The 65,207-nt window shown below is 38.3% G+C and overlaps 1 protein-coding gene across 1 annotated transcript; it reads right to left on the bottom strand.

The window, feature by feature from the left end:
* Positions 1–15,957: 15,957 nt before the first annotated feature.
* Positions 15,958–63,629, bottom strand: MGAT4D (MGAT4 family member D). Its single transcript, XM_052655073.1, has 11 exons — positions 63,536–63,629; positions 51,651–51,809; positions 45,835–45,972; positions 38,361–38,494; positions 35,755–35,801; positions 29,357–29,470; positions 27,578–27,653; positions 26,126–26,240; positions 21,556–21,686; positions 17,693–17,800; positions 15,958–16,050 (listed from the first exon to the last, which is right to left on the bottom strand). Exons 1-11 carry the CDS (start codon positions 63,627–63,629, stop codon positions 15,958–15,960), a joined length of 1,209 nt encoding a protein of 402 aa, XP_052511033.1.
* Between the last annotated feature and the right edge of the window lie 1,578 nt (positions 63,630–65,207).

Below are 65,207 nucleotides of genomic sequence, written 5' to 3'. Positions count from 1 at the left end.
TCACATTTTAACAGCGTCGAGTTAATACCCCAGGCCTTCCCTGGGGTTCTAGACGTTCTGATGAGAGGTCATTGTGGTCAGCAGGGAGCTATTCTTCCCTGAAAGTGTATGATAGATATATTAAATATTAACATAATAAATAGTACTACATGGTTTCTTTTTGAAATGCTACTGATAAGAATTGTTAATCTTTCGTTGTGTTTCAGGTCAGTCGCTCAGTTGTGTCCGACTCTTTGCGACCCCATGAATTGCAGCTCTCCAGGCCTCCCTGTCCATCACCAACTCCCAGAGTTCATTCAAACTCACGTCCATCGAGTCCGTGATGCCATCCAGCCATCTCATCCTCTGTCGTCCCCTTCTCCTCCTGCCCCCAATCCCTCCCAGCATCAGAGTCTTTTCCAATGAGTCAACTCTTCGCATGAGGTGGCCGAAGTACTGGAGTTTACTGTGCTCTAAACGGTTTCATTATACATTCATTATGTTATTGAACGTCCCAACAACCTTGGTGAAAAAAACTGAAGATAGTTATTTGCCTTTGGCTTGAAGTATTAATAAATAGTGGAAATGGGGTTCAAATCTTTTCCAGAGCCTGTCATTTTAACTCACACTAAAAGTTAAAATATAGCATAAACATAGTGAATCACAACTTTCTTTGCCCCATAGATATTGGATCATACATCCCTTACTGCTTATTCTTGATAGTAAATTTTGACTTTGACTTTGGTATTATGCTTTCAATTTTATTGTAATAATAAAATACTTGTAATATCTCTGTTAGAGTCTCAGATTAAGGGAATTGATGGAGCTCCATGCATAAAATGTTATTACTGGCTAGATATCAAGATCACTGAACATTTCTCACATTGCATCCGTGATAAGGCCACTATATCTAGACTTTTGACACTGTCATCTTCTGTGTCAAAGATGGTATTTTTGTTATTTGGATGGTAATTATGGGTTTAAAAAGACGAATTTATTCCAGGTACTTTTAACAGTATTATGCTCTTTTCTTAGGCTTTGCAACTTCTGTTATTCAACATAATTCTGTGACTGGTAACAAATTTGACTTGTTAGAAAAGAATTTCTGAAGGACCCACTCAAAGTTTGCAATGAAGAAGCTGAAAGCTTAAACTTTAGGAACAAGGAATCTGAGCTAAATGAGCCCTTAATCTGATCCATTGATGTAAAGATTTTTTAAAACTCCAAGATTCAGATATATGCTTAATATTTATTCTTAGTTTAGAATGTTGTTTGAGGGAGTATCTATTTATCTATTTTGTTATTTTAATAGGAATTCAGAATGGAAAGCTGAAGTGTTTCCATGTTCCTCTTACTGAGAGGCTTATCAGACATTTATTGAACATTTACCTTGTCTGCTAAACTATGAAAATACTGATAATGCAAAGATGACAACTATATGAGCTCTGCTTTCAAAAAGCTAATATATTTAGAAAAAGACATATAATCTGTTGACCACCATTCTAGAAAGAGACCCAACTAAGATAAAAAGGCATGTATCTGGGGTCTGTTAGGACTCCACCCTGGAGACACCGACTCAAGAACTACCTGAATTGTGTTTTGCTGGACTACAAAATGAGGGAGGCTTATAAAGGCAAAAACCAAACACTTAAAGTTACTTGAGTGGTTATCAAGAATTTTAACTGGAGCTGGCAAGTAAGGGTGCTTATTAAGTGAGGATTGGTGGGGGTCCCAAATGGTTGCATAGTTACAAGGGGAGAACTTGAGACCATAAGGTTTCAGCTGACAGATGTTGTTTTGAATACAGCTGGTGATGTTCTTGAGTCTGGCATAGCTCAAAGAAAGTTCAGGTTCTCAGTGGTGCAGAGACTTCGCTGAGACCTGGTCCTCATCGGCCACCCAGCTCCATTTTTGTATGCTTGATCCATGATTACTCCATTATAATTTTATTATCAAATTAAATATCCAGTAATGTGTTAGTTACATAATAGAATGGACAAAATGCTGGGACAGAGTATGTTGCCATTCATTTTTCCTAAAGGAAAGTTTCATCAGAGAAGTACTATTGGACCCATCCTATGAAAGCCAAGGAAGTGGGCATTCTTGGTATCATGGTTGACATTTTCTGTCTCTACTTGTTATCAATTTGGGTAAACTGTATTACCCTAAGAAATCACTCATTTTTATCTAAGAGTTCAGAAAGAAAACATCAGTAAAACAAAAATCTTTCATCTCATGATTCATTCATTACCTATGAGTAGCTACTAATATCAACACAGCATCTAAAAATCTATGCTAAGGTAAGTAAGGAAAAAAAAAAACAACATAAGATGATGGTCTCCATGGGAAAATGCCTGCACAGATTTACCTCCCATTGTTTGTTCATAATTGTTTCAATTCTGTCACCAGGTGGAAGATCCATACAGAACACAGCAAATCCCTAGATACTTTACACACTTAGGTTAGAAGAGGGTGTCTCTTTCCCTTCTACCAGGAGTATACCACATTTACTATTACAAATACTATTAGTAGTACTACCATATAACCATTTACTTCCACAGTATTTAAGGCAGATGATGGTGGCTATTATCAATATTTGAGACCCATTCTGGCAACAGACTTTCACTTGCCATGCCCCCAATGTTTATAGAGCTATTCATTTAAAAGTAATGTTGAAAAAAAATGTCTGGTCTGAATGTGGCTTCTACAAACTTATCGGATATATTAAGTCAGTTGCTTAAATACATAATTTGCCTTCATATATATGTTTGAAGATAAGTGATTTTTAAAAAGCAAAATCAGTGTGTTATAAAATGAATGCCCCAGCCAACCAGCAAGCACTGTTTGCTCTGCTATGCTCAGATAGGTGTCTAAGGTTCTCCAAACCTCCCCCTCCCCACACACTTAGACCAGAGGCTGTGGGTGGTGAACGAGACCCTCCAAATGTCTACCATTTGAGAGCAGTGGGGATGGGAATGGAAGCTGGGGGCATCTCTCCCAGCTACATTAGAAACATTTCCTAGAATTGCTTTGTGCTGACCACTGAAACACTCTTGTCCTGGAATCATTCCCTTAAGGACAGCAGTCATTGGGTTGAATCTTTAAGGCTGTCTTTTAACTTCTTTCTCTTTATCATAACTTCCAGCATCTGCCTTGCCCAGGGCATATCGGTCAGTGTTCAAATGCCTCTTTCTGAGTGTCAAAGCAGAGTTCCCTCGGAATCATCTGGAATCATTCAGGCTTTTCAACAACAGCCAGTGGAATGTTGGACAGTCTCCTTTAACACTATTCCAGTCTATCGTATCAACCCTTCGGGTATTTTGTTCCAATCTTGGATGGTGAACTAAGAAGTCCTAGTGGGTACCTTTACAAGGAATCATGCCTTCTTTTTGAGAAATGCTCTACCTGGAATTAGTTGTAATTTTTCATATTAACCTGGAATATGATCTGGTAGATTTAATTTTAAAAGCTCAAAACCGAAGTCAAATGTTAAAAAGACATATCTTTTATTCTTATTTTTCTTCTCAACTTTATTGAGATAACAGTTGACAAATAGCTCCTTTCTTTAAAGAAGAAAGTGAAATGGTGAATATGAACAGTTCATCATTCATATTCACTTTGGTATGTAACACGGTTCATACTGATATAAATGTGCGAAGTTTTGGCAGTCAAGGATAATACAGCAGTTTGAATTAAGATTTTCATATTTTATGAAGGATAAGAAAGAAGTAATATCTCATTATTTCTCAAAATAAAGTAAAACTCAATAGAATAACAAGAGGAAAAATAGATTTTAATAGATTCCTATAAGAAACTGATGAATTGATAAAGATTTAAAAGAATTTAACAAATAAAAAGCCTGATATAAGAGAAACCAGTACCCATTGAATAGGAATATTTAAAGAAGACGCTTATAAAGCACAAAACTAATATTTATAAAAACAAATGAAAAAAGGAAATCAACTATACCTCAATAAAAATGCAAATAAGTAATGCATATTTTAAAGGGAGTATATAAAGACTATACATTCTTCTGTAATTCATATGAAATATAAGAATTCATAACTCTCAAAGTTTATCACACAAAGTTCTCTAACAAGGTAATGAAATTATAAATCAACAATAAGAGATGGCAAAACCAAGATATTAAAAAAAACACTCCCAAATAACCCAAGAGTTAAGAATGCAATAAGAAGAGAAAATATGAAATCTTTAGAAACTGAATGACTGTCAGAATACATATACATCAAGATGCTTGTTAATCAGCTCAAATGACACTTGGAAGTTTCAGTTTTAAACGCATTTGTTAAAAAGACAGGAAGATACTGTGGCGCCGCCAGCCTCAGAGTTGCTCGGCCTTGTGCTTTCTATTTTAGGTGTCTTAACACAATAGATAACAGCATGCGCCAGTTCACGCAGGACCTGTCCCGGATGACAGCAAGTTTCTGAAATGTTAGCTACTTAGCTAAAATGTTTAGCTATTTAGATAGCTACTTAACTATCTAATTCAACAAAATATATTTCTTTATATTTAAAAACTTCCCTGTCTTTAGTTATTTTTATAAAAATTTGTAATAGTAAGGGTACAAGTATCATAAATATGCAAATTTTTCTTGACATAGAGGCAGTTAGATATTTTCAAATCTACTAGTTTGTTCATTATTCCTTCCTCTTGTATATAATCATTTGTTTTGAATATTACAATTTCTGAAAGATGCCATTAGAAATCACGCTGATCTAAGATTAAAGTATTACAGAGCTTCTTCTTGTTGTGCTTCATTTTTTCATATTTCCTGTAATAAAAATAAGAAATCTTTAACATCCAGAAATAGCATATTATTCATTCATAAGGATGTAATTGTTTTCATGACAGTTTCTTGACAATACTCTTTCCTTATTCTGTCCTTTTGCTACCACCTCGGTCTGCTCTATCTTTACATAAAAGAGACACATAAAACTTTACATAGCAAATTTGAAAAAAATACAAACATGCCGCGTGTCATTATTCACCAGTTAGTGTATTTTGATGGGAACTATTCTTCTATGCCTTCTTCCATCACCTCCAACCAGGATTAACACAAGACAAATGGGTCACACACACACAAAAAGCCATTGTTTAACTGACATTCAAAGTTATTTGGGCATCCTGTATTTAATCTGGCAACCCTGCCTGCAACACACTGAAACACTCTGCCCTGAGCCCAATGCATTGCATTAAAAGGAAGATAACCTTTTGTGTAGGACGAAGCACTAGCAAATTATCAAACACACTGTTCTCTGGCTTATCAAATAACAGAGACTCTTTAAGTACTTTAAGTTTTCAGAAGTTATTAGTACTGAGACATTTCAGTTGAAATTCTTTGTTTATTATAGATGTAGAACATGAAATGATAAAGGACATTTAAATTGAAGATGTAGGGAAAATTTTAAAATTTGTCAAACTAAAATTCATCACGAAGGTGAATTTTTATCTTATTAGATTATTATTTTTGAACTATAAGCTAGATGAAGAGATAACCTAAATTATCTTTCTGCTTAATAAACTATATATAATTTATCTTTTTTTTTTTGTAACTTTATTTTTTTTTCCTTTATTTTAATTTACAATACTGTATTGGTTTTGCCATACATTGACATGAATCCACCACGGGTGTACATGCGTTCCCAAACATGAACCCCCCACCCACCTCCCTCCCCATAACGTCTCTCTGGGTCATCACCGTGCACCAGCCCCAAGCATGCTGTATCCTGCGTCAGACATAGACTGGCGATTCGATTCTTACATGATAGTATACATGTTACAATGCCATTCTCCCAAATCATCCCACCCTCTCCCTCTCCCTCTGAGTCCAAAAGTCCGTTATACACATCTGTGTCTTTTTTCCTGTCTTGCATACAGGGTCGTCATTGGCATCTTTCTAAATTCCATATATATGTGTTAGTATACTGTATTGGTGTTTTTCTTTCTGGCTTACTTCACTCTGTATAATCGGCTCCAGTTTCATCCATCTCATCAGAACTGATTCAAATGTATTCTTTTTAACAGCTGAGTAATACTCCATTGTGTATATGTACCACAGCTTTCTTAGCCATTCATCTGCTGATGGACATCTAGGTTGTTTCCATGTCCTGGCTATTATAAACAGTGCTGCGAGGAACATTGGGGTACATGTGTCTCTTTCAATTCTGGTTTCCTCGGTGTGTATGCCCAGCAGTGGGATTGCTGGGTCATAAGGGAGTTCTATTTGCAATTTTTTAAGGAATCTCCACACTGTTCTCCAAAGTGGCTGTACTAGTTTGCATTCCCACCAACAGTGTAGGAGGGTTCCCTTTTCTCCACACCCTCTCCAGCATTTATTGCTTGCAGATTTTTGGATCACAGACATTCTGACTGGTGTGAAACAGTACCTCATTGTGGTTTTGATTTGCATTTCTCTGATAATGAGTGATGTTGAGCATCTTTTCATGTGTTTGTTAGCCATCCGTATGTCTTCTTTGGAGAAATGTCTATTTAGTTCTTTGGCCCATTTTTTGATTGGGTCGTTTATTTTTCTGGAATTGAGCTGCATAAGTTGCTTGTATATTTTTGAGATTAGTCATTTGTCAGTTGCTTCATTTGCTATTATTTTCTCCCATTCAGAAGGCTGTCTTTTCACTTTGCTTATATTTTCCTTTGTTGTGCAGAAGCTTTTAATTTTAATTAGATCCCATTTGTTTATTTTTGCTTTTATTTCCAGTATTCTGGGAGGTGGATCATAGAGGATCCTGCTGTGATTTATGTCGGAGAGTGTTTTGCCTATATTCTCCTCTAGGAGTTTTATAGTTCCTGGTCTTACATTTAGATCTTTAATCCATTTTGAGTTTATTTTTGTGTATGGTGTTAGAAAGTGATCTAGTTTCATTCTTTTACAAGTAGTTGACCAGTTTTTCCAGCACCACTTGTTAAAGAGATTGTCTTTACTCCATTCTATATTCTTGCCTCCTTTGTCAAAGATAAGCTGTCCATATGTGTGTGGATTTATCTCTGGGCTTTCTATTTTGTTCCATTAATCTATATTTCTGTCTTTGTGCCAGTACCATACTGTCTTGATGACTGTGGCTTTGTAGTAGAGCCTGAAGTCAGGCAAGTTGATTCCTCCAGTTCCATTCTTCTTTCTCAAGATTGCTTTGGCTATTCAAGGTTTTTTGTATTTCCATACAAATCTTGAAATTATTTGTTCTAGTTTTGTGAAAAATATGGCTGGTAGCTTAATAGGGATTGAGTTGCATTTGTAAATTGCTTTGGGTAGTATACTCATTTTCACTATATTGATTCTTCCAATCCATGAACATGGTATATTTCTCCATCTATTAGTGTCCTCTTTGATTTCTTTCACCAGTGTTTTATAGTTTTCTATGTATAGGTCTTTAGTTTCTTTAGGTAGATATATTCCTAAGTATTTTATTCTTTTCGTTGCAGTGGTGAATGGAATTGTTTCCTTAATTTCTTTTTCTACTTTCTCATTATTAGTGTATAGGAATGCAAGGGATTTCTGTGTGTTGATTTTATATCCTGCAACTTTACTATATTCATTGATTAGCTCTAGTAATTTTCTGGTGGAGTCTTTAGGGTTTTCTATGTAGAGAATCATGTCATCTGCAAACAGTGAAAGTTTTACTTCTTCTTTTCCAATTTGGATTCCTTTTATTTCTTTTTCTGCTCTGATTGCTGTGGCCAAAACTTCCAGAACTATGTTGAATAGTAGCGGTGAAAGTGGGCACCCTTGTCTTGTTCCAGACTTTAGGGGAAATGCTTTCAATTTTTCACCATTGAGGATAATGTTTGCTGTGGGTTTGTCATATATAGCTTCTATTATGTTGAGGTATGTTCCTTCTATTCCTGCTTTCTGGAGAGTTTTTATCATAAACGGATGTTGAATTTTGCCAAAGGCCTTCTCTGCATCTATTGAGATAATCATATGGCTTTTATTTTTCAATTTGTTAATGTGGTGAATTACATTGATTGATTTGCAGATATTGAAGAATCCTTGCATCCCTGGGATAAAGCCCACTTGGTCATGGTGTATGATCTTTTTAATGTGTTGTTGGATTCTGATGGCTAGAATTTTGTTGAGGATTTTTGCATCTATGTTCATCAGTGATATTGGCCTGTAGTTTTCTTTTTTGTAGTATCTTTGTCAGGTTTTGGTATTAGGGTGATGGTGGCCTCATAGAATGAGTTTGGAAGTTTACCTTCCTCTGCAATTTTCGGGAAGAGTTTGAGGAGGATAGGTGTTAGCTCTTCTCGAAATTTTTGGTAGAATTCAGCTGTGAAGCCATCTGGACCTGGGCTTTTGTTTGCTGGAAGATTTCTGATTACCGTTTCAATTTCCATGCTTGTGATGGGTCTGTTAAGATTTTCTATTTCTTCCTGGTTCAGTTTTGGAAAATTGTACTTTTCTAAGAATTTGTCCATTTCTTCCACGTTGTCCATTTTATTGGCATATAACTGCTGATAGTAGTCTCTTATGATCCTTTGTATTTCTGTGTTGTCTGTTGTGATCTCTCCATTTTCATTTCTAATTTTATTGATTTGATTTTTCTCTCTTTGCTTCTTGATGAGTCTGGCTAATGGTTTGTCAATTTTATTTATCCTTTCAAAGAACCAGCTTTTGGCTTTGTTGATTTTTGCTATGGTCTCTTTTGTTTCTTTTGCATTTATTTCTGCCCTAATTTTTAAGATTTCTTTCCTTCTACTGACTCTGGGGTTCTCCAATTCTTCCTTTTCTAGTTGCTTTAGGTGTAGAGTTAGGTTATTTACTTGACTTTTTTCTTGTTTCTTGAGGTATGCCTGTAGTGCTATGAACTTTACTCTTAGCACTGCTTTTATAGTGTCCCACAGGTTTTGGGTTGTTGTGTTTTCATTTTCATTAGTTTCTATGCATATTTTGATTTCTTTTTTGATTTCTTCTGTGATTTGTTGGTTATTCAGAAGTGTGTTGTTCAACCTCCATATGTTGGAATTTTTAATAGTTTTTCTCCTGTAATTGAGATCTAATCTTAATGCATTATGGTCAGAAAAGATGCTTGGAATGATTTTGATTTTTTTGAATTTATCAGGTTTAGATTTATGGCCCAGGATGTGATCTATCCTGGAGAATGTTCCATGAGCACTTGACAAAAAGGTGAAATTCATTGTTTTGGGGTGAAATGTCCTATAGATATCAATTAGGTCTAACTGGTCTAATGTATCATTTAAAGTTTGTGTTTCTTTGTTGATTTTCTGTTTAGTTGATCTGTCCATAGGTGTGAGTGGGGTATTAAAGTCTCCCACTATTATTGTGTTATTGTTGATTTCCCCTTTCATACTTGTTAGCATTTGTCTTACATATTGCGGTGCTCCTATATTGGGTGCATATATATTTATAATTGTTATATCTTCTTCTTGGATTGATCCTTTGATCATTATGTAGTGGCCTTCTTTGTCTCTTTTCACAGCCTTTGTTTTAAAGTCTATTTTATCGGAAATGAGTATTGCCACTCCTGCTTTCTTTTGGTCTCTATTTGCATGGAATATCTTTTTCCAGCCCTTCACTTTCAGTCTGTATGTGTCCCTTGTTTTGAGGTGGGTCTCTTGTAAGCAGCATATAAAAAGAATTATATGAGAAGTACACTACATAACTGGTTAAGGAAAAAATACAACAAGGTTTTTAAAGGATGTAAGAGGAATAAATATAAAGGAAAACGCAGCAATGAAACTGCTGCTATGGTGGTCTTGATTAAAGAAAAGATGGAGACTTTTACCTCTCTGGGGACACATATGTAAATCTTATTTTACTTAACAAAATCCAAAGTTGAAAAAAATTGAAATGAAATATCCCAAGTCTCAGGTTAAGGTATGGAGAGCTAGACTCCACTGGAATGAGCGTAAATGAACAGAAAAGGCATTCATACACTTCCAACATAGTTTGCAAACAAACAGATTCTTCCAAATGTACCAAAAACTTCCAGGAAGCCTCATCCTTTTCAGTTTTATAAAGGAATATGAAGATAAATGCAGGGTCAGACTGAGGGTGAGGGAAAGGAAATAAAATTTATCTATATTGCCACCAGGCAACCAAGAATCACCAAATACTTGAGAAAGCATGCAACAAGACAGTAAAAGATCAAAATAAATAGGCAGATAGTTTGATTTTATTATAGAAAAAAACCAGCTCATTCAGAATGCAGAAGAGAACTTCAAAATTGCTTATTGAAAAGATCTAACTAATACTCAGAAATTTGAGAAAAACTGTGTCCTCAAAACGAGAAGATGCTAGGAAAAAACAGAAGAACATTTTTAAAAACTTGAATAGAAAAGTTAGTCAAGGAACTCACCAAGTACATAGGAAAACAAGTACAGGAGATAGTAGATAAAAGCTATGACATATAGAGGATTGGGTCACTAAGTTTAATGTCTGATTATTAAGACTTTCAAAAAATGAAAATTGGGGAAAAAAGAGAGGCAAAATAATCAAAGTAACACTATGCCTTGGACTAAATATCTGTGTCACCCTTCCTTAAATTCGTATGTTTGAGGTGTAAATCCCCAATGTATTTGAAAGTGGGCTCTTTGGGAGATAATTAACTCATGAGGATGGAATACTCATGAATGAGATTAGTGCCTTTATAGTGAGTCATGTCCGACTCTTTGCGACCCCATGGACTGTAGCCTACCAGACTTCTCCATCCGTGGGATTTTTCAGGCAAGAGTACTGGAGTCGGTTGCCATTTCCTTCTCCAGGGGATCTTCCCGACCGAGGGATTGAACCCAGGTCGCCTGCATTGTCGGCAGATGCTTTACCCTCTGAGCCAGGAAACCAGAGCTTTCTCTGCTCTTGGCCATGTGATGATATAACCAGAAGACAGCTATCTGCAAACCAGAAAGAGGACCCTGACCATAACCTGCCACGTTGCCACCCTGGTCCTAGACTTCCCAGCCTCCAAAACTGTCAGAAATAAATTGCTGCTATTTAAGCCACTCCATCAGTGGTATTTTTGTCATAGCAGCCCAAACTAAGATGTAATAAAAATAAATAAGAATCTGAGCTGAATATTAATCTATCCTGCAGAAAAATAATAGTGTGGAGAAATAAAAATTAGCAGCACAGGTATAGTATTTAGCTGTAGAAAGATAACTAGGAGAATTCAAAGTAGGAATGATTAAATGTTGCCTCTGGTGAGTCAGATAGAGCAGGGGAAGTGGGGAGGGGGGACTGAGGCCTTTTATTATGTTCTTGTTATTAACTTTTAACTTTATGTGTGTGTATATTACTTGATAAATAGAAACAAATCTATGAATCTTAAATATAATTGAATTTTATTCCATTTTGAAATGCCCTGTTTGGAAAATGGAAGGGATAATCCATTCTGCAATCTTTCATCAATTTGGAAACATCTAATTTTAGGTATTTAAACGTCCTAGGAAATGAACAGTCCATCATTTCCCTGAAGTTGATTTAAAGGATGCTGAAAGCACTTCAGATTCTTAAATTGGGAGGGAAAAAGGAGTGGTGGTGGTCTGCTTCTTGTTCTCGTATGAAAGAAGGGAAACATTCAGAAAGGAGCTGTGAAAGGAGAAAGACACTTGACTGATTCGATAATGGATAAAAGTGCCTGGGAAATTCAATACCTGAGCTATTGATACTTTATTTCCACAAAGCAGCTGGGAATCGATCATATTTAGAGCTATAGTATGTTTGGGTATCTTTGAACATTACAATGTTGAAAACTCCACATGTGCTTTACCATATCTCATCTTTGTTTCAAGCTTTTCCTGATCTCAGTCCCACTGAAAAATGAAAATAAAAACAAACAAACGAAAAAAAAACTTTCATCATGATGCAAGTCTAACTGAAAGTCACCAGTGCAGAGTTATGTTCATGGAAATGTACCCACGTTAAAGTGGTGGTCTGTGGATAAATAAAGCATACTTTTGGTTGTATAATATATAAAGCAAGGAGCAGAAAGCCACTTTGAGGAACTCTGGAAGTGCATGCGTCATGAGGAAGACATGGAGGATGATCAGAGCAGTAGTAGGCCATGTGGGGAGGAACCCTGGAGGCCAGAGGCCACCAGTGATCTCAGCTGCCCGGCACCAAGTGTGACCTCAATTCCTGATCCTCCACAGGTGACCGCCGCCTTCTCAGCTGTCTTCCTTGTCCATGGGAGTATCTCTGCTCTCAGAATCTTATGTGAAACTTTCTGGATGAAGACCTCCCGTGAGCTGTACTTCTGGGTTTTTCCCGAGAACAGAAGAGAACGGAGAGAGGGTGGCGACGATGCAGGATTAACGACAGAGTTAAGTAAAGGAAGCAGTTGAAATAACGAATTACATTTATACTAAGGTACTAATTTTAAGTGTCATTAATTTTCTCAGAGAGACAGGATACTTGTATACATAAAAAGGGGAAACTGGTGTGCTGCAGTTCACGGCGTCGCCGAGTCGGACACAACTGGGCAACTGAACAACAATAATACCTGAAAAGAATGAACTGGAAGTCCTGGAAATTAAAATTTAGTTTTCTGAAGCTTAAAAACAAATGAAGAGACTGAAAAGTAAGAGTTGCAAGAATGAACTAGCAGTCTGCCTAGTAAAATGGTGAATCAGACACGGGTACTTTCACTCTTTCTTGAACTCGCACTTAATATGACATTGAGGGCCATTTAGAAAATGCATGATCTTACAAACAGAGTGAGAGAGGAGACAAAGGTAACAAAATGAACGATGTCTAAGAAAGCTGTATCTCAAGCCTCCATCAGGAAACGGACAAGCAATCTGCAGGGCAGAACCCGCCACGTACTGCTAGAAATGGAAGTGAAAGTGGGGCAAAACCATGGGGATGGCTTGCAAGTCTGTCTGAGAGGTGGTTAAAGCTCTAGAGATCATCTCTGGCTGCTTGATTTCAGATGACTATCTTTTCTCCACTCTTGAAGGATAATTCTCTAAAAAGGAAAACAGGGTATCTAGACTCAAACCAGGGTAGGGGTAGTAATGAAAAACAGGATAGGATAAATAAATGAATTCTGACAAAGTGAACACTGAAAACTCCATCTGTTTTTGCCTACATGGCTATCATATTCTCTAGCAATTTAAGCAAGACCTAAAGATACTAACATAGAGAGATGTCCCAAAGGAAGGACCTAGCCACTCCTCCCACAGTGAAAGGGACAAATCCAGCCATGTGCTACATCCTCCAATCAGCGTTCTCTGCATTTGAACACACAACCCACCTACCATCACTGGACATATGAGGAAACCCTTTAACATGAAAACAGGGACTTACTTTTAAAAAAAACTGGAGGAAAGAGAAACTATACAGGAAGTACAAAAAGATTTTATACAAAAAAAAAAGATTTTATAAAAAAAAGATTTTAAAAGAAATCTTTTTAAAACTATTAAAATTCTCAGAGTTGATAGTCGCTCAGTGGTGTCCAACTCTTTGCAGCCCATGGACCTCTCCAGGAAGGAACACTAGAGTGGGTTGCCATTCCCTTCTCCACGGGATCTTTCTGACCCAGGGATCAAACCTGGGTCTCCTGCATTGCAGGAAGGTTCTTTACTGTCTGAACCACCAGGGAAGCCTCAAGCCTGCCAAGCTCCTCTGTCTGTGGAATTCTCCAGGCAAGAATACTGATGTGGGTTTCCATTCCCTTCTCCAGGTGGATCTTTCTGACACAGGGATTGAACCCCAGTCTCCTGAATTGCAGGCAGATTCTTTACCACCTGGGTCACCAGGGAAGCCCTCAGAAGGTTAAGTGGAACTACTAAAATTTCAATCACAAAATAACAACCAAATGTTATAAAAAGAGGCAGTGACATTCGGAGAATAAAAGGGGTTCTTAGACATTAAAAGTATATTAGCAAAACAAACAAAAAAAACCAACCAAATCAACCAGCCAATTAAAACTGCCCTCCCCTGCAAAAAAATAAAAGAAGCTCTAATACAAAGAATGAAGGATAAAATTTAGAAACATTCCCAGAAATTAATGCAAATACAGAGAAAATAGGAAACGCATTCCTTAAAAAGATCATGGAAAGGGGAAAATTCATAAACAGAGTAATCTGTGAATATTTTCCAAGAATCAAAGCCTGAGTTTTCAGATTAAAAAGCCCCACCAGATTTAAATACAAGAACATTTTTAAAGGTTTGGAGATGGAGAAATTGACTTTATATAAAGAAACAAATTAAAATGGCTTTAACCACTTTTCAACAGCTATACCCTTGAACACCTTAAAAAATGGGGGGAATCATTTCCAACTCAGAATTGTTTGCCCAGCTAATTTAACATTTAACAGACTGAAGTCATTTTAAGATGTTTTATTTCTCCAAGACTTTACATCTCACACAATCTTTTTCAAGAAATTACTGGTGGGTATGCTTCACAAAAGCAAATAACTAAATGAAGAATGATGTGGATCAGAATCCAGAAAATAGGGGAATCAACTCAAGAGACAAACAGGAGGATCCTTAGATAACTGCCAGAGCCGGTCAGAAGGCCCCAGGAGAGAAAATCTGTCAAGTGAAAGCGATATAAATGCAGAAAAGCATTTGGCAATATTCAACACTCAGTCATGATTTTTTTAAAAATTCAAACATATAAAAAAAAAGATTTAGGTAATTCACAGAGAATCGGAGGTTTATAAGCACACTGAAATAAAGCAAACTTAAAACCCCAAAGAAAAAAAGTTGTGTATAAAGGATGAGTAGAAAGATTACACAGTGTAATTTCAGTGTAAATAACACACATATCTTTATAGTTATAAAATCACTGAATACTGAGCTAATGAATTATACAACTATACTGAGAGAGTAAAGGTTTGAATGGAGAGAATTCTATCAAAATTAAAATCATTCCTTGAGACCTACTGTATACATGGAGCACAGGGAACTCAATGTTATGTGGCAGCCTGGATGGAAGAGGAGTTAGTGGGAGAGTGGATACATGTATACTTATGGCTGAGTCCCTTCACTGTTCACCTGAAACCATCACATCATTGTGAATTGGCTATACCATAATATAATATAAAAAGTTAAAAAAATGTTACTTGAAATTTTGTTCACTGAAAGATGCTGTTAAGAAAATGAAAGAGTAAGGCAAAGCTGAGACTTGTGGTCAGACTATAAAGAGAATTATTACAATTCAAGACTAAAAAGGCAAACAATCAAATTTTTTAAATGGGCAAATATTTGAATAGATTTTTCATAAAAATACATATAATGAAATATACTTAGGATATATCCTAAGTATATATGTATATATATGTACATATATGTATATGTATATATATTTGTATATACATATACATGTGTATATATTTATTATATATTATATATTTATTATATATTATATAAATATATAAATATATAATATAAATAAATATTTATAATATTTATGTATTTATATATCTTATATTTATATTATATTTATTATTTTTATATATTTATATATATAAATCAGAGAAGGCAATGGCATCCCACTCCAGTACTCTTGCCTGGAAAATCCGATGGATGGAGGAGCCTGGTGGGCTGCAGTCCATGGGGTCGCGAAGAGTCAGACACAACTGAGCGACTTCACTTTGACTTTTCACTTTCATGGATTGGAGAAGGAAATGGCAACCCACTCCAGTGTTCTTGCCTAGAGAATCCCAGGGACAGGGGAGCCTGGTGGGCTGCTGTCTATGGGGTCGCAAGACTTGGACACGACTGAAGTGACTTAGCAGCAGCAGCAGCAGCATATATATATAAATATACATATATATACATATATATGTATATAAATATATAAAATCACATAAAGCACATGAAAAGATGCTCAACATCACTGGTTATTAAAGATACATGAATTAAAATCATAATGAGATAGCAGGGTTTGCTTACTTTAGAATTTTATATAAATAGAATCCTACAATATGTAGTCTTCTGCACCTGCCTTGCTTTTTTCAGTTAGCATAGTATTTTAGTGATTTATCCATATTGGTGCATCTATTGATAAGAATGTGGCTTCAAACTCAGATCTATTGTCTCCAAATTCATTGTACATCCACAGTACCTGATAAAAAGGGAAAAGGAAATTCCTCTTCTACAGTACCTGATATTATATTCCCTTTTACAGTATGTGATTAAAAGGGAAAAGGAAATTGATCCTTCTGAAACAAAATATTAGTGAGTGTTAGAAAGTTACATGCATAAAATTTAAAAACATTCCAAACATAAGGATATAAAATAACACATTGATAACACCTGACAATTTTCTATATATTTATATCAATTTTTATACTTACCCTTGTTATTGATGGTTTAACTTTCTGTAATATGATGTAATCTCTTACCCACTATGAAGAAAGTTGAGAAATACTCTAATCCTTGTTATGCCATTTTTTCCAAAGAATGATTCTGATCCTTTTTAAAGAAGGTGTTAAATTTTGAAATTCCTAATAATAGATATCCTGTTGGAAAATTTTAAAATAATTTAATATAATCATATTTTACACATCATTAAATTGTTATTTCTTTCTGTTTTATGCGGTATGAATAAAAAAAGTTAAGATTATAACATCAAAATATGAGTGATTAGATGTACATTCTCCTTAATCTGTCACGAATTTACAAAGATAAGTTAAAATATCTTATCTTATAAAATAGATATATAAAGGAAAAAAGAATCCCTTTATAATAGCATCAACAAGTAAAAAGGCATAGACTAATTTCTGTCTGCACCACCTGTGACTATGTTTTATGTATTTTGAGGATATTACTTTCCAGATAAAGATTCATAAAAGTTTTCACTATTCCAGACACTTGTTTACCAAACACTTGAAATCTTGAATTCCACCTTGCCTGATGGCTAACAGCTAATGTATACTGAGTTCACACTCTAAGGTACTGTTTCAAAGGATGCAGTACAATAAATAGACAGAATAGAAAAGGTGGAAAGAGGGCAGGCAAACAATGAATGAAATGATGAGAGGGTATACATGCGCATTTGTCTCATTTCCACGGAGAGTATTAAAGCAATCATTAGCTTTGTTGTGTGAAGAAGCTAAGGATAGCAATGCCAACAGCACTGCCGAGGTGAAAGAAATCTTAAGGCTTGTTCATTTCAACCTCATTTTCTAGACAAAGAAAGCTCAGAAGAGTGGTAGGCCTTGCTCAGTTTCATGTACACAGGTCATCACAACTAAAAATTTATTGTTTTGACTCTGAAGTCTTTGCTCTTTCTACCCCACCAAGATGCTAAGTCAATTGTTGAAAAACATAGGAATGATTAAAAATCAAATGATGCTAAAGTTTTGTTCATTTGGTAAACAGTGATCTGAAAAAGAATGCTGCTACATTTAAATTCAATAAGAGGCATTTTATTTTTGAAATATTCTTTTATAATTTTGAATATTAAACTAAAATACTGAATTTTACTATAATTTTCAAAACACCTTTTTAGTTTCATTATTTAAATTATACAGCTGACAAGAGTAAGGCATAGAAGTTTACATAGGCTGGATTTTTCTAACCATGATAAATAACCTGGATCTTGTAAAGCTGACTGTTCTTCATAACAAATAGTTCTGTCATGAGATGAATTGTGTTTAGACAATTTTGATAGCCCCTCATATTCTCATCATTCCTTTTCTAAATAATATTTTATAAGTTCACGAAACCTTGTGTATTACACAACTACATTTCAAAACACTTACTTTGAAATACTGTTCTCTTCCAGGGTATGATGACTGTATACCCACATGCTGGAAAAGAGAAGGTTTATATCGAATACGAATATGCTTATTTCGTTCTATACATTTTTCCTGTAAGAGAAACAACGATCTTGTGTAAAAACCCAAATACTCATTTTTATTGCATTTACTGGTGGCAGAACCTTTTGTTAGTTTTTGCCTGGATTCTATATTACTATTTTAAAATTTAAACAAAACATTTAAATTCTTAGCTTTTTCTTTGTAAGAATAATGGAACAAAGAAATCAAGATACAAAAGCATGTATTTTCTTTCACGAACTCTATTAGTTCCCTAGAAAACCAGGCTTGCTTGCTCAGTCTTGTGCAGCTCTTTGTGGTCCCACAGACTATAGCCTTCCAGGCTCCTCTGTCCATGAAATTTTCCAGGTAAGAATGGTGGAGTGGATTGCCATTTCCTACTCCAGGGGATCTCCCCAACCCAGGGATGGAACCAAAGTCTCCTGTGCACCGCCTACGTACGTTATAGGCAGATTCTTTACCACTGAGTCATCTGGAAAGCTCAGAAAGTCAGGCTTCTATTGTGCAAACTGTAATTTTCCTCTCCTCTCTCTTTATTCCAGTAATATAAACTTTCCAATATTTTCCCATCTATCCATTTCTCTTGGTCTACATTATTCACTCCCCATTTATTAATTTCAAAACTAAATTACTCCCTCTTCAATTTCTCCTTAAAAAGTATATGATTTAAAAAAAAACAGTATTATACTTCATGGAAAAAGATTTGGATAATCTACTCAAAAATAAAAATAAGACAGATGGCCTGTGACATTATCACCCCTATTTATTTTTTTAATATAAATTTATTTTAATTGGATACAATATTGTATTGGTTTTGCCATACATCAACATGTATCCACCACAGGTATACACATGTTCCCCATCCTGAACCCCCCTCCCTCCTCCCTCCCCATACCATCCCTCTGGGTCATCCCAGTGCACCAGCCCCAAGCATCCAGTATCATGCATTGAACCTGGGCTGGCGACTCGCTTCATATATGATATTATACATGTTTCAGTGCCATTCTCCCAAATCATCCCACCCTCTCCCTCTCCCACAGAGCCCAAAAGACTGTTCTATACATCTGAGTCTCTTTTGCTGTCTCGCATACAGGGTTATCATTACCATCTTTCTAAATTCCATATATATGCATTAGTATACTGTATTGGTGTTTTTCTTTCTGGCTTACTTCACTCTGTATAATAGGCTCCAGTTTCATCCACCTCATTAGAACTGATTCAAATGTATTCTTTTTAATGGCTGAATAATACTCCATTGTGTATATGTACCACAGCTTCCTTATCCATTCATCTGCTGATGGACATCTAGGTTGCTTCCATGTCCTGGCTATTATAAACAGTGCTGTGATGAACACTGGGGTACATGTGTCTCTTTCAATTCTGGCTTCTTCAGTGTGTATGCCCAGCAGTGGGATTGCTGGGTCATAAGGTAGTTCTATTTCCAGTTTTTTAAGGAATCTCCACACTGTTCTCCATAGTGGCTGTACTAGTTTGCATTCCCACCAACAGTGTAAGAGGGTTCCCTTTGCTCCACACCCTCTCCAGCATTTATTGCTTGTAGACTTTTGGATCGCAGCCATTCTGACTGGTGTGAAACAGTACCTCATTGTGGTTTTGATTTGCATTTCTCTGATAATGAGTGATGTTGAGCATCTTTTCATGTGTTTGTTAGCCATCTGTATGTCTTCTTTGGAGAAATGTCTGTTTAGTTCTTTGGCCCATTTTTTGATTGGGTCGTTTATTTTTCTGGAATTGAGCTATAGGAGTTGCTTGTATATTTTTGAGATTAGTTGTCAGTTGCTTCATTTGCTATTATTTTCTCCCATTCTGAAGGCTGTCTTTCCACCTTGCTTATAGTTTCCTTTGTTGTGCAGAAGCGTTTAAGTTTAATTAGGTCCCATTTGTTTATTTTTGCTTTTATTTCCAATATTCTGGGAGGTGGGTCATAGAGGATCCTGCTGCGATGTATGTTTGAGAGTGTTTTGCCTATGTTCTCTTCTAGGAGTTTTATAGTTTCTGGTCTTATGTTTAGATCTTTAATCCATTTTGAGTTTATTTTTGTGTATGGTGTTAGAAAGTGTTCTAGTTTCATTCTTTTACAAGTGGTTGACCAGTTTTCCCAGCACCACTTGTTAAAGAGATTGTCTTACTCCATTGTATATTCTTGCCTCCTTTGTCGAAGATAAGGTGTCCATAGGTGTGTGGATTTATCTCTGGGCTTTCTATTTTGTTCCATGGATCTATATTTCTGTCTTTGTGCCAGTACCATAATGCCTTGATGACTGTGGCTTTGTAGTAGAGCCTGGAGTCAGGCAGGTTGATTCCTCCAGTTCCATTCTTCTTTCTCAAGATTGCTTTGGCTATTCGAGGCTTTTCGTATTTCCATAAAAATTGTATCACCCCTATTTAACACAAGCATTTGAGAAGAGGTGGTACATATATACAATGGAATATTACTCAGGCATAAAAAATGAAATAATGACATTTGCAACAACATGGATGGACCTAGAGATTATCATACGAAGGAAGAAAGTCAGACAGAGAAAGAAAAACATCATATGCTATCACTTATATCTGGAATCTAAAATATGACACAAATGAACTTATCTACAAAACAGAAACAAACTCCATTGACATGGATCACAGACTTGTGGTTGCCAAGAGGGAGAAGGGGTGGGGAAGGGAGGAAATGGGAGTTCGGGGTTAGCAGATGCAAACTATTATATATTTAATGGATAAACAACAAGGTCCCACTGTATATAGTACAGGGAACTATATTCAACATCCTTTAAGAAACCGTAATGAAAGAAGAATATGAAAAAGAATGTGTGTGTGTGTATATATATATGTATATGTATAATTGAATCATTCTGCCGTACAGTAGAAATTAATACAGCATTGTAAATCAACTATACATCAATAAAATCATTTAAAAAATTATTATGATAGCTATCATTATTTATGTAATGTATACATATAAAATTCATTAAAATACATCTCAAATTTATGTGCATAATAATGTTAAATAGCAGGCTTATTTAAATTCATTTATACTGATGTTAACATGTAGGAAAATACTGTATTAAAAATTGTTTTTAAAATGTAGTCATTAAATAATGTACAGTTAATTTGAAACTAAAGTTCAGATAAAGTTAGTTGAGGACTTAAAATATAGGAAATATAGTAATACCTTTAATCTATTAATAAAATTTCAGTAGGATGGTATTATCAAATTCTTGCTTGCCCAAAATAACCACTCAAATAACTTGATGAAACAAAGCTGAGTTCATTGCTTACTGCAGTAAGGGAGAAAATACCTTGATAAGAGTCCGTTCAAGTCTTATGCCTATTTTTCAACTGGATTCTGTATATATTCTGAATACAAGTCTTTGTTGGACATGGAATTTACAAATATCTTGTCCTATCCTGTGGTGCCTTCTCTTAACAGTAAATTTTGCAACACAAAAGGTTTTAATTTGATGAAGTCCAATTTACCAACATGTAAAAATGGATCAAGAATTCTGTGTCATGTCTGAGAATTCTTCACCTAATCCTGGGTCCTAAACATTTTTTTCCCATGTTTTCTTCTAACAATTTTGTAGTCTTATCTTTTATACTTAGGTGATATACTTTGAAATAATATTTGTAACAGGTATATGATTACATCGATTCTTTTTTAAAATATATATAAATATCCAGTTAAAAAAAAATCTATGCACTAAAATTTATAAACAAAATTTAGGTAATTACATCAGAGATATAAAAATACAGAGTAAAGAAATACTCACAAGAGCTTCTCCCGGGGTACACATCTTTACCAGAAAAATGTCCCCCAAGAGCAAATCTACGGGTTTATCTTTGTAGAACATTAAAAAAAAACGTACAAAGTCAGTTAAATCTTCAGATTTAAATAGCTTTCCTATGGAGAAAAAATAAACAAAGCCCAATAACTCTTCAGTGTTTATACCACATATCAAAACATAACCTTATATATAGTTATTCATTCCATTAACATAGGAAAGAGTACAAAAATATTAAAAATTAAATATATCTATTCCTTGCAAAGCTTAAAGCATTAATGAAGCTGGAGGATGATGGAGCAAAATCATATATCTGCTTCAGTATTAAGAATTACCACTTTTGGTGGGACAAGTAAGAAGCAAGTTTGCTGCTGCTGCTAAGTCACTTCAGTCGTGTCTGATTCTGTGCGACTCCATAGACGGCAGCCCGCCAGGCTCCCCGGTCCCTGGGATTCTCCAGGCAAGAATACTGGAGTGGGTTGCCATTTCCTTCTCCAATGCAGGAAAGTGAAACGTGAAAGTGAAATCGCCCTGTCGTGTCCGACTCTCAGCGACCCCATGGACTGCAGCCCACCAGGCTCCTCCATCCATGGGATTTTCCAGGCAAGAGTACTGGAGTCGGGTGCCATTGCCTTCTCCAAGAAGCAAGTTTAGAATTGTGAATACTCTCAGGAAATTAACTTTGATAACTAAGGAGGATCCACTGTTTAAACCACCTGCAAGATATATAAATAAAATGGAAACTTTAGGACCTGTAACCTTTCACTTAGTTTTTCAGAAACTATGATTTGTCTGAAAGAGATGAGTCCTGGGATTTCTTTGGAAGGAATGATGTTAAAGCTGAAACTCCAGTACTTTGGCCACCTCATGCGAAGAGTTGACTCATCGGAAAAGACTCTGATGCTGGGAGGGATTGGGGGCAGGAGGAGAGGGAGACGACCGAGGATGAGATGGCTGGATGGCATCACTGACTCGATGGACGTGAGTCTGAGTGAACTCCAGGAGTTGGTGATGGACAGGGAGGCCTGGATTGCTGCGATTCATGGGGTCGCAAAGAGTCAGATATGACTGAGCAACTGAACTGAACTGAATTGAAGATTTGTAAGCTTATTTACATAGAACTTTATCAAGATACTACATTTTTTACTTTTAGTGCTTAATTTTGAATAAAATAGAGTATTATTTCAATATTTGAACAGGTATATGATTACATCGATTCTTTTTTTAAAATATATATAAATATCCAGTTTAAAAAATCTATGCACTAGATAATAAGAATGTTATTTTCTTTTGTATTTATGATTCTTAAAGATTTACTGTATGCTAGTAAAGTAATGCTCAAAATTCTCCAAGCCAGGCTTCAGCAAAACGTGATCTGTGAACTTCCTGATGTTCAGCTGGTTTTAGAAAAGGCAGAGGAACCAGAGATCAAATTGCCAACATCTGCTGGACCATGGAAAAAGCAAAAGAGTTCCAGAAAAACATCTATTTCTGCTTTATTGACTATGCCAAAGCCTTTGACTGTGTGGATCACAATAAACTGTAGAAAATTCTGAAAGAGATGGGAATACCAGACCACCTGACCTGCCTCTTGAGAAATCTGTATGCAGGTCAGGAAGCAACAGTTAGAACTGGACATGGAACAACAGACTGGTTCCAAATAGGAAAAGGAGTACGTCAAGGCTGTATATTGTCACCCTGCTTTTTAACTTCTATGCACAGTACATCCATGAGAAATGCTGGACTGGAAGAAACACAAGCTGGAATCAAGATTGCCGGGAGAAATATCAATAACCTCAGATATGCAGATAACACCACCCTTATGGCAGAAAGTGAAGAGGAACTAAAAAGCCTCTTGATGAAAGTGAAAGAGGAGAATGAAAAAGTTGGCTTAAAGCTCAACATTCAGAAAACGAAGATCATGGCATCCGGTCCCACCACTTCATGGGAAATAGATGGGAAAACAGTGGAAACAGTGTCAGACTTTATTTTTTTGGGCTCCAAAATCACTGCAGATGGTGACTCCAGCCATGAAATTAAAAGACACTTACTCCTTGGAAGAAAAGTTATGACCAACCTAGATAGCATACTCAAAAGCAGAGACCTTACTTTGCTGACTAAGGTCCGTATAGTCAAGGCTATGGTTTTTCCAGTGGTCATGTATGGATGTGAGAGTTGGACTGTGAAGAAAGCTGAGTACCAAAGAATCGATGCTTTTGAACTGTGGTGTTGGAGGAGACTCTTGAGAGTCCCTTGGCCTGCAAGGAGATCCAACCAGTCCATTCTGAAGAAGATCAGTCCTGGGATTTCTTTGGAAGGAATGATGCTAAAGCTGAAACTCCAATATTTTGGCCACCTCATGCGAAGAGTTGACTCATTGGAAAAGACTCTGATGTTGGGAGGGATTGGGGGCAGGAGGAGAAGGGGACGACAGAGGATGAGATGGGTGGATGGCATCACCGACTCGATGAACGTGAATCTGTGAACTCTGGGAGTTGGTGATGGACAGGGAGGCCTGGTGTGGTGCGATTCATGGGGTCACAAAGAGTCGGACACAACTGAGTGACTGAACTGAGCTGAACGGAAGTATGATTCATTACATTTTACTTCTAACATATTGCATCTTTAACTTGAAAATAAAGCTGAAGGTATAAGATTCAGGTAAATTTTCACCTTAAACAGTGTAAAACACATCTAACCACCTAATAAATATGATAGTAGGATGTAGGCATTTCATTTTTCACTAAGACTTGAGTCTGTATGGGTCACTTGATCAAGTATATGTTGTATTTGAATTTTAGGCACCTATGTATATAGTAACCAAAACAAGTGATTTAATGATAGAAATAGTTGATTTAATATCTGTTTTCTTTATCTATTGCCAGCATTCTGAAAATTCTATTTAGTAAGCTCATATTTTTAGAAAATACTGAAAAACAGAATTGTTATTATGATTACAAAGAAAATGAAGTCTTTATAGCTTTAAGCTTAAATAAGAATTCACTATCATATATACACTGTTTCTTGCTCAATGTGCTCTTGTGAATACTCTCTATCCTTCTACTACCTGACTTTTCTGAGAAAAGCAAAAAGAACTTAACATTCTCAAAGTAATAAACCAACAAAATTATCTCTCCAAGCTTTCAGTGGGTATCACTGTCACCTACAATTTTTCTCTTTATTGTAACCAAAGCTGAGGAAAAAAAAAAAAAAAAACTTTCAGAGTTTTAAAATTGGATTCCACACCACTTTACAGAAAATTTGGGGGGGAAAGTGGTCAGTATATGAAGTGGTAGATATAGAAGAATAGATGGATTTTACTAGCAATCACAGAAATGCTTTATTCTCCTCCCCACGGCAAACAAAAGATTTTAATAGATAAAATCAAATGTTATCAAGTATATGGGAAGCAGGAACTCAGATGCACTGCATTTAAGAGTATATACTACAGAGTCAACCTGCTAAGCAATCTGGCAGTACTTGTGAGACCTGGCTATGTTTACCCCAGTGATCCCATCCCAGGACACATATATATTACTCCATTTCTTTGTGGCAGCAGACAGCTAGAAGCAGTCAAGGTCCACCACTCTGGGAATGGACAAGTCAAATAGATTATTACGTAGCACTTATCCAATAGTAAGGAAAATGAACATAAAGCAACATATAGATAGCTATAAAATCTAGTTTTGTGGACAAAAACATAAGGAACGGAAATTATGTTTATCAAATCACCATTTGTGTAAATTTTAAATAAGTACAAACACAATGAACACCAAATCTTTTGCATGGTATCTGGTATTTATATGTATATTATCAATGAAATATATTGAGTGCAAACCTATCATGAGAGTGGGTAGAAGTAGGGGGGTGGGCTTTAAACAGAAGAATAAAAAAGGGCTCCTGCTTGTAAACAAAGATGAAATGTAATATGAAGTGAGTTAGGTAACTTGGCCTCCCGCAGTGAGAGTTAAATAAAAGAAAACGGGATAGAAGGATGGAAGGAAAAAAATGGAAGGAAGCAAAAGGAAAGTCTATAAAAGAATGATAAAAATAATACATCATGGGCACAATTTTAGGAACTTTTCTGTGCTGGGTACAATTCATATGTTTTTACATTTTTTAAGCATGTTAACTTCAGCATACTAGAAATTGAAAGGACTTCAGAGTACAATAGTCCTGTTAAAATTCCTTCCTCTATAACTTTAATTTTTTGAGTTTCAATATTTTTCTATGTAAAATAGAAGTACATCTTAGTCACTGTGCTAATATTTGTCACACTCAGAGCAAGTGTTAATAAGTAGTAGCTGCCTTATGTTTTTATAACATGTGAATATATGTCAATCTGCTTATTTATACTGTTTATCTACAAAAAAAATTGGTTTAAAACACATTTTCTGAAATTCAGATCCTTGATCTAATTTTTCTGCTAAACTAATAGTATCTTTATAGAAAATATGCCATTCCTTTCCATTGAGTAACAATCTCTTTGGTAAGTTCTTAAAAACTTTTAAATTATTATGTACTAAATTGACCCCACAAAAATAGATCCACTGCTTACCTATAAATCCAAGAACTGAAAACTCAATATAAAGCCAATTATTTGAAGTGATGTTATGTACAAAATCTGTGATTTTTGTAAGGTACATCTTGTTAGCTAAGATATCATCTTCCAGCTTAAAAAAAAAAACAAACAGGCGTTAGTACCTTTGATGCTTCCCTGGAACAAATTAGCTTGAAAATTGAAAATACAATAGAATACACTGAGAAAAAAAGCATTTTTATGATGTGGTAGATTGATTTTTTGTTCAATTCATGTTGAGGTTATTTCCTGTTAGTCAATTTTCATTTTCTAATTCTGAGACCAGAGATTATCAGTTTCTTTCCTAAATACTATTAAGTAACATTTGATCTAAATTCTCTTCAGAAGAGTCTATTCATCTGGGTTCATTTTCACTCTCTGCTGCTGCTGCTAAGTCGCTTCAGTTGTGTCCAACTCACTCTGACAACTATTTAGTTTCTTGGTTAAGACTAACTGGCTTTATGCTTAGTTGATAAGTGCCATGTCTGAGTGCCAAATATTGTGTTTGGCAAAGAGGTGACAAAAGGAAGGGGGCCCTCTCGCCTCCACCTAGCTGGTTAGAAGTATGGTGCCAGTAAACCTAGAAATAGATCTCCATGAGGGGGTGGGGTGGAAAGGAACTTAGAATTTCCTTTTTAAGTTTAATGTGTATTATGTGGAATCTATAAAGAGTGGTTCCTAAATGATTTGGGAAGATGCGCAAGTCCTCAGGCACAACACCAGGGCACGAAATAGAATCGTGCTCTTCCAAAAGGGGATGAGTACATGTCTCTATTACATTGCCTCTAACTAGGAATCGAAAGGGATTTTCATTTTTTACAGTAAAAAGAGAAGATCTGGCTTCAGGCCTTTTTCAAATTCCCTCTCTATTTTCCAGTGATATTCTGCAAACTCCTGCCACAACTGTGCACCCTCTCATGTGTGGTATATACTTACTGTTGGGAAATGTGGTATTATTACTTAACACCATGCAGGAATTTAGGAGGTACAAATTATATATAGTTGATTTATTCCACAAACACATAAGGCATTGTAGAGCTGTGTTACTCATAAAATGGGGCAACACAGAATAGCAATGATAAGTGTATATATATATATATATATATATAATGTCTAACATAAGTGCCCAAAATATGTGTACTTAATATAATATACTTGTGAGTAGAAAAAATGTAAGTCATATAATTTATTTTGCTAATTTTTTTCAGTTTGCTTCATGTAATTATAATTTCCTCCGTTAACAGTGACCCAGCAAGAAGACTGACACAGAATCAATGTTAAGCTTCCTTTTGGCGTTTTAATATAATGGATATTTTCTACTTTTTAAGTGCAGAGTCAAGTGGAGGGCTACAATGAGGAAGGAAGTAACTGAAGGAGACAAGGAGGATATAATACTTCCACTTTCAATTATGTATCTAAATAAGGTCTTACCTGTAAATAATACATAGCTTTGGGCTGGGCATACAGCATCAGAAAACAAAAATCTAATACTTGTTTGATTCTCCAACTAGAGATAAATAATAAAATTTGTTAACATTTTTCATTTTATTTAGTTTTTATTTATAAGCATATCTTAGTAATTAAAAACCAACTTTTTTTACACTTTACTCACAGAAAATACTATCTATGTTAAGCAAAACTGAATAGCTTGTTCTAAAGTTATAGTAAAAGGTTTCCCAACTTTATTCAGTGGATAGTGTCTGCCATTGCTAAGCCAGGATAAGCATAATCTACTTATTTTATATTTTGGTTAGTCAAGTTACCATCTATATAATAAAGTTAATATTCTTCCTGATCTTAGGTCTTGTTTAAATAAAAGTATAAAGAACCATTATACTAATTTAATATTAAACCAGACACTAGGCTGGGCTTCCCTAGTCTCTCAGCAGTAAAGAATCTGCCTGCTAGTGCAGGAGACGCAGGTTTAATCCCTGGGCTGAGAAGATCCCCTTGGAGGAGGAAGTGACAAAACACTCCAATATTCTTGCCAGGAAAATCCCAGGGACAGAGGACCCTGGTGGGCTACAGTCCACGGGGTCACAAAGAGTTGGACACGACATAGCGACTAAGCAACAACAGATGCGAGGTCAGCTCCTGAGGCTCCAGAGAGCAATACGCAGCGTGTTCTTGCCCTTCTGGGTCTCATAATCTAGCAGGAAAGACAGAAAAATCATAACCTGAGAGCCATTAGACAAGTACTACATAAAGATGCTGACAATGATGACTTCTAATAAGATGGGGAGGGCGGAGCAGAAGGAAGTAGAACATTCACTGTGGAAGAGGAGTCCTGCAAAGGCATGGGTGTGTGAGGGAGCGTGCCACCTCTGAGAACACTGTGAGCTGACGGAAAGGAAGTCGAGGAGAGTGAGATCAGCAGGGCCTGCTCAGGAAGGGTCCTTCATGACATGCAGGAAACTTTACCTATCTCATATGAAAAAGGATTCTTCTGGCTAGAATATGGAGAATGAATTGGAGGCCAGGCTAGGCTAGGATTAAGGGAAGCCAATAGATCTCCAATAGTCTGAACTAAGCCCAAGGCAGAGGACTGGGGATGAGAGGGATAATGTAGAGAGAGAATCTAAAAATGAAATGATGATGGAATCATAAAGAGCAGAAGGAAAACGAGGATCTAGAAAGTCTCCCAGCTTTAAGACTCTAAAAACTGAGTAAAATGTGGGTCATTAAAAGCAAAACAAAATCCCTAAAAGATACCTAGATTCGGACATACCTTTTATTACTTAAAAAAAGAACCCAGTGCCAATAAGCTTCCCGGATAAGACCTTTTTCTGAATCTTAATGTCTTTTGCTCTACTGAGTTTTGAGGAACCAAATTATTATACTTCATGTAATACATACCACATGTATAATCGAACAATAGCAATCCTTTGTATGTGTATAGAGCTTTTTTTTAGAATTCTTTCATAAACACAACTGTATTTTATTTTCACTATGACTTTCCCATATACGTAATGTGGATTTTATTATACATACTAGAAAGTTGAGGAAGTTAAGGAAAAAAGGCTAAATTACCTGCCTCAGATAATCAGTAAATAGAAAAGCTGGGGGGTATTAATAGAATCTAGGTGCCAGACAACAGAAGCTGGCTTCAGCATACCGCTGTGCATCAAATACTAACTACTATATGCTAAGTCTAACATTTTATCAGATGAAGCCAGTTATTTAAGGATACTACTTTTCAATATATCATACCTCTCTAATTTTTCTGAGTCGTCAGTTGATCGGGCAGCATGTGATATGTTTGGATAAAAATAAGCAGGTATTGAAATGACTTCTAAGGATCCAGATGTCACCTGCCTTTTGAATCTATAAACAGAAGTGGAGGCGTATAATTGAATCTGATTTACCAAAATCACACAATTAAAAAGAAGTTCCTTATGTATATCCATATAGTATTTTGATCTGAATTACTTCACGATATACCTGATAGTGACATCGTAAAACTAATATTTTCTAAGCCAAAATATTTCTTTTCTAAGTCAGTGACACATGTAAAAACTTACAATATACAATGTAAAATTAATTTCTTCTTATAAAAATTATAAGTACTTTGAATTTTTCAAGTTTTCAATCAGATATGTACTCTAACAGATGCAAGTTAATTGACTAGTTAGCACAATGTAGTAACTGCAAAAGAGCAAGAACGTTAGAAGATTTAAATGCATAATTTTGGTTTAATAAGAGTCCTACCAAATAGCAACGTGGCTCCTGAAATCAGACTGTCATAGAAAGGATTCAGTGTGACTCTTGTCCACAATTCTTTGGAGGAGTATTTTTTAGACTCTTCATTTTTAAAAGTTAATATTTATAGACCAACAAGGACATCATTAAAATGCATCAAATACTGCTCACAAAAGCTGTTCTATAAATCTCGTACTATCAAGGTAAATAATGAGAGACCAGGTAGAGCATTTTAAATGGTTTTCCATAAGAGAAAAATAATGTGACTTTAAATGAGATTTAAATCTAGGTATGGCATTATTTATTAAAATGGAAGCAGGACAGAGTTTATATGCATGATTTGAATTCGGTGCAAAATAGGCAGTACTTGCTTTGAATTTCAGTTATAACATTTTAATTAAATAATGTACGTTTTTCCCAACACTTTTCAAATATAAGTCTTCATGGAATATTAGCTGAATATAGTATAAAGTACAAACTTCACTACATAAATAACAGACGCACGTCATCTCGTCACTTCTTTCCAAGTCTGCTGGTAGCTGGTCACCATGCATCAGTTTTTCAGGCCACTGAGAGCCAGCAAAACATGCAATTGTGTTGCCTCCTTGTCTCCCAGTAATAAACAAACCCACGGGACACTGAACAAAATAACCAAAAGAGGGGACTGGCTACTAGATGAAAGCGCAGACAGTGATAACGCTGGAACTTTCTCTGGATACAACTAAAAGACCATAGACCCTTGGGGATGTTGACACCTTCGCTCTCCAGAGACCTGGGATGTGCAGCCACAACTGCTTAGTGAAAGTGAACTTGCCTGACATAAATGAGGAAAACGATTGTAGCGGAAAGGATATCCCGTAGGATATGATGCTGGCACAAAAGTTCACGTTAAAGGAACACTCAGAGACGTTTCATGACATTGAAAATGTAAATGATAAAATGTAAGTGCCTGATCCAAACTCAGGAGTATGACAATTTGTCAAGGCATAAAAAAATGTTCACTCTGAATTTTAAGTTATAGGACAGGAAAAAGGCAAACAATGCTTAAACTACTCTTAATAAATTTTCTAAATGAAATGCTTTATTCTCAATTATTTCCATGTTTTATTTATTCATTTTTAATTGAAGTACAGTGGGTTTACAATATTATATTAGTTTCTGCTGTACAACACAGTCAACATTTTTATAGATTATACTCCATGTAAACTTATCACAAAATAAAGGCTATGTTCCCTGTGCTGTACAGCATTTCCTTGTTGCTTATTTATCTCATACACAGCTGTGTGTGGCTCCATCTCACTCCTCCCCGTCCTTCCCCCACTGTATCTGTGCATCTGTTTTGTTATGTGTGTGTTTATTTTTTAGATTCCACATGTAAGTGGTATCAGGATATTGTCTTTCTCTGACTTATTTCATTAAGCGTAATACTCTCTAATCCATCCATGTTGTTGCAAATGGCAGGATTTCATTCTTTTTTATGGCTGAGTAATATTCCATTTGTTGTGGTGTTGTGCTCAGCCTTTTCCGACTCTTTATGACCCCATGGACTGTAGCTCAACCAGCCTCCTCTGTCTATGGGATTTTCCAGGCAAGAATACTGGAGTGGGTTGCCATTTCCCACTCCAGAGAGATCTTCCCGACCCAGGGATCAAACCTGCATCTCCTGCATTGGCAGGCGGATTCTTTATCCCTGAGCCACCTGTGAAGCCCAGTATTCCATTATATACATATATCTCACATCTTCTTTATCCATGCATCTCTTGATGGGCACTTAGGCTGCTCCATATCTTGGCTTTTAAAAACAAAGCTATGAACACTGGGATGCATGTTTCTCTTCGAATTAGTGTTTCCGTTTTCTTCAGATATATACCCAGCAGCGGAACTGCTGGATCATACAGCAGTTCTACTTTTAGTTTTCGGGGGACTTTCCATAGTTAGTGGCTGCATGAATTTACATTCCCACCAACAGTGCACAAGCACTCCCTTTTCCCTACATCCTTCAACAATATCTATTATTTGCAGACTTTCTGATGATAGCCATTTTGACAGTCATGAGGTGATATTTCACTGTGATTTTGATTTGCATTTCTCTGATATTAGTGATGTTTAGCATTTTCCATGTTTCCACATTTTAAATTACAGCGTACTAGATGAATATTAGCTTTACTATATTTTTCATTTTTCTGTATATTTATAACTGTCAGAGAGTATTAAACATTTTGACCAATGTTTAAAGGTCATGAAACAATTGCTTGTGATTATGTAGTCATAGCCACAGGAAATGTTTGTAGGCCTGTGTATTCTTTTTAGCTGATTCTGTCAAGAATCGCTTATAAGGATATCAAACTAGCATGGATTAACGTCATTTTAGGATAACGTGTCTTCTCTGAACAGTGGTTTATTATTCAGAATAAAGCAACTGAGAGGATGGCATGGGATATGAGGACATTTTCAGGATTTGAGTATAATGCAACATTTTCCCTGGGAAATCTCCTTTGGGGAAAACTAGACATCTGTGGTGTTTTATTTAATCTTGCTCAACTCTGTCTCCTTTTACACACATCAGGTATTTCAAGCCTTCCATACAGTTCTCAAGTTTCTATGCTGCCAGTTAACTCCTCATTCTCAACGTACGATCTTTACCTCTCTCACAGAGAAACGAGAGACCTACCGTTAAGGAGGGGACTGTTTCATTTCACCTTCCTTGCCCAAACTAGTTTTGTCTTACTCTTTCACCCATTCTTATCTTTTTTTTTTTTTTACTTAGTCCTGCCTATATCTCCTTGCATCCAATCCCCCGCAGTCCTTGCTCTATCAGCTTCTTCCCTCTTCGCCTGAGCACACAGAAAAACACTCAAGTTGCTCCCATCTCAAAACTCCCCAAACATGTCTCCCTCGAGCTAGTTTTAACTTTTCTCCCCATCAGTTAAGCTCATTTAGAAGAGACTAATTTTTGAAAATTTTATTATGAAAATTACTCAAAATATGCAAATCCCAAATCACCTGATTTCAACAACCATTAATTTTTTAACTTGTTCATCTATGCAGTCCACATTCTTTGCTTAAGAATTTTAAAACAAATCATAGAGATCATATTTTACTCTTAAATTCTTCAGTGTGAAATTGTAAAAGGACATTTATTTATGTAATGACATGACAGTATCACATCTCACAAAACTAAGAGGAATTACTTAACATCACATAATACTCAGTGGATATTCACAAATCCCTAGTAGTTTTAGTACAGGGTCTAAAGGTGAGGGATAGGGATGAGATGTTCAAGTGAGTATCCACTTAAGATCCTCTCATTGTAATTGGTTATCTGTTATTTCTTTTTTAAGCTTATTATCTAGACCAGTCACTTTAGTTTTTCTTTCTTTCTTTTCCCCCATGCAACTGTCATTTTGAAGGAAGTGGGTCAGCTGTCCTAAAGAAACCCACGTCCTGGGGGTTTGCTCCAGATTACTTTCACCCCTCACTGTGTATACTCTGAACTGGAGCTTAGCTCTATAGGCTTGATTAAATTTGATGAGATAAAATTTATATTTTAAGGCAGGACAAGAAAATTTAAGCATAAAATTCTTTGTCCCAACCCTCTCCCCCAGCGTACCATGTGCCTCTGCATTCCATACACATTAACCAGACCGCCTCAAAGATGGGAGTGCCAGCTAATCCATACAGATCCATATTTCCCCCTTTCTTCTGGCGCAAATGTCTTAGAAGATTAGTATCCTTTCTCAACTCTGTAAGGGCTTTTAGTGACTTACCACTCACTTTGTATGCGCTTACCTGGACTGTGTATCTTTGGGGAACATTAGGAAGACCATCACTCTGTCATTTTGATGTATGATCCTCTGTCTCAAAAACGTAACTGACTGTGCCTTTGACTTCTACCCGGGGCTTCTGAGAGTCTGTCTCCAGGGTTTTAATCCTAATCTGGCTCTACTAAAGTTCTCTTTTCCCTTAACTTGTTAATTGAATTTTCATTGACAGTCAAGGTCGTTTTGTTTTGTTTTGAAGTTGGTGACCAAGTGCACCCTACAGTTATTTCTTGGCGCATTTTCTTAGCATCATAATGGAAGGCAAAACTGTCTGACTCTGTACCTTGCAGTGACACTGCCACCAGTTAGAGGGTCAGAAAGGGGAACGAGCCCTTCCCACTATTAATAATTATCCATCTGTTCTCAGCCCCCATTTCCCCACTTCCACTGTGCCAGATATTGTAGGGTGGGGGTCTGCAAGCCGCCATTCCAAGACCCCTTGCCTGCTCCTTCCAGGTAGTCCTATGGGAGGCAGTAAGGAAAGAGACTGGAAGGGAGGAGGAGGATGTTCTCCATATGACTGGTTTCTGGAGAAGTCTCCTGCAGCGGCCTGGAGTGCAGTGCTGCGGTAGCACTGGCCGGAGCGACAGAGCTGCATCCCAGCGTGGAGCACAGCACAGCAGCCCATGCACACGACCTCAGACCTCGGGGTACAACCCCATCTTCCTTTACGCTTCTCCCGTCTCCTTCCTTCTTCTTTTCCTTTTCTCAGCTCTTGTAAACTTTTTTGGCTAATTTTATTTTTTATATTTATTTATTTGGCTGCACTGGGTCTTAGTCCTGTCACGGCATGTAGGATCTATTAACAGTTCCCTGAACAGGGATTGAACCTGGACCCCCTGCATTGGGAGCAAGGAGTCTTAGCCACTGGACCAGCAGGGGAGTCCCTCGGCCAATTTCTTTGTATTAACTTGTCTCTTATTTCCTCTCTCTGAACCACCAGGAGTCTCCCATTTGGCTGCTGACTGGGCTGCTGACTGATACACCTTCCTTGAAAGCTTCCCCTCCACCTGTCACTTCAGGATATGCCTGAATTGCTTACGTTTCAAAATGGTGAGCTGCTAATTCTATTCATTCCACAGTCACTGACTGGAATCCTTTTAACTAGAATAAGTTGGCTTCATCCGCTAAGAGCTATATGGTGAGGGAAAAAACAAAGCAAAGCAAAGCACTGCTGGCTGAAACAAACATGTCTGTTAGCCAGATTCAGCTTGAAGGCAACCCTAGCTTGAAGCACAAATAGCACATAGGCATAGCACCGATCATAAGGCTTTTCATGATCTCATTATGACCTGCCTTATCTCCAATCAATCTTTCCTCCTTAATTCCAAACATCTACTACATTCAGGAGCTATCAGTACTTAGAGTCCCTCCCCCAAATGTATCACGCTCCCTCTTTGGCCCTTCTGCCTTCCCAAGCAATTCTATTTGCCTGGCATTCTCTTCCCCTTCTGTCTGCCCAAAACATGTCTAATTACACTTGGACTCAGTCCAATTATTAAGTTCTCCAGAAAGTCCTTCTTGGTATCTGAACTTAGAGTTCAATCCTTCCTACTCAGTGTGTTCTCACATTGCCTTCCCATTCCACTAGCTTCCTTGCTGGGACTTGCTTTTTTTTTTTTTTCTCACCAGTTGTATGGCCCACTTAAGCATAAGGATTTGGAAGGCTGGGTCCACTCCACAGCAACTTGCTTGATAAAAACTTTCATATTGGTTCATCAGCATGTGCTTGCATCTCCTGGGCTGCATGTAGCAGGAGATTCTAAGCAGAAGCTGTGAAAGTAACCTCATACAGTAAAGAACACACGAATGCTTTAAAAATAATCCAGCAGGCTTCTCTCGGAGGCCATGGACTTTATGAAGAATAGATACTATAAAAATAACATCATGACAAATACGGACTTTAATAGGTAGATGGTGTACAGAATTGGGGGGAAATTATAAGCTACATTTCATCACAGCATTGATAGAACTACACATTTTTTCTGCACAGTTACACTCATTGAATAGAATAAGACACTAATAAAGTCATGTAATTGGACAGAAAAATGAAAGAAGTTATTTTTAAATTTATCACACAGTACTTACTTTTTTGTAATCATGTCAACCACAGATTTTACATAATTTTCGTTACTCTAAAAATGAGAGAAATATTTTACTAAAGTGAAGAAGCATGCCTCATAGTTCTACTAATACATGTAAATCTAGTTTCTGTGTGGAATGTTACCATGCCTTAATCGTTCTAGTGTTTTTACTTTATATGAAAGAATTGAAAATATGCATGCGTCTAAAAGATCTGACTAGAATGCTGAAACCATTTTATTCTCCCTGTCATAATACGAAATATCACTACACATTATTTACAGTCAGAAATTAGTACACAAAAACGTATGTATCTAAAACAGCTTTGTCCTAAAAATGGGATGGCCTATTTCAAAGAACTGCCCTTTTTTTGAAAGTGTCTTCATTTTATGAGTATTGTACTACAAGACGCTTACTTCAAAATAACACATTCTTCTAGACAGTATTTGTTGGCTTGATTCCCAAATTTTCTTCCATCAGCAAACCGTGTGTATCTACTCTGCTATGTTAGGTGGCAGATTCATTTGTAAGTAGCTTTTGATGGCTTATACTTTCAGGTAACTTTTTTTTTTACATAACCTATGGCATTTATAAGATGTAGCCTCAGGGCCCACAAGCATCCCCAACATAAAATTGTGAGAATATCTGAATATTTATAGTTCTACTACTGTCAAATCTGAGTAGTCTGAGAGGCAACTTTGAATGTATATAGTTAGACTGCTTGTTTAAAAATATCAGCCATAATACAGACCACTCTATTATAGTACTTCGGTTTCGTAAGATGGCCAAAAATGTAATCACCAGCTATTTCTTACCCACTGAAACATATGTTAAACATACTACTAAAGTTACACCTCTTAAGCATTCTATATTCCATTTTAAAATTTGTCCCCTGATATTTTATTATTGGTCTAAATATTTTAGGCAGATGTGCCAAGAGTAAAGAAATAAAGATTATAATATGTAACACATGGTAACGTGATAAAACATTTTGAAGATTATGTAAATGCTTCCCATATTAAAAAATTAAACTTGGACAGAATGATTATTTAATCTTTTATTTCTATGTTCCTATTAATTCTTCTTCTGCTTGTTTTGAGTTTTTCTGCATTCTAAGACATGTTTTTCATAGAAAATTCAAACAACAGAGGAAGAAATTTAAAGGATAGCAGAGATCCCTTTAACTTCCAATATCCAGAGATAACCATTATTAATATTTTGAAGATCATCATTCTGAGGTTTGTTCATTGTCTTTTTTTAATGTATTCTATCATCCGTCTATTTTTCCTCTTTCTTTCCTTGCTTCCTTTCTTCTATCACAGTTTCCATAGACAATATAATGTTAAACATGATACTTTACAACTTTTTTCAGTCAACAACATGATATGGACATCTTCTATATCACTGAATATGGATATTCATTCTTTCAATGGTTACAAATTATTGCAATGTAGACAAAAGTACTTACCCTCTCACTGATACCTATTTTGGCTCTATCGAATATGCTATTATAAAACAACAGTGCACTGAAAATCTTTGAAATTGTCACTTACTGAACACTTGCTATGTGACATACATCACTGTAAATACTCCCCCATATATTAGCTAATTTAATGGCCAAAACATCCATATACTATAGGCAATATCATCACTGTTTCACAAATAAAGAAAGTGAAGCATGGAGAAGTAACTTGTTCAAGTTCACAAGGCAGGAAGTGGAGGAGCTAGCATTTGAACCTTGGCAATCTAGATCGAGTCTGTTCTCAATCATATTGGCACGTTTTATACTATATAATGTACTACAAACATATTGTCACTGTCTACTGTCACATTTTTATTATTTTGAAATTCTTGCTTGATTATCTCTTTAGGATAACTCCCAAGACTTGAGATTTCTGATTCAAAGGATAGACACATTTAAAATCTGATATCTTCTTCCAAATTCCCCTCTGAAACACCTTTTATGGTGTTAATATTTATATCACACTTCACAATTTTACATGGCATTAGAGGCAAGACAGAAAACTTCGGGCCACTAGAGAGATGCAGATTTGAATCTGCTCTATTAAGTGCTGGGAAAACTATTTACTTTCTTTAAGATCCAGGTTTTTCATCTGGATACCTACTTCACAGGGAATGTAACGCAGGTTATAAATAATGTAAATAAAAATTGTCCACAATCCTTCAGACATAGAAAGGAGTCCCTCAATTAATAATAGTTACTGTGACTTAATACAAATTATCTCTTGATTCATGTACCAACCTTTTCTTGGGCTGGGCAGGTTTTATTACTATAGCATCCATTTAAATGTCCTGTTTTTAAATATAATTTCTGTACCATGTAGTATACAGGGCTCCTGGTAACATAGTTAACAATATAATCATATTTCTCCACATAGAACTGTTTCATTTCCCTTAAACTGATAGTGGTATCAAACAAGTATTAAATACACTGTTATTCAAAAAAGGCATTTAGGAGATGCTTTTTAAAATTTAAGATAAAATTCAAAATGATGCAGTGATTACCACAGAGAAAATTACCACTGTGATTACCACAGTGTTTAGAGACTATGGGTCAGGAGTGAGGGGACCTATTTATTTTTCATACATACATCTGCGATAGAGATGATCACCACAGAGTCCTTCTCTTCTGCAAGAGTCATCCTGGAGAGGATAGAGGTCAGTGTTTGCTTCAGGTAACTATAATTTCCTCTGTTGACAGTGGAAATACCCAGGGCAAAGGTAACTGCAGGCACAGGAATATGGTATCATTTCAAAGCACAGAGAAAAACATAATTTAGCGCTCATATGTATGCTCATTATTATGTTTGGGTTAGTTGTGTGGTCATCAAAAAAGTATTTGGAATTCTATTGCAAAAATAATCCAAACTGCTGTTAAGTTTTATCACATATTTTCTTTTTGAGGAAATTCCAATTTGCAGGGGATTGTTAGCAAACACATTAAATAGACTCTATGATGCTCTCATGTGAAGAGTTTCAATGTACTGAAAAATGAACTAGCCATTCTCCATGTAATACAGCTTTCATCTCACTGGGTATAAAACATCATACACTGGCTGATTTTCTACTCTTCTTCCTAAGGAGATGCTAGAACCTAAAATAGGAAAAATACTTTGAAATATTCTCACTTGTGAAAGAATTGTATGAAGTAATTTCTAAATGACCGATAGAATCTATCAGGCATGGATTCATGCCTCTAAGTGACTTTTACTGCATGTTAATGAGTGAAGCACTAGGAGAACAGAAGTGAAGTGAAGTTGCCCAGTCTTGTCCAACTCTTTGCGACCCCATAGACTGTAGCGTACCAGGCTCCTCTGTCCATGGGATTTTCCAGGCAATAGTACTGGAATGGATTGCCATTTCCTTCTCCAAGGGATCTTCCCAACCCAGGGCTCGAACCCAGGTCTCCTGCATTGTAGACAGACGCTTTACTGTCTGAGCCACCAGGGAACCCATGTTATTCCAATAGATGTTAAGATTCTATCAGCAAAGTCTACCCAAACTCAATCTTTGCTATACCGGTGCTCAGCTATTTGAGTTGGGTCAAGATATACAGTCAGTCAGTTCAGTCGCTCAGTCATGTCTGACTCTTTGCCACCCCATGGACTGCAGCACGCCAGGCCTCCCTGTCCATCACCAACTTCCGGAGCCTATTCAAACTCATGTCCATCGCGTTGGTAATGGCATCCAACCATCTCATCCTTTGTTGTCCCCTTCTCCTCCCGCCTTCAATCTCTCCCGGCATAAGGGTCTTTTCCAATGAGTCACTTCTTTGCATCAGGTGGCCAAAGTATTGGAGTTTCAGCTTCAACATCAGTCCTTCCAACGAACACCCAGGACTGATCTCCTTTAGAATGGACTGGTTGGATCTCCTTGCAGTCCAAGGGACTCTCAAGAGTCTTCTCCAACACCACAGTTCAAAAGTATCAATTCTTCCATGCTCAGCTTTCTTTATAGTCCAATTTTCACATCCATACATGACTACTGGAGAAACCATAGCTTTGACTAGAAGAAGCTTTGTTGGCAAGGTAATGTCTCTGCTTTTTAATATGCTGTCTAGGTTGGTCATAGCTTTTCTTCCAGGGAGAAAGTGTCTTCTAATTTCATGGCTGCAGTTACCATCTGTAGTGATTTTGGAGTCCAAAAAAGTAAAGTTAGCCACTGTTTCCCCATCTATTTGGCATGAAGTGATAGGAACAGATGCCATGATCTTAGTTTTCTGAATGCTGAGTTTTAAGCCAACTTTTTCACTCTCCTCTTTCACTTTCATCAAGAGGCTCTTTAGCTCTTCCTTACTTTCTGCCATAAGCATGGTGTCACCTGCATATCTGAGGTTATTGATATTTCTCCCAGCGATCTTGATTCCAGCTTGTGCTTCAGTCAGTCCAGCGTTTCTCATGATGTACTCTGGATATAAGTTAAATAACCAGGGTGACAATATACAGCCTTGATGTACTCCTTTCCCAATTTGGAACTAGTCGTTCCATGTCCAGTTCTAACTGTTGCTTCTTGACCTGCATACAAATTTCTCAGGAGGCAGGTCAGGTGGTTTGGTATTCCCACTTCTTGAAGAATTTTCCACAGTTTATTGCGATCCACACAGTCAAAGGCTTTGGCATAGTCGATAAAGCAACTAACTGTTGCTTCTTGACCTGCATACAAATTTCTCAGGAGGCAGGTCAGGTGGTTTGGTATTCCCACTTCTTGAAGAATTTTCCACAGTTTATTGTGATCCACACAGTCAAAGGCTTTGGCATAGTCAATAAAGCAAAAGCAGATGTTTTTCTGTCCTGTCCTGCCTTAATTTCCACACCTTTATAAGGAGATAAGTACTTCAAGAGTGGCTCCATGAGGAACTCAGAAAAACCCTCTCCCTAAAAAGCAATAATCAAGCTGTAAAACAAAGTTATCAAAACCATCAGAGCCCTGGTATACAAAACACTGAGAGGTGTTTGCTTAAGAAAAATTATTGAACTTCAGTGACAGCAGTAAGAATCAGTATTTCCCTGATTATTATTGTGTTTGAACATATTTTCATATGTTTATTGACCTTTGGATATTCTTCTGTTAAATCCCTGTTCAAGATTTGTCCATTTCTCTATTAAGTTGTCTGTGTTTTCCTTACTGATTGACTGATGCTCTTCATAGATTCTGAATATGAACCCTTTGTCAGTTATGTGTATTATAAATACCATTTTCCATCATGGGTTTCCTTTTCAATGTTTTACCTCTTAAAATTAAGAAAAGATGCTCTTAACTTTAGCACTGTGCAATTTATCAGTCATTTCTTTATGGCCAGTGCTTTTTGATTCCTGCTGAGAAATGTTTGCTTATCTTCAAGTCCATAAAGATGTTTTCCAGATCATCTTCTAGCTGATATACTATTTGCCCGTTATATTTAGATCTACAATCCGCCTGGATTTGATTTTTATGAACGGTGTGAAGAAGGAGTCAGGTTTCAAATTTTGGGATCTACTCTTGAAAGCAATTTCTTGAATGGCTTCCCATGTCTTAGGATAAGGAATACATTTACAAAAGTCTGCAAGACCCTTAGTGACCCAGTCCCAACCTACCTCTTCTGTTTCAACTACCCTTTCTCAAAACGAGTCTTCCTTGGTGTCTTTCAGCTTCCCAGACTGATCATTCAGTCCTCGTTCCTCTCCAGGCATCTGCACGTGCCATTCCTTGGTGCCCAGAACACTGTTTTTCAGGCACCTATGCTAGTTCTACTCACTCTTTCTAAATGGATTCTGATCTCATCTCTCATACAACTTGTCCTTTTTGTTGCTACCCATTTGTCTTCCTACCTAGAATGCAAGCTGAGTGAGGGTAGACTCTGCTTCTCTTTTTCACCATTATTATGAATCCAGCACTAACATAATGACTGCCACATAACAATGTCCAAAAATCTGGGGTGGATAAACACATGGCCAAACTCTTCTATTATTTGGCTTCTGCCGCCTATTTTACTGCTGATAGTCACCAGCCCCAGCTGCACACACAAACATCTTTTTTCCAAGTCCTCTTGCTGTTAGACCTTTCACATTCTTTCTTCTCCTTTTCTGCTATCCTCCACCTGCCTTTTCTCTACTTGCATGTATGCATGTGTGCGGAATTGCTTCAGTTGTGTCCAACTCTTTGCGACCCTATGGACTGTAGCCCACCAGGCTCCTCTGTCCGTGGGATTTTCCAGGCAAGAATATTAGAGTGGGTTGCCATGCCCTCCTCCAGGGGTTATTCCCACCCCATGGATCGAACCCATGCAGGAGAACCATCTCCTTACTCATTCCATTGCAATTCTTTTTACCCTTATGTCTCACTTTAGATGTCACCTCCTCCAGAAAGCCTTCCCTAATTCCCCAAGTACAGATTCAGTTCAGTTCCATTCAGTTCAGTCGCTCAGTCATGTCCGACTCTCTACAACCCCATGAATCGCAGCACACCAGGCCTCCCTGTCCATCACCAACTCCCAGAGTTCACCCAAACTCATGTGCATCGAGTCGGTGATGCCATCTAGCCATCTCATCTTCTGTCGTCCCCTTCTCCTCCTGCCCTCACTCCCTCCCAGCATCAGAGTCTTTTCCAATGAGTCAACTCTTCACATGAGGTGGCCAAAGTATTGGAGTTTCAACCTCAGCATCAGTCCTTCCAATGAACACCCAGGACTGGTCTCCTTTAGGATGGCTTGGTTGGATCTCCTTGCAGTCCAAGGGACTCTCAAGAGTCTTCTCCAACAACACAGTTCAAAAGCATCAATTCTTCGGCACTCAGCTTTCTTCATAGTCCAACTCTCACATCCATACATGACCACTGGAAAAACCATAGCCTTGACTAGATGGCCCTTTGTTGGCAAAGTAATATCTCTGCTTTTTAATATGCTGTCTAGGTTGGTCATAAAGATTAGCCTTCCCTAAATCCCCAAGTAGATTTGGCTCTACCTTGTATATCCTTGTCAGAGCACTGATTAATTTCTATTGTAACTGTTTCCTCATTTGTCTCTAAGAAGATAAGTTCCTCATCTGTTCACCACTATCTCACTAGAGCCTGGTAAGTGTTTGGTGCTGGGCAGAAGCTTGTTAAAGGAGGAAACATGGAAGACTTCACAAAGAAGTTCACAAAGAAGCTGTCAGTTAAGCTGAGAAGTCATACTGGATAAGAGATATGACAAGTTAGTTGTGGGTTGACAGGAGGTGATATGTTCCTTATAGGCAATTATCAATTGATCACTTGTAGGAAATGTCTAGGGTTGTTGCAAAAAAAGGAAGTGGCAGAAAATGAGATCTGAAAGATACAGACTTTAAAAGACTTTGAGAGATATCGACTACTGTGCATATACCCAGGACTTCCCTTGTGGCTCAGATGATAAAGCGTCTGCCTACAATGCAGGAGACCCGGGTTTGATCCCTGGGTTGGGAAGATACTCTGGAGAAGGAAGTGGCAACCCACTCCAGTACTCTTGCCTGGAAAATCCCATGGATGGAGGAGCATGGTAGGCTACAGTCCATGGGGTCACAAAGAGTCAGACACGACTGAGTGACTTCACTTGATCGTGGTGCATATACCATATCAAGGAGTTAGTGTCACTCTATATGCACTGAGCATCTACTGAAGGATTTTAAGGAACAGTTGTGCATGATGAGTTATGCACTTGAGTATGTACCTCTGAGGAAAGTATTAGGAATGAACTGACTTTGGCAATACTAAAGCCAAGAGAAAAATGACAAGTCTATTTCAATAGACCAGGCAAGAAAAGAAGGCTGAATGAAAAATAGTTACAGAGGGGCTATAGAGAGTAGAAATTATCTGAGATATATCAGAATAGAGAAGATACAAGCCTGATGACAGGTTCCCCAGGGGACCTGGGGAACAGACTTCAGTACTCTTGCAAATGTTTTATGTCATCTTTAAGGTAACTAAAATCTCCCTTTAAATCACTTCTGGGGATGAAAGTTTATATGCAAGCCTCTCCTTCCAAGAACCTAGGAAATCCACGAAAGGAGTCTCAAAAGAAGGACCAATATATTCAGTAATGGTTGGAAAGAAGGAAACATTTGGTAGATTAGACAATTATTCAGGATTTAATACAGCACTGATAACTGGGTTATTTCAACACCCTGAGCTCCCACACAGGGATTCCATTGCTCTTCCCAGTTACCAACCTCTCTCTCTCCTTCCTTTCACTCTATATCATGGGCTTTAGTTTATCTTTTCTGATGCTTATCCAAGGCTGGGCCTCTCCTTGGTATCCAGTATCTTAGAGTTACTGGGTACTGATTTCATCTTCGCTGTGTCTTTCAACTCCTCCTTCTGTATGATGTAGTTTTGTCTGGCGTGCACTCTCTCATACATTCACGCATGTGTATGTACATATTTATAGGCCACAATTAAAATACTTCTAGGAAGGAATATGATGCAAGTGAAGACCTTTACAAGTGTGATCTCAGAGAGTTCCATCATCTCTCTAGGCCTCAGGTAAGAAATTAAGATACAGGAAACCAGAATTGAAAGAGACACATGTACCCCAATGTTCATTGCAGCACTGTTTATAATAGCCAGGACATAGAAACAACCTAGATGTCCATCAGCAGATGAATGGATAAGAAAGCTGTGGTACATATACACAATGGAGTATTACTCAGCCATGAAAAAGAATACATTTGAGTCAGTTCTAATGAGGTGGATAAAACTGGAGCCGATTATACAGAGTGAAGTAAGCCAGAAAGAAAAACACCAATACAGTATACTAACACATATATATGGAATTTAGAAAGATGGCAGTGATGACCCTGTATGCAAGACAGCAAAAAAGACACAGATGTGTATAGCAGACTTTTGGACTCAGAGGGAGAGGGAGAGGGTGGGATGATTTGGGAGAATGGCATTCAAACATGTATACTATCATGTAAGAATCGAATCACCAGTCTATGTCCGATGCAGGATACAGCATGCTTGGGGCTGGTGCACCGGGATGACCCAGAGGGATGTTGTGGGGAGGGAGGTGGGAGGGGGGTTCATGTTTGGGATCGCATGTACACCCGTGGTGGATTCATGTCAATGTATGGCAAAACCAATACAGTATTGTAAAGTAAAGTAAAAATAAAAAGTTAAAAAAAAAATAAAGATAATCACAGGCCCTACTGCATTGGATTGTGAGAATGAAATGAGATAATGAAAGAAAACATCTAACTTGGTAAATGGGACACAGAATTCAGTAGATGGAAAACAATGTCACCCAGCTTCTCCATCCCAACACGACAGGTTTGTTAGAGGCATGTGACACAGACCAACACTGTTTATTCCCAAGGAACTGCCAAGAGCAGAGGTCAGCTCGCTTTTTCTATTGAAGGGCCAGACAGCACAAGTTTCAGCTCTTGGGCCATATCATCTCTGCTGAAGCTACTTATTTATGCTGCTGCAGCACAAAAGCAGTCATAGACGACAAGTGAACAAAGAGCATGACTATGGTCCAATAAAGCTTCTTAAAGACAGGCAAATCTGGCCTACAGGTGCTGGTTTGGTGACCTCTGACCTGGAATGGCTTGCTCATTGGAATGAACAAGATTGGTGGGAATGGCAGGTGTTCTGAGACTTAACCTAATATCCCTGCTTCCAATGCAAATACTTTTTCTCTTCTCCTATACCTGGTGAAATTGAACTCATTCTTCAAGGCTTACTCAAGCATTATCTCTTCTGTAAGGCTTTTGTTGGCTTTGCTCCCCAAAAAGATGAGGAAATAGGAAGACAACCAGATAAGAAATAGATTTATCAAAACCAAAGGAGAAAAGAGTTGCCAAGCATGTAACAGATGCTTAATGATGCCTGGCTTATATTGACTTATTTCCAAAGCATGTTCATTAAACTTGGATTTAAATTCAAGTCTCCAAATATTTATTGAACAATTTTTTTTTCAAGACAATACACTGATTTCCAGTAATACAAATTAATGCCAGACAGGCTGGGGGTCTGTCTGAATATCATATGAGTTGATTACATTTTAAGATTTAAAAGGATATTTCCAATCATCAAAATGTCTGTATTTGATCTTCCAATGCTAAGTATTCTTACCGCCTGTTTTCTCTCTGCCCATGATTACATCAGGATAAATTCTATCTACTTTCCTTAGATGAGGGAAAAAGAACTTTAAGACTTCAAATGCATCAGATACTGTTTCATTCGTATCCGAAGCATTCACTTTCTTCTCAACTGAAAAAGAGAAAAGATAGGGTTTTTGAGTTCATAACTATAGGGATTCTTCTCTTTCCAGTACAATTTTTTAACACAGTAGTTAATAAGTTAATTCACGATTTAGTATTCATAGGATACATACTATTAACTGTGAATTAACAACATCGTAAGGCTATAAAATATAGCTCAAAGATTATTGATTCATGTTTATTTTAAAGTGAAAGTGTTAGTCACTCAGTCATGTCTGATTCTTTGTGACCCCATGGACTGCAGCTCATCAGGCTCCTCTATTCATGGAATTCTCCAGGCAAGAATACTGGAGTGGGTTGCCATCCCCTTCTCCAGGGGATCTTCCCAACCCAGAGATCAAACCCAGGTCTCCTGCATTACAGGAGGATTCTTTACCATCTGAGCCACCAGGGAAGCCCATTTGTTTTCAAGGTGTTTAATGTAAATCTAACACTCTGAGTGACACAACCAGAGGCTAACAGAACAGACGGTCCCGAACGAAGGAAGTAGAACTGAAACATGCTCTAACTGGCCTGCTCTACCACTTTAACGTCACATCATTAAAGCCTGCCTTTTTATAACTTTATTTTCAAGCCTCTCAACATTTAATGACTCCACCCATTCAAATTTGCCCCCATCGTTCTGAAAAAGAAGAACAAAGTTGAAGGACGTACACTACCCAATTTAATTCATAATACGTAATACAGCAATCAAGGCAGTGGAGTACTACAGAACAAACAGATACACAGACCTATGGAACCACAGAGATACAGACACAGATCCACACAAATATGGCCAACTGATTTTTGAAGAAGATGCAAAGGTAATTGCAGAAAGAAAAACTTTTTTGATATATGGTTCTAAAACACTTCGGCATTCACGTGAAAAAGACTGAACCTTGCATTTCTCTGATAATTAGTGATGTTGAGCATCTTTTCATGTGCTTCTTGGACAGCTGTACATCTCTTCTGGAGAGATGTCTATTTGGTCTTCCACCCATGTGTAAAATAGATACCTAGGGGGAAGCTGCGGTATAGTACAGGAAGCTCAGCTTGGTGCTCTGTGATGACCTCAGTGGGTGGGAGGAGGGGAGGGAGAGAGGTCCAGGGGGAAGGGGATACATGTATACATATAGCTGATGCATTTCGTTATACAACTGAAACTAACACAACTTTGTAAAGCAATTATACTCCAATAATAAAAACTGTGGTGTTTGAATGTGCTGTTGGAAAAGACTCTTAAGAGTCCCCTGGACTGCAAGGAGATCCGACCAGTCTATCCTAAAAGAAATCAGTCCTGAACATTCACTGGAAGGACTGACGTTGAAGCTGAAACTCCAATACTTTGGCCACCTGATGCGAAGAGTTGACTCATTGGAAAAGACTCTGATGCTGGCAAAGATTGAAAGCGGGAGGAGAAGGGGAAGACAGATGATGAGATGGTTGGATGGCATCACTGACTCAATGGACATGAGTTTGAATAAACTCCAGGAGTTGGTGATGGACAGGGAGGCCTGGCATGCTGTGGTTCATGGAGTCGCAAAGAGTCAGAAACGACTGAGCGAATGAACTGAACTGAATAAAAACCGAGCCTTTACCTATACTTCATGCCATTTATAGAAATAAACTCAAAAGTTTCATAGACCTAAATGTAAAATCTAAAATGATAAATTTTTAAAAAAGAAAATCTTTATGATCCTGAGTTAGATAAAGAGTTCTTAGATACAACATCAAAGGCATAATACATAAAAAGGAAAACTCAACTTCATCAAAATTAAAAATGTTTGCTTTCTGAAGGACACCACAAAGAAAATAAGACAAATCACAGCCTGGGAGAAAATTTTTCTAAATCACACATCCATGAGATATGTGTCCAGGATATGTACAACTCTCAAAACTCAACAGTTCAGCTCACTCAGTTCAGTTCAGTCGCTCAGTCGTGTCCGACTCTTTGCGACCCCATGAATCGCAGCACGCCAGGCCTCTCTATCCATCACCAACTCCCGGAGTTCACTCAGACTCACGTCTATAGAGTCAGTGATGCCATCCAGCCATCTCATCTTCTGTCGTCCCCTTCTCCTCCTGCCCCCAATCCCTCCCAGCATCAGAGTCTTTTCCAATGAGTCAACTCTTCGCATGAGGTGGCCAAAGTACTGGAGTTTCAGCTTTAGCATCATTCCTTCCAAAGAAATCCCAGGGCTGATCTCCTTCAGAATGGACTGGTTGGATTTCCTTGCAGTCCAAGGGACTCTCCAGAGTCTTCTCCAACACCACAGTTCAAAAGCATCAATTCTTCGGTGCTCAGCTTTTCACAGTCCAACTCTCACATCCATACATAATCACTGGAAAAACCATAGCCTTGACTAGATGGACCTTTGTTGGCAAAGTAATGTCTCTGCTTTTTAATATGCTATTTAGGCTGGTCAAAACTTTCCTTCCAAGGAGTAAGCGTCTTTTAATTTCATGGCTGCAATCACCATCTGCAGTGACTTTGGAACCCCAAAAAATAAAGTCTGACACTGTTTTCCACTGTTTTCCCATCTATTTGCCATGAAGTGATGGGACCAGATGCCATGATCTTCGTTTTCTGAATGTTGAGCTTTAAGCCAACTTTTTCACTCTCCTCTTTCACTTTCATCAAGAGGCTTTTTAGTTCCTCTTCACTTTCTGCCATAAGTGTGGTGTCATCTGCATATCTGAGGTTATTGATATTTCTCCCAGCAATCTTGATTCCAGCTTGTGCTTCTTCCAGCCCAGCGTTTCTCATGATGTACTCTGCATATAAGTTAAATAAGCAGGGTGACAATACACAGCCTTGATGTAATCCTTTTCCTATTTGGAACCAGTCTGTTGTTCCATGTCCAGTTCTAACTGTTGCTTCCTGACCTGCATACAGGTTTCTCAAGAGGCAGGTCAGGTGGTCTGGTATTCCTATCTCTTTCAGAATTTTCCACAGTTTATTGTGATCCACACAGTCAAAGGCTTTGGCATAGTCGATAAAGCAGAAATAGATGTTTTTCTGGAACTCTCCTGCTTTTTTGATGATCCAGCAGATGTTGGCAATTTGATCTCTGGTTCCTCTGCCTTTTCTAAAACCAGCTTGAACATCAGGAAGTTCACGGTTCATGTAGTGCTGAATCCTGGCTTGGAGAATTTTGAGCATTACTTTATTAGTGTGTGAGATGAGTGCAATTGTGCGGTAGTTTGAGCATTCTTTGGCATTGCCTTTCTTTGGGATTGGAATGAAAACGGACCTTTTCCAGTCCTGTGGCCACTGCTGAGTTTTCCAAATTTGCTGGCATATTGAGTGCAGCACTTTCACAGCATCATCTTTCAAGATTTGAAATAGCTCAACTAGAATTCCATCACCTCCACTAGCTTTGTTCGTAGTGATGCTTTCTAAGGCCCACTTGACTTCACATTCCAGGATGTCTGGCTCTAGGTGAGTGATCACACCATCGTGATTATCTTGGTTGTGAAGATCTTTTTTGTACAGTTCTTCTGTGTATTCTTCCCACCTCTTCTTAATATCTTCTGCTTCTATTAGGTCCATACCATTTCTGTCCTTTATCGAACCCATCTTTGCATGAAATGTTCCCTTGGTATCTCTAGTTTTCTTGAAGAGATCTCTAGTCTTTCCCATTCAGTCGCTCAGTTGTGTCCTATTCTTTGTGACCCCATGGACTGCAGCACGCCAGGCTTCCCTGTCCATCACCAACTCCCGGAGCTTGCTCAAACTCATGTCCATCAAGTGGGTGATGCCATCCACCTATCTCATCCTCTGTCATCCCCTTCTCCTCTTGACTTCAATCTCTCCCAGAATCAGAGTCTTTTCCAATGAGTCAGTTCTTCACATCAGGTGGCCAAAGTTTTGGAGCTTCAGCTTCAACATCAGTTCTTCCAATGAATATTCAGGACTGATTTCATCTAGGATTGGCTGTTTTGATCTTCTTGCTGGCCAAGGGACTCTCAAGAGTCTTCTCCAACACCATACAGTTCAAAAGCATCAACTTTCCTGATGCTTTCTTTATAGTCCAATTCTCACATTCATACATAACTACTGGAAAAACCATAGCTTTGACTATATGGACCTTTATTAGCAAAGTAATGTCTCTGCTTTTTAATATGCTTTTTAATATTCAAAACTCAACAATAAGATAAAACCACTCAATTAGAAATGTGTAAAATATCTGAACAGGCATCTCATCAAAGAAGATACATGGAGGGCCAAGGAGCACATAAAAAAAGTTCAACATCATTAGTCACCAGAGAAATACACCTTAAAACTATGAGAGGCCATGACACCAGAAAGGCTATAATTAACTGGAGTGACTGTGACTCTCATACATTGATCCAAAATGGCACAATCACTCTGAAAAACATCTTGGCAGTTTCTTATAATGTTAAACATCCACCTATCATATGCCCATCAATCCTAGATATTTATCCTAAAGAAAGAAAAATTCTCTTCATACAAAAAAATCTGTACATGAATGCTTATGGCAACAGGTAGTTGTAATCACCAAAAGACAAACAAAGAAATCTGAAAAACAATCCAAATGTGTCTTAATTGGTGAAACAAACTCTCCACTGCACATCCATACGGTGGAATGCTACTAAGCAACAAAAAGGCAACAGTCACATAACAACTTGGATGAATCTATGTTAAGTGAATGGCACCCCACTCCAGTACTCTTGCCTGGAAAATCCCATGGACGGAGAAGCCTGGTAGGCTGCAGTCCATGGGGTCACTACTAGTCGGACACGACTGAGCAACTTCACTTTCATTTTTCACTTTCATGCACTGGAGAAGGAAATGGCAACCCACTCCAGTGTTCTTGCCTGGAGAATCCCAGGGATGGGGGAGCCTGGTGGGCTGCCGTCTATGGGGTCGCACAGAGTCGGACACGACTGAAGCAACTTAGCAGCAGCAGCAGCATGCTAAGTGAAAGAGTCCATAAAGGTTATACACTGTGTGATTCCACTTGTATGGCATTCTGGAAAATGGAAAACTATAAAGAATTGATCAGTGGCTGCCAGGGGCTGAGTTCAGGGGAGGTACTGGATTACAGAAGGGGAAGCAGGAGGCAGAATTTTTCATCCTGAAGAAATGGAGAGCCACTGAAAGTTGATTTGCAGGACAGTGTAGCCTTCACTTTGGCTAACGTGAGCATAAACAGATGGGGACGGTGGCGGGCGGGCAGGGGTGGGGGAAGAGGGAAAAAAGAAGTATGTTAGCAGTCATTCAGATGAAGCATGAAAGTAACCTGGTTAGGGTAGTAGAGAAGGTGACAGAAAAATGTGGATAGATTTGTGAGATACACAGGATTATGAATCAATAGGACTGCTTACTGACAGTCATGGGAGAAGTATGCTAAAGGAAAGGGAAGGATTCAGAGAGGATGTGCAGGTTGCTGGCTGCTTCTGTCAGATAGATCACGAATGGCGCCGTCCACAGAGACAGAAAACAGAAGAGGACCATTTTTGAGGTACAGGTGAGAGGAGAGGAAATTTATCAGTGATGTCTCTTACTGTACTTTTGCATATTTCATACTAAAAGAATGAGTACTGATTTAGTTATATCAACTGGAAAGAAATGCCCTAAAATCAGAAAGCATAAAATCTAAATTTCCAAACACAAAACATTACACAACAAACCACCATACACAAAACAAAAACAATGCAAACCTGCGTTTTGTGCATCACGTTCTTTCTTTGTAATGTCACGCTTCATTTCCTTGAAGGCATTAAGCAACTCTTGGCGATTTTTTTCTGTTTTGTTTTTTAAGCGTAGTATACTTTCCTTAAACTCCGAAATGTGGTTTCTACAATTAGTTAATTGATTACCTACAAAGAAAACATGTAGATATTTATACATGTAGCAATATCATATAATTTTCTATAATATATGGGCTTCCTAGGAGGCGCCAGTGGTAAAAAACCCACCTGCCAATGCAGGAGACATAAGAGACACAGTTTTGATCCTAGGCGGTATCATACAATTTTCTATAACAAAATGTAAAGTATATACTTCAATACAGTTATATATAACACTACACTTATATGTATGTGTGTGTGTATATAGTGCATGGAGAAAGAAATGGCAACCCACCCCAGTGTTCTTGTCGAGAACTCCTGGACAGAGGGGCCCGGCAGGATTCCTGGAATCACAACAGAGCCAAACATGACTTTTACTGAACAGTAACAACATATATAGTGCTATGCTCTGCTTAGTTGCTCAGTCATGTCTGACTCTTGTGACCCCATGAACTGTAGCCTGCCAGGCTCCTCTGTCCATGGGGTACTCCAGGCAAGAATACTAGAGTAGGTTGCCATGCCCTCCTGCAAGGGATCTTCCCAACCCAGGGATCAAAGCCAGGTCTCCTGCAATGCAGGCGGATTCTTTACCAGCTGAGATACCAGGGAAGCCCATATAGTGCTATATACATATAATATATATGTACATGTATACATAAAAAAGAATGAAGTGTTAAAAATGGCAGTATCTAGAAGGTGAGATTATCAATAGCTTTTGCTTTACTATGTTGTGCTTTTCTGTATTTTCCATTTTGTGCATGCATTAGATTTGAACTTAGAGGGAAAAGCAAGTGAACGCAAAAAATTTGCTTATAGGAATTTTTCTGAAGAAAATGACCAGAAATACGTACACAGATTTGGCTCTAAGGATGTTCAACATAAGCAGCACTATTTATCACCATGAGAAAACTGAAGACAACCATAATGCCCAGGGATGGAAGTATCCTAAATAAATTACAGAATACCTTTTAAGAGTTCTGGTGGCTCTCATGGCTGAATATTTGTGTGACGCTGGGCAAGCTACTTAATTTCTGTTAGCCTTTGTTCCTTCAGGTGCAAATTATAATTTCCATTTAGCAAAGAAAGTACATTAATATAGTAAAAAAAAAAGTGTACAAGTTTATATTTTGTTAATATATAATCTTTGGTTTGTTGAATCATTTTATTTCCTATTTTCACAAAATTCTTTTGTTCTTAAAAGCATTTTCATTGTGTCTATAATCAGAAAAAAATTAAGAAATAAAAAATTAAACACCTTTTATATGTCAAGTACTCTTTGTACATGGAAATACAAAATAGAGATGGTCAGTTCCAGCTTTCAGGAAGTTTATAGGCCGATTGATAGAACTAAATTAGTGACAGAAATCAATGTGCTATTTCTGATATTATAACTCTTTTCTCCTTAGGTTTGAACTAACTAAGCACATACTTTGATAATATCAATTCCAAACAGGGACTATGAGCTTTATTTGCGGCTCTGACAATGGGATACTGCACAATGCACTGGGATGTCCTATTTGCCTACCCAAGTTACCCCTACTCTCACCTCATTATTGAAAGAGGAGGTGGAGAACAGTCAGGCCACATCCACAAAGGGGATGACTTGCAGGAGCAAAGAGTAAACAGGAAGCCCATTCCTTCTCTCACACAGTTATTATAAGAGGACAAGCCAGAGATGGCCCAAGTTGGCTTTTTAAGGAAGCAATTCTGCCACGTTGTTAATCTGGCCCACTGATGCTAGGTCTGAACAATCTCACCATTCAGAAGAACCCTCAGTCTTCTGGGAAATGTAACGAGCTGCTGGGCGAAGTTCCAAGGGTTCCCTTTCAAATGCCCTCTCTAGGAGGGTGAAATGAAAGATATCCCCTTAAGGAAATAGGGGCAGCGAACAAGTTCGACTCCTGGCATGCAATGACAATAGTATGCACAGAGGAGAGCAATGAGACGGGTAGGGAGGGAGCGGAGCAGGCTGGGGAAGGATTCTGAAGGATGAGATCGCTCACGGACTCTTGAAGGAGCTTGAGTTTTTAGACAGTCAAGGAAACAGGGAAAGGTACTCTGTTGGAAAGCAGTGTGAAAAGGCAACGAGGCATTAAAATACAGTCTCTACAAACCCAGAAGCTATTCGTTATTTCAGGACAACACAGGGAAAATTCATAGCGAAGGTAAAAAAGGATTTCATTATACTGGTCTTTTTGATAAGCTATGATAAGGAGCTTGAACTTTTTCATATGAACCAGTGTTTCTCAAATCTTTCTTCTATAAAACCTCTAGGGGACTTCCCTGGTGGTCCAGTGGTTAAGACTCCAAGTTTCTAATACAAGGGGCAGGGGTTTGATCCCCAGTCAGAGAACTAAGATCCCACATGCCATGCAACATAGCCAAAAATATATATATTTTTAAAAATAAATAAAATAAAACACCTCTAATGTCAGTGAATTTGAAGAAAAGGGACACAGGTGGAGGTATAACTTGAAATGCCCACAACATTCACGGAATTTCTGTAACGTTTCTTTAAAATGTGGGCAAATTTTGTAGCCCATTCCACAGCACATTTTGTTTTAATATAAAGATAATGGAATCACTCTTTCTTCTTTGGGTGACTTTATATATCTTAGAACACCACTACAGACTATCATGGGAACAACTGTTTCAATTGTGCAGCATCACTGAAGACTATCAGGTAATCACCACCTAACAGTTTTAGAAAGACCATTCTGATGACCAAAGCAAAACTAAAGCCAGAGAAACTATCAGCTAGGAACCTATGGTGATGCTAGTTTCAAGTGAGAGATGATAAAGAATAAACCAGGGCACAAAGGGAGAAGGCAATGGCACCCCACTCCAGTACTCTTGCCTGGAAAATCCCATGGACGGAGGAGCCTGGTGGGCTGCAGTCCATGGGGTCTCTAAGAGTCGGACACGACTGAGCGACTTCACTTTCACTTTTCCCTTTCATGCACTGGAGAAGGAAATGGCAACCCACTCCAGTGTTCTTGCCTGGAGAATCCCAGGGGCGGGGAGCCTGGTGGGCTGCCATCTATGGGGTCGCACAGAGTCGGACACGACTGAAGCGACTTAGCAGTAGCAGCAGCAGCAGAGCACCAAGGATTAGGAAGTAGGAGATGGATATGAGAAATATCTGAGAACTTTTACTGCAAAGACTTAACTGATAGAGGGGCTTCCCTGATAGCTCAGTTGGTAAAGAATCCGCCTGCAATACAGGAGACCCTGGTTCAATTTCTGGGTCGGGAAGATCCACTGGAGAAGGGAAAGGCTATCTACTCCAGTATTCTTGGGCTTCCCTTGTGGCTCAGTTGATAAAGAATCCGCCTGCAATGTGGAAGACCTGGGTTCGATCCCTGCGTTGGGAAGATCCCCTGGAGAAGGGAACAGCTGCTCACTCCAGTATTCTGGCCTGGAGAATTCCATGGACTGTACAGTCAGTCCATGGGGTCGCAAAGAGTGGACACAGCTAAGCGACTTTCACTTTCACTTTCAACTGAGAGAGAGGAGAATAGAATCCCTCTGAGGATTCCAACCTGACCCTAGACTTCTAGAAACAGTGTCAGACTTTATTTTCCTGGGCTCCAAAATCACTGCAGATGGTGATTGCAGCCATGAAATTAAAAGACGCTTACTCCTTGGAAGAAAAGTTATGACCAACCTAGATAGTATATTCAAAAGCAGAGACATTACTTTGCCGACTAAGGTCCGTCTAGACGAGGCTATGGTTTTTCCCGTGGTCATGTATGGATGTGAGAGTTGGACTGTGAAGAAGGCTGAGCGCCGAAGAATTGATGTGTTTGAACTGTGGTGGAGAAGACTCTTGAGGGTCCCTTGGACTACAAGGAGATCCAACCAGTCCATTCTGAAGGAGATCAACCCTGGGATTCCTTTGGAAGGAATGATGCTGAAGCTGAAGCTCCGGTACTTTGGATGCCTCATGCGAAGAACTGACTCATTGGAAAAGACTCTGATGCTGGGAAGGATTGGGGGCAGGAGGAAAAGGGGACAACAGAGGATGAGATGGCTGGATGGCATCACGGACTCGATGGACGTGAGTCTGAGTGAACTCCGGGAGATGGTGATGGACAGGGAGGCCTGGCGTGCTGCAATTCATGGGGTCGCAGAGTCAGACACGACTGAGCGACTGAACTGAACTGATTCAATCTGCATTGGGAAACAGGAAAAGTAGCGGGGCCAGACGTAGTTGTGATGCTCCTGAGGCATCCAAATGTGTGGCAAACACACGGTGCAGAGAGCATGAGGGCACCAAGTGGTCTCCAGTCTTGGCCACTTTGCTGAAATATGGAAACATCTTCTCAGAGAAGCAATACATAGCTTGGCCTTGTAGAAAAACGCACAGAAAAGAAAAATCCCATTGTAATTTCACTGCTTAAAGAGAACCACCATACGTGTTTAGCTTTACATAGCTCTAGACTTGTGCTTACTTTTTCCCCTTCGCTTCAGTATAAAAATGTCAAAAACAATCATACAGGGGAAAAATGCAATAAGTTAAAGTGGCTCATTTTACACTGAAAAAGGCTTATGTGTTCATCATAATCTATGATACAAATTCTTTATGTTATATAGTCAAATATCAAAATATATAAGAAAACTATTAGAAACACAAGAATATGGGAAAAATTTATATTTTAATTAGCAAGGAAAGCACAGAAATTGGCTGTCAGTTGAGGTGGAATAAAAGAGAATTCACCCCTTGGAAGACAATAAATTCTAGAGGAATTTTTTTTTTAAATTAAGGCAAAATACAAAGGTATAAAAGTAATGGTGATATATCTGGACTGAAACATTTAATATTTTTTCACTTGTCCGCCTTTTATAAACAAGAATACACCTATATGTAGCCTGTGGCAAAGGTTGGGTAATGCCATTTCCCTGCTCCAAACCCTTCAGAGATTTCTCATCACACTCAAAGAGCCAAAACCTTCACCAGGTCGGAGCCCTACATGTCAGGCCTTGGCTCCCTCTCCAGCCTCAGTCCCGTCCCTCCCACCTGATTCTGGGGAGCAGCTCCAGACATACTAGCCTCCATGCTGTTCTTCCTGCAGACCACTCTTCCCACCTTACACTTTGACTCCTGCAAATTTTCTCAGCTCATCTGCAGATACTGAGTGGCCAGAACTCCCTAATTTCATTCAGTTTTCTGCTAAAATCCTGCTTCCTCTGAAAAGCTTACCCTAACATCCTTCATGAAATAGCACATCCCTTTTTCCCCCTGTCCTTTTTTTTTCCCCTCAAATCACTTATCATTGACTTCCTACTACTGTTTATTATTCCTATTACTGTTATTATTCACTGTTTTTATGTCTCTCTCTAGAGCTCTATAGAATGAAAGCTTGAGAATTGCAAGAACTTTGGATTTTTTAAGTATTAAATTCTCTATGCCTGAAACAATGACTGCCACATAGCACTTCCACAAATACATGCTGAATGAATGAATGAATAAATTAATGTATAAATGGACTGGCCAGCATAGGAACTAATTTGAGTGACTCTAAAAGTGAATCTAAAAGTTCATAGGGGGGACTGATGCTGAAGCTGAAACTCCAGTACTTTGGCCACCTCATGCGAAGAGTTGACTCACTGGAAAAGACCCTGATGCTGGGAGGGATTGGGGGCAGGAGGAAAAGGGGATGACAGAGGATGAGATGGCTGGATGGCATCACCGACTCAATGGACATGAGTTTGACTAAACTCTGGGAGTTGGTGATGGACAGGGAGGCCTGACATGCTGTGATTCATGGGGTTGCAAAGAGTCGGACACGACTGAGTGACTGAACTGAACTGAAAAGTGAATCATGCTTTGATCAAAAAAACTGCCACTATCCAGATAATCTTGAATATTCATACAGTGGATACTATTTGAGGATGCTTAACCTGTTTACAATGGACGTGGGTTTAACCAGGATAATCCTGTCATTGGGATTCCCAGGGTAATATACTCTTTGCAAAATGGATACTGTGTTTGGAGTCATGGATGATGCAACATATCTATACTTCCACAATGTAAGTCAGTCCTTGAGGGATTAATTTGGTAAACAAAAGAGTTTTCTCCAGAGGAAAGAGTAGTTTTAGAAACAACCATACAGAAATATTAAAGGATATAATCTCTACTCTTGGATCTGCTCCTTGTATATTCTTACCTGATAAATCAGTTCATCAATGTTCTATTTAAAATATTTATGTTATCGCATATTCAGTTAAATATTTAGAGGAAGAACCATTACAAAATTACTTTGCAAAAGTTTGAATACTTGATGTTTTAAGTTAACTGAGGTGAAATTGTGAAAACAAACATCAGTCCCTGCGTACACTGGGCAAAAGTGACTTCACCCATAAGAAGGGTCCAGGTAAGATCCTTAGCACCACTGACTTTGCTTCTCATGGCAGAGGTACAGCAGAGGCCCAAGGCACTGCTCCCCAGGAACAGTAAGATGCAAGTCACATTTGCATTTAAAACTTTCTAGTAGCCACATTGAAAAAAATTAAAAAGAAAAAAGTTTTATAAATAGCGTAGAAAATGTAATCCAATATATCAAAAATATTTCTCAACTTGTAATCAAAAGTATTGACAATTAATGGAACAGTTTGCATTCTTTTTGTGCTCAGTATTCTAAATCCTGTGCATATTTTATACTTTTACAATACACCTTAATTCAGATGCTAGATTTTGATAGTTACAGTAAATGCAGTCTTAACAACAAAAGTTTGCTTAATTGAGAAAGAATTTGCACTGTTTCTGTTACTAAATTTAAATTGTTGTTCAGTTGCTAAGTCGTGTCTTACTCTTTGCCACCCCATGAACTGCAGCATGCCAGGCTCCTCTGTCCTCCACTGTGTCCTGAAATTTTTGCTCAGACTCATGTCCCTTGAGTCAGTGATGCTATCTAATCTTCTCATCTTCTGCTGCTCTCTTCTCTTTTCACCTTCAATCTTTCCCAGCATCAGAGGCTCTTCACATTAGGTGGCCAAAGTGTTGGAGCTGCAGCTTCAGCATCAGTCCTTCCAATGGTCATTCGGGGTTGATTTCCTATAGGATTGACTGGTTTGATCTTGCTGCAGTCCAAGGGACTCTCCAAGAGTATTCTTCAGCACAATTCAAAAGCATCAATTCTTTGGTGCTATATACAGTCCAAGGAATTCTCCAGTCCAGAATACTGGAGTGGGTAGTCTCTCCATTCCATTCTCCAGGGGATTTTCCCAACCCAGAGATCAAACTTGGGTCTCCTGCATTGCAGGCGGATTCTTTATCAGCTGAGCCACCAGGAAGCCCTATCTTAATATAGGAAGTCTGATTTGATATAGCCACAATCTGACTTTTCCATCTTATTTCACTCACCAAACATTTCCAGTAATGAGAAGCAAGCTGATATAATCATACTTTCTTCCATTTAATACTTACCATGTGCCATTCACTGCTATGTGATAGGTAAATAAACACAGATAAAGCCAGGTTCCTGTCCTAAATAACTGACAATCAGGGTGCTCTGATTGGGGAAAAGAGCATATATTTAAACAACTAATTATAAATTAATTGTTAATAATGGAATAATAATTAATGGAATTATCATTTAGTGCTACAGGCAAAGGAAGGCAAGAATGATTCCTTTTTTTTTTTAATGACTAATTCTTAAGGAGGACGGAAGAGTGAGGGAGGGAAGTGGAAAAAGTTTCAGAGAAGAGGGAATATTAGAAAATCTGAAGAATGTGTTTAATTTTGCATATAGCAAAGAGAGGGAAGAAAGTGAAGAGGAACTAAAAAGCCTCTTGATGACAGTGAAAGAGGAGAGGGAAAAAGTTGGCTTAAAGCTTAACATTCAGAAAACGAAGATCATGGCATCTGGTCCCTTCACTTCATGGCAAATAGATGGGGCAACAGTGGAAACAGTGTCAGACTTTATTTTTTTGGGCTCCAAAATCACTGCAGATGGTGACTGCAGCCATGAAATTAAAAGACGCTTACTCCTTGGAAGGAAAGTTATGACCAACCTAGACAGCATACTCAAAAGCAGAGACATTACTTTGCCAACAAAGGTCCGTCTAGTCAAGACTATGGTTTTTCCTGTGGTCATGTATGGTGTGAGAGTTGGACTGTGAGGAAAGCTGTGTGCCGAAGAATTGATGCTTTTGAACTGTGGTGTTGGAGAAGACTCTTGAGAGTCCCTTAGAGTGCAAGGAAATCCAACCAATCCATTCTGAAGGAGATCAGTCCTGGGACTTCTTTGGAAGGAATGATGCTAAAGCTGAAACTCCAGAACTTTGGCCACCTCATGCGAAGAGTTGACTCATTGGAAAAGACTCTGATGCTGGGAGGGGTTGGGGGCAGGAGGAGAAGGGGACGACAGAGGAGGAGATGGCTGGGTGGCATCACCAACTCAATGGATGTGAGTTTGAGTGAACTCCAGGAGTTGGTGATGGACAGGGAGGCCTGGTGTGCTGCAATTCATGGGGTCGCAAAGAGTCGGACACGACTGAGCGACTGAACTGAACTGAACTGAAGAGAGGAAAGGGTATTTTAGACTAAGAAAACAACATATATACGTAAATATAAAATAGTATGGGTAGTGAGGGAAAAGCAAGTGATTTAGTCAGTAAGGAAAAGAAGGAGAAACAGCATTAAGTTCAAATATTGGTCCATTTTGAACTTATCATTCATTGATTTATATACCCATTGTGGTTCCAAAGAAAGAATATTTGAGGTAGTTAAAGTGGTAAATACATTTCAGATTACACCCCTCCATGTATGCTTTGCAATAATCAAATTATACTATGTACCATGCTCTTTAAACTCCCTATGAGTGGTTCCTCTATGCCGTAGTTTTATGGGGAAATATTTTAACATTACAAAGAGTATTGATGACCTAAAACAAATAGATTGCTGGTTATTTCTCCTGGAAAAAAAAAAAAAAAAGAGTTTGTTCGGTATCAGCAGAGAATTGCAATTCAGAGTCTACAACCATGGTGAGCCATATGCCAAGTCCCTCCACGGCAAAGGAAGAAGCACTCTTTAATCGAGAGGAAAAGAAAGTAGGGAGGGCTACAGTAAACAAAGAGTCCATGGCTTTTCACTGGCTGAATCCTTGATGTTAAGGAAGAGGAGTCTTGGGGACCTCCCTGGTGGCTCAGTGGTGAAGAATCCACCTACCAGTGCAGGAGACATGGGTTCAGGCCCAAGTAAGGCAAATAAGCAATTCCAGATTCTCTTTCCTGAAAGTGTTTATTGGGTGATGCAGCCTCCTCAGGGGCCCCTGGCCATCTGCTAGCTACCTCCCATGCCTGTCATCCCTGACAATACTGGACCTGCTGCTGCTGCCTGAACCCCTACACTCCAGTGAGGGCTAGTAGTCTGGTAGAGGAACCACAAAAAGCAAAGTGACTACTACCTTTGTGCATCCTCTAATCTGGCACAAATGCCCCCCACTGGCAAGATGGAATGAGAACACAGCTGGCCAGGGCATCTAACAGACTACTGGTTTTGATCATGACAGAGAATTTAGATGTGCATATAAAGACTGTCAGCAGATGGGAGTTTTAGAAAGCTCAGGAACAAAGCAAACTAAACAGCATATTATAAGGGACATGTATAAATTCATGAACACTATATTCTAAAAAGCAAAGAAACAATAAGCACATAATTCAGGAGAGTAGTTAACATCAATGAGATGAAAGCCCCTATATCTATTCTATGCAGACATTTTTTCAAGATTTTGAGGAGGCACAACAGTGAAGCAAACAGGCAAAAATAGGGAAAGAATTCCTCTCCTCATGGAACTTACATGTTTATTGAACAAACTAATGAATTAGTAATACTAGGAGTTTTCAAAAAGAAACTAAAAGGTTATCTACACATAAAAATTAATTTTAAAGGGGAAGAATAAAGCACTAGGTAGTCACTATTTTTCTAATAAGTATTCCCAAAGTTTAATTGATTAGAATTATAACCATAAATTATGGTTTAAAGACAGAGGGACCATTTTTGGTGTTTTATAAAAATCACTATTTCAAACACTAAGTGAAGTCTGTGTTTTCTTCTGTTGATATAAGAACATCTTATTATAGTGCTAGAATTGATTTCCTAATTATTTTACAGCTAGGTTCCATAGAGACACATACTTAGAAAATGAGAAAACTGTCTCATCTGCTCTTAAGAGTAGTGCATTCTCAAGAACAATGTCTCATTTTCTGAACTTGAACATACAAATTATGGGAATGTTTATTAATAGACATTTTGAGGAATCAAACTTCATTTTCCTGGACAAAACTGGAAAAAACATCCAAATGATCGTATGTATGTCAAAGTCTACCATTTCATTATAAGAATACTAACTGTATTAAAATGCTTTCTGAGGTTACCAATTTAAATTATCTTCCAAAATTACTACAAAACAAGCTTTCTATTTTGCTTTCTAATTACCAGTAACTATTTTTTTGTTATGAAAGTGCTCATTGTTAACTGTTCTAAAATAAATAAAAACACATTTGGATAATGTTCTTTACAGGGAATGAAGAAGAAAAAAATGTATAAAGTGACTAAAGATTAATAGTATAAATCAAATTAATACACATTTCTGATCTTTCAAACAAATGGGGTAAAATGTTGGTATTGCATGTATATAACAAAATTTACCATTAGGAAAACAAACAAAATTTTAACTTTAGTGAGATTACATCAACATTAATTATAGGACTAAAGCCACATCCGAACTTGAACCAGCACGTTACTACCAAGATTACTTAGTGTGCACCTTGAGTCATACATAAATGTGTTTAATAAGAAGAACTAAAATTTAACCAAAAGCAACCTAAGAATAATCTTGGAAGATGGAGTTAATATATAAGAATAATCTTGGAAGGCTGAGTTAATATATTTGCAGGATTCCTGAGTCTTAAATTCAAAATTCAACTATATATATATCTATGGACTACAGTTGAAAGAAAAAATACTGGAGACCTAATTAACTCTGAATTTCAGACAAATGATAACATTTTCTGTATAAATATATCCCATGCAGTTTTTGTACTTCAAACTAATGCATTCATTGTTCATCTGAGATTCAAATTTAACAGAACAACCTCCATTTTTACTTGCTAAATCGGCAACCCTACAGACAACCATAAGCTAAAAACCTTGGTGCGTTTCAAAGTGGAAACACACAAGGTCCATTTGAGAAAGATCAGGTGCTAAACCAGCACTCTAAATTCAGTGTCTCTCTCCCCGTCCGTCACCTCATCCCTAAGCAAAACCAAACAAAAAACGCTTGGGAGCCCTGAAGTGTGACTCAAAACTATGATATTTTGATAGAACACGAAAGAGGAGAGGCTGGCGGTGTAAAAGGAGTTCCTGAAGTCAGACATTCACACTAAAAAAAAAAAAAAAAAAAACGATGGGGAAAAGAACGACGAACTATGTGGAATGCAGGGCACGGAAGGGGCCCTTGGACTTCTGAGGGGAAAACAGCCCGCAGAGGCGAGGACCAGGGAACCCCGCTGACCCACCATTAGCGCGCGCCCCGCGGGGGTCACGACCACCCGGTGGACCAGGGCGCTCTTTACAGTTGAACCGCTGGCCGTTTAAGGGCGTGGTGGTGGGGTGGTGTGGGGTCACATCTGAAAGACCCTAATATGGGAGCGAGAGACAGCCATCGTGTTCCCACATCTTCTCCAGTCATCTTGGAGCCCTGAAGCCCCAGAACCGAGAAAAAAGGCGGGAGAAGCCAGGCGCCGCTTACTAGTTTGAGTCATCCTGGAGATGCAGAAGCAGGAGAAGCTGAAGAGCACTACAGCGATGACCGTGATGAGCAAGTTCACGTGCCTGGTCCTCATGGTGCTGATTCGACGGCGGCGGCGGCAACCCGCAGCTTGGCTAGAATAGCAGAGCACACAGCCACCGCCCGGCCACCGGCTAAGGACGGGCACGCACTGTGCCTGCGCCCCGGGGCGCGCGCCGCTGCGCCCCTCCGCGGCGTCGCAAGGAACCTAGCTCCCCCAACCCGCACCCACCCCGCCACACACGCACCCAGCTCCCTTCCCCCAGCAGCAGTTTTGGCCTTCTATCCTGAACCGCTCGCCAGGGCTGCTGATTTTTAAAGGAAATAAACTATGCGAGAGCTCCCACTCCAGGTGAGTGCTCAATAACTTTATTGTCCTGTAAGATGTCGCTTTAGCCAGACTCTGGGTTAAACAGTTTGCATACATGACCTCATTAAGTCCTCACGAAATCTCAGTCTTTTTTTAAAAGTATAAAATGAAAATAACATCATCATCCTAATATGCTGAGCAACTTGCTGCAAGTTGCACTGCTGGAAGCGGTTCCTTTTTTCTCATACAAAGTACAAACTTCGTACATGGACAAGAATTTCCTACAGAAAATATGCATCTTTACTTGGAATTTGCTAGCCTTAAATGGACTTTCCTGGTGACTCAGGTGGTACAGAATCCTCCTGCAATGTGGGAGACAAGGGTTAGGTCCTGGGTTGGGAAGATACCCCCTCCAGTAGTCTTGCCTGGAGAATCCCATGGACAGAGGACTGAGCAGCTAAGCACACACACAGCACAGCCTTAAATAGTAGCTGTCAAGTGCCCAAGTGACTCGGGAGGCTTAGATTTTTGTGTGGGGAGTGACCAAGACTAGACATTCAGTTTAATCCCCTTACCTTTATTTTTAAATATTTTGGTACCCCGTCCCCCCAAGAAAGGAGCAGGGAGTCAAGTTTTGTGGGGAAAAAAACAAAACAAAACAAAACAATCTGTAAATACAATGAGCAACAGCCCAAGAGAGATTTGCTGGGCTCAGCCAAGTTCAAGGTATCAGTTTCTCAGATTTCTACCCAAAACTGGGAAACACTAGGAGAACATCAGTAGGGTTATACTCTTTGCGCAGGTTAAATGTAGTTTGTTTTTTGAGTTCTCTGCTCTGATCTCTCTTATTTGGGATTCCCTGGCAGTGTCTGGTAGGAATCATTCTACTACTACTTCAAATCAGCACTGCACCACTGGTTGGGCTAATTTCTGGCCCCATGACAGGAGAAAGATTAAAACACAAGCCAGCGTGAGGATGCTATTTAAGGTGCATTTACTCATGAGTGAAAGGCTAGAAGTTGTGGCCTTCAGTTAAGCAGTGATCTACCCAGATGCCAAAAGAGGAAGCCCAGAGGAATAAATACCTCTACTTTCTTCTCCATCCCTTCAGTCTCTTGCCAGTGCTTCCTACTGGCTAAGCTCTACTGGAAACCAAAAGAAAAGGAACTTCAGCTTGATGTACTATATGCTATATTACACGACCCTTCCTCCCGGCATATGAAGCAGGGTGGGAAAAGATATAGAGTAGACTGAAGTGGGAGAACCCAGCTATCTAGCACAGAGGAATTTCCAAATCAATGTTTCATTGTTCTCTTACCTGAG

The sequence above is a fragment of the Budorcas taxicolor genome, chromosome 17 (assembly GCF_023091745.1).
Source record: "Budorcas taxicolor isolate Tak-1 chromosome 17, Takin1.1, whole genome shotgun sequence".
NCBI lineage: Eukaryota > Metazoa > Chordata > Mammalia > Artiodactyla > Bovidae > Budorcas > Budorcas taxicolor.
Note: the sequence above shows the minus strand (reverse complement) of the source record. Positions and strands in the feature narration are given on the sequence as shown.

Bases quoted from the DNA above. Each gene is read 5' to 3' on its own strand.
- MGAT4D (XM_052655073.1), bottom strand. From the start codon at position 63,629: ATGAGGACCAGGCACGTGAACTTGCTCATCACGGTCATCGCTGTAGTG. The intron at 51,810-63,535 runs GTAAGCGGCGCC...TTTTCTTTGTAG, and splicing joins CTCCAGGATGACTCAAACTA to GTAATCAATTAACTAATTGT. The intron at 29,471-35,754 runs GTAAGTACTGTG...TTCTGTTTATAG, and splicing joins GTTGACATGATTACAAAAAA to ATTCAAAAGGCAGGTGACAT.